Source organism: Equus caballus, chromosome 23 (assembly GCF_041296265.1).
Source record: "Equus caballus isolate H_3958 breed thoroughbred chromosome 23, TB-T2T, whole genome shotgun sequence".
NCBI classification, from domain to species: Eukaryota; Metazoa; Chordata; class Mammalia; order Perissodactyla; family Equidae; genus Equus; species Equus caballus.
The window spans coordinates 23,466,221-23,530,935 of NC_091706.1; the positions used below are offsets into that span (position 1 = coordinate 23,466,221).

The following is a 64,715-nucleotide window of genomic DNA, read 5'->3' on the forward strand; positions in this document are numbered from 1 at the left end:
ACAATGGATTTTTTAATTGGCATATTAATTCTCTCCCCGCCACCACCACCCCTAAGCCAAGGCACTCCTCCAGTGACTTTGATTAAGCCTTTTGTAGAATTATGAACTTGGAGAGCTTTTTAAGGGAGAAAAGGATTGCATGCCAGGTGGGATTTAGCCAAAGCTGTCACAGCTCTGGTTGTTGCAACCTCATAATCCATCTTGCTGAATCAAACAGCAAACTGTGAACAAACAGCTTAGGCAGGTTGTTTGAAGACACACTCCTGTCTTCCTAGGAGGGATTAAGTCATGGCTACAGCTTGTTTGGAAAATGATTATCCACATGAAAATTATTAAATTCATGTGGCATCTCTTTGAGCCAAAATGTTTCCTAACTTTTCATCTCTGGATCACAGGGATCATGATTCTGTGGTTTTTATACTGAAACACAGGCCCTCTCCACAGTCTTTCAAAACATGGTCATTTTTTTTGCATTTGCCACAAGAATACAGAATATGTTCACTTTCAAACTTTTAAATAATCAGGATTCGGCTCCGCCTGTAAAGAGGGATCACAGCGATACCAGATATGGAGAGAAGGGGATTATTTTTAGCATTTATTCCAAACACTGGGCTCCATAAAAGCCATGTTCATGCTCTGCTGCAACAGAGGAGACAGATTAGGTGGCTGAGAGCTTGAGCAAAACGGGAAGAATTAAGGGAACCCGGAGCACATTTCAGAAATAAAGTGCTTTCCCTTAAAATGAAGTTAAATTTTCCTTGTGGTAAGTGGATCTTAGTCTTGGAATACAGTATAATCTCTTTAAATATCTAAGCAATCAACCTCCTCTGTATCATCCAATATTGCATTTCTGAGACACAAGGTATTATGGTATTCAAGTAACCTTTGAATTGAGACGGTCGGGGGGGAGGTCATTCACCAAACACTAAGTGGTTGCTATGTGTCAGGCACCATGGCAAGTCTTGGATAAACAGGATTAATGAAACACTGGCCCTCTCTCCTTGAGCTCATAGTCTAGTAAGGGAGACAGACACGTAAACAATAGATTACTAACCATGTGATAAAGACTACAATAGAAGGGTAAACATTAGGTTGAATAAGCAGAATTCCAGAGGATGCAGACAAAAAAAACCCACAACAACTTCATTTGTTTCCCTCACAGGCCGTTTATAACCGGTCTGCCTCATTTTTCTCTCGCTCTTTGAAGGAAATGTTAGGTGAGGGGAGGCCCCGTAATTCTCTTGGACGCTCTTCTTTTAAGGGCTTGTAGTGCCAACAATAATCTAGCTCAGTAATTAAAATGTTGAGTCCAGTTTATTCAACAAAAGACCTTTGTTTAAAGTTAAAACTTCTTCACTCTGCCAAAATTGGTACTGCTTTCAGGCTGGAGACTGAAAGTGGAGGAGAAGGTAGGGTCTTTTTCTCTATTTCCTCACCTTGCATTTTCTTACCCACCCGACTCCCATCTCCACACACAAAGTGGCCTCTGCTTCTATCAGGGATGAAGTTAAGCAAAGAGAGGAGAAGGAAGCATCAAGAAATGTCTTAACTTGACTAGGACGTAGAATCTGAAGGAAATAAATTCTTCCTCTCACTAGGTGTTTTTATTTGTTTATTTATTCCGCAAATATTAATGGAACACCAATTACATTCTAGGCACTCTTCCAAACACTGAGGACACATAATATGAAAATCAAAGTCCCTGATTCCATGGACTTTATAGTCTAGTGAGGGCTGTAAATCAATATACAATAGACATAGTATGGTATAGTATATATACTATAATTAGAGTATATTATATATGTTATACAAATAAACTATATGTAAAATAAAATATGCTAATTATATATGAAATATGTTAGATGATGACAAGTGTCTTGGAAAAAGGTGAAACAGGAAGACTTCAGGCGAGAGAGGATGGGTGGCTTGAACCGCTGTGATTGAGTAGGAAGGCGATAGAGAGATCTGGAGAGATTCTGGCTATACAACAAAGGATTTAATGATGGACCAATTATGAGTATGAGAGCGAGAAAGAAGTCAAAGCAGATCCCAAAATTTTGGACCTCAGAAACTCAAAGAAGGATGTTGCTGCTACTGAGATAGGGAAAACTGAGAGAAGATAATGTTTGATTTTAAAATAAATAAATAAATAAAAAATAAGGATTTTGTTTTGCTCATGTTAAGTTTAAGCTTCGTATTTGACAGCTAAAGTGAATACAGAAGTAGACTGCTCAATGTCCAAAACTGGGAGTTCAGAGAAGTCCAGCCTGGTCAGCATATACATAGTATTTAAAGACGTGAAAAGGGAGGTGTGTGGGTAGAGAAGTGATCTCAGGCTAAAAATGTGAAAAAGAATAGTTGATACTACAGTTAAGATATTGGTAATTATTAGGATAAAGTATATTATCGTTAATGAATCAAATTGAACTTTTTTTTTAAAGATTTTTTTTTATTTTTTCCTTTTTCTCCCCAAAGCCTCCCAGTACATAGTTGTGTATTCTTCGTTGTGGGTCCTTCTAGTTGTGGCATGAGGGACGCTGCCTCAGCGTGGTCTGATGAGCAGTGCCATGTCTGCGCCCAGGATTCAAACCAACGAAACACTGGGCCGCCTGCAGCGGAGCGCACAAACTTAACCACTGGGCCATGGGGCCAGCCCCTCAAATTGCACTCTTAAATAAAGATTCCTTCATTTTAAAACATACACATAAAAAAGTATAACATATTGTATCTGATTCTAACATTAACCATATATCTTGAAAAGTAAAATGGTAGCTGGCAGCTTTGAAAATTATCAAAAAGATTTTCCAACTAACGAGAAAAAATTTTAAATAAATCCTTAAAATAAACTCACAGAGAGTTGCTCATAGTTGCCATTTGGAATCGGTTGCTTTTATTGCCACTAGAGATATAAAGTCAGTAAGATTTTTTATAAAGACAGTTTCATATCAAATAATTCATTTCCCTCATTTGAAGTATAACACCGTGATTATCTCCTGAGATGTCAAATTAAGATTTTGCTTCTCTTGGCAGTGATAACACAGTATAAATACGTACAAATGTGAAATTAGAGATTCTACTCCATTTGACATTTTCTAAGATTAAACTATCAGATGCAGATTAAGCTATCAAATAAAACTCTATCATCCATGCTTTCACATTGCATGATTACTGCCCTGAGTACACCCCACCCCAAGTCAGAGAGGAGGAATTAATATTGGTCTACCAAACATCACAAGTGTTTCCTGTTTTAAGAATAATGGCAGCCAGATTCCTCACTATTGGAGAAGGGGAGTTACAGATATGGAGAGAGAAAAAACTAAAATGAACACTGCAAGGTTCAGCGTTTGACTGGAATTGGAGGTGTTAGTGTGAACTTAAAGTTTTCAATGTATACAGATAAAGAAATAAATATAGATGCGTATATAGCTCTGTCCACGGGGAATGCATGGAAGCAATACATCCCAACAGCAATGAACACACTTACCACATTTAGCACCCACATATTGGTTTCTGAATGGAAATGGAATGAAGGCATCTTGGAGAAATGGCTGATTCTAGGACTGGTGCAGGGAAAATATAAGACAGTACTGACACATGCTGTTGTTTGAGAAAGCAAGAAAATGTTAAAAGAGTAATGGAAATATGTCAAAAGGACCCAGAAGCCAGTTTGAAGGGGCTCCCACTGTCCAAACCTGTGACAATATGAACATAAAAATAAATATTGATTACAGACTATAATTAACTAAATAAAATAGAAAACCATGAGCCTATTTGAATATAAATGAATGAATAAATGAATGAATGAAAAGTCTGTTGAATAAAAAGATGTATACATTATCTCAAAGTACCTCCATACAAAATAACAACAACAAAGAAAAAAAGAGAACTTTATAGTATAAAAGTGTGGCAGACAATACCTTAATCAAGTGAGTAAATCAAACATCATCAATAATGGGATAAATAAAAATAATGTATCACTTGATAGGATGAAATGAGAATTTGGCTTCCCTTGCGTGACACGTATAACCTAAAACCAAACATGAGGAAACATCAGACAAACTCAAATTGAAGGACATGTTACAAAATAACTGGCTTGTAATATTTAACACTTAGGAAAGTCAAGCACCAACCGAGAAAAAGTTCCAAACTAAAAGAGGTTACTTTTCATCACACATACTTCAAGGATTTTTTTTACCATGTGCACTTACTTCACACTCAAAACGTTTATTCATTAAATGTTTAAATAAATAAATACATCTTTGTTAAAGTGTGAACAGTCTGACCTGGAAATTTCATTTCTAGGTGTATACCCTAGAGAAGCACTTAAAGTATGCACAATGAGACATATAGAAAGATGTCCATGGCAGCATTGTTTATAATAAAAAAGAATAGGAAACAAATGTGCGGCAGTCTAAAAAAATCCTGCTGGACATCCATTTAAAGAAACATTATGCAGCAGTTAAAAAGAAAGAGGTGCATCTGTATGCACTATTACAGGTAAATTGACAAAACGTCTGGTGAATAAAAGAACCATGCACAGAGCAACATGTACAAATTGATGCCTTTCATGTGAAATAAATAAATAAACTATACCTATTCTAGTCAATGCACAGCACAGAACACATCCCAAACCGATAAGAGTGTTTGTCTCTCAGGAAGGCGTCATCAGTGTGGGTATTTAGACTTATGGTGACTGTTCTAATTGTTTAGCTCTGATAATTTTATCATGCATTACTTATATAAGAAAAAATAGCTTTAAAGAATGACCCCTGACCATGAGATTACAGTCTATTTGGGGAGTGTAGTGGACAATGAGAACTCTAGTGTTTCTCTTTCTAGCATACTTTCCTATCTAATTCCCCTGATCTTTGAGGAATGATATTCCTACTTCCTGTTATCTTGGGGAGGAAATCAACCCAGTGCCGTTCTAATCATAAAGGTGAGCTCATAACCCAGTCTGGTCCATCAATACCCTTATCCTTATGTCCACATTTTTTAGATCAGGAATTAGCAAATATTTGATGTGACACCAAGCAGAGCATTATTTTTTATTAAGCTACTTTGGGTTGTGTTTCTGTCCACTTGCATTCAAAATAGTTCTGACAAATATAGGGAGACATATACTTATCAGATATTTCCAATAGAGTAGGCAAGCAAAAGAGAGACGCACCATGTGAAGTGGCATATTACTTAAGACAGACTGTTAAAAACTAAAGACATGTGCTATAAACCATAAAAAGACAGAGTTAGAGCTCACAAGCCCCCAAAAAGAAAAATGTTATCACAAAAATAGTCAATCCAAATGAGTGCTGAAAAAGTGGGAAAGAATTACAAATAGTACAAGAGACAAAGAGAAAATGAATAGCAAGAAAGTAAATTTATAATCCAATTATATCAATAACCACATTATATGTTAATGACCCATATTAGTTTTCTATTGCTACCATAACCAATTACCACAAACTAAGTGACTCGAAACAACACAAATTTATTATCTTACAGTTCTGAACATCAGAAGTCTGGTACAGGTCTCATCAGGCTAAAACCAAACCATCAGCAGAGCTGTATTCCTTTCTGGAGACTCTATGAAACACTGTTTCTGTGCTCATTCAGGTTGTTGACAGAATTCAAGCCCTCGTGATTGTAGGACTTGGGTCTCTTTTTACTTGCTGCCTATCAGGTAAAAGCTACTCCAGCTTCTAGAGACTATCTCATGGTCACCTTCCCCCATCTTCAACGTTAGCAACAGAAACTTAGAGACCCTCTCATATTTTGAATTTCTCCTGCCTCTCCTTCTGTCTTCAAATTTCTCTGATTGCTGCGGAGAAAAGTTCTTGATTTTAAGAGCTTGTGTGATTACACTGGACCCACATGAATAATCCAGGATCTCCCCATTCAAAGGTCAACTGATGAACAACCTAATTCCAGCTGAAAACTTAATTCCCTAATACCATGCACATATTGACAGGCTCCAGGGGTTAGGATATGGACATCTTTTGGGGGCCATTATTCTGCTTAACACACGGTCTAAACACTCATTAAAAGGCAGAAACTCAGATTGGGTTAAAGCAAGACCCAGCTATATGCTGACTACAAAAAAAAAAAAAAAAACCCACTTTAAATGTAAAGGAACAAATTGTTTAAAATAAAAAAAGAGAGAAAGGTAAAGCATCCTAATCAAAGAAAGCTAGACAGAGGAGAGTGATACAAAACAGCAGACTAGGGAACCACACGAAGCTTTGGAAAGCTCCCCCACACATCAGAGATTCTAGAAAGCAACACACAAGCAAACAGCAGGACATATGCTCAGAGAAGGCCTGAGAAGACAATCAGACTTTACCTCTGCCTGATCTTTAGACTCAGCAAGAACAGGAAGTGAAAGCTAAGGCAGAGTTGTAAACAACATGTCCAAGTATTGAAGGAGTGCTCCAGCACAGAGCCAATCTGCAAAGACCTGGAGTCTTTTCCTTTCTTTCATTTTTTCCTTTTTGCTCCAATCATTTAAGAAAATCTCTAACTTACCACTAGCTGAGCACTAAGGTAAAGAAACAGAGACTACACACAATACATAATATAGTCATCAAAAAAAAAAAAACAGTTTAGACTAAAATTGTGGTGGTGGTTGCACATATCTGTGACTATACTAAAAACCATGGAATTATATATGTTAAATGGGTAAATTATGTGGTATGTGAACTGCATCTCAATAAAATTTTAAAAAACATTTGAAAAGTCACTAATCTAACAACTACAACTTAGTCAGCAAGAACAACAAATCTTGGGGATGGAAAGAAATATGATTTTCAGAGTTACAACATGCTAATGCTCAAAATGCCTAGTTTTCAATAAAAACTATGTTATGCACAGAAACAAAAAAGTATGCTCCATTCACAACAAAAAAAGAAATTAACAAAAACTCTTTCTAGGAAGCACAGATATTGTACTAGAAAAAGACTTTAAGTCAACTGTCTTAAATATGCTTAAAGAGCTAAAGAAAACCATTGGACAGAGAATTGATATCTCTGGAAATCATTGGACAGGAAACCGATATCTCAACAAATAGAGAATATCAATAAAGAGGTAGAAATTACAAAAAGAAAGAAAACAAAAATTTTGAAGCTGGGGGGCTGCCCCATGGGCATAGTGGTTAAGTTCACGTGCTCTGCTTCAGTGGCCCAGGGTTTGCTGGTTCAGATCCCGGGCATGGGCCTACACACTGCTCATTAAGCCATGCTGTGGCAGTGTCTCACATAGAAGAACTAGAAGGACTTACAACAAGGGTATACAACATGTACTGGGGCTCTGGAGAGGAGAAAAAAAAGAGGAAGATTGGCAACACATGTTAGCTCAGGGTCAAGTTTCCTCACCAAAAGAAAAGCATACCTTTAAAAAGAAATTTTGAAGCTGAAATGAAAAATTTGCTAGTGGAATTTAAGAGCAGATTTTGGTAGGTTGAAGAAAGAATCAGCAACCTTGCAGATATGTGAATGAAAATATTTAGGCTGAGAAAAAGAGAGGAGCAAAAGAGAGATGGAGTACCTACATTAATATCATACAAAGTAAATTTCAGAGAAAAGATTACATGAGAGAATGAGGGTCATTTGATAAACATAAAGGAGTCCATTAATCAGTAAGATACAAGAGTGCTAAACATTAGTGCACCTGATAACAGAGTTTCAAATACACAAAGGAAAAACAGCACTTGAAGAAGAAATAGGCAAATCCACCATATAGTCAAAAACTTCAATAGCTCTCTCTCAATAATTGATAGAACACATAGATAAAACTCAGTAAGGGCACAGAAGACTTGAACACACTATCAACCAATTTGACATAATTAACATTTATACAACATTCTGCACAGCAATAAAAGAATACATAAGTGCACAAACAAGGTTTGCCAGGGTAGAACATATTCTAGCTATATGATAAATCACACAAAAGTCACTAAACAAATTTAAACTACTCAAATTAGACAAAGCAGGTACTCCTACACAATGGTATTTTTTATATCAATATCAGAAAAACCTGTGAAAATCCCCAAATATTTGGAAATTAAATAAAGCCCCCAGAAAGAAATTTTAAATAATGACAACACCAAAAGCTGACAGGGATGAAGAGAAGCTGGATTACCCATAATATGTTGCTGACGAAAATGTAAAATGGTACAGCCATGGTTTCACAGATTCTTAAAGAAAGTAACTATGCAACTACTATATAACTCAGTCATTACGTTACTGGGCATTTATCACAAAGAAATGAAGGCTTATGTTCACACAAAAAGCTAGACACAAATGAAACAGCCCAAACTGGAAACAACCCAGCTCTACTCAACTGGTGGTTAAACAAGCTGTAGTACATTGATGCCATGGAATACGACTCAGCAATAAAAAAGAATGAACCATTGATACACACAACAGCCTAGATGACTCTCCAGAGAATTACGCTAAGTAGAAAAAGCCAGTACCAGCAAGTTATATAGTATATGATTCCATATATATAAAATATTATTGAATTGGCAAAATTATAAAAAAGGAAAAGATATTAGAGGAGGAGAAGAAACAGGAGGGAAGTGAGTGTGTCTATAAAATGACAACATGAGGGACATTTGTGGTAATAGAAATGTTCTAGAGGTTGACTATGTCACCGTCAATGTCTTGGTTGTGGAATTATACAGTAGTTTTATAAGATTTCATGATTGAGGGAAACAATAAAGTGTACATGAGATCTCTCTACTATTTCTTAGAACTGCATGCGAATCTACCCTTATCTCAAAATAAAAAGTTTAATTTTAAAAAACTCAAAATGAGTATGTTTTTTATCTTGATTTGATGATTTCATTATCAAAACTCACTAAGTTGTACACTTTAAATACATGCAGTTTTTTGCATGTAAATTAGGCCTCAATAAAGCTGGGGGGGATATAGTATTTCTCTTTCTTTTCCCTTCCTGAATGATTCAGTCTTACAGCTCTTAGGTGAGCCAAGAATAATAGGGGGGATGGAGGAGGCAGTTGGAGACGTGTTGCACTGTCCCAGAGCAGAGTGTCAGAGCCCAAGTGGGTGAAGAGGACCTTGGCATAGACTGGTTGCCTGGTGCAGGTGTTGGTGTCTACATAACACAGCTGCCAGGCATGTTGTTGTCTAAACACAAGTGGCAGAAGAGGACAGCCATACATGGAGGGGACGGAGGTGGTGATGAGAGATTGCTTACATACAGATTGATGATGTAAATATATTAAGGATAACGGAACCAGATTTCTCATTGTTGGAGAAAGAAATTTCAAACATGGAAAGGGAGGAAACTAGAATGAACACTGCAATGTTGGATTGCAACTGGAGGTCTTGGTGCGAACTCACAATTTTCAACAAACAGCTGTATAGAGAAATAATTAATATTAAATGTGTGAAAGCATGTGTGTGTGTATATACATATATACGTATAGATATTCCCTAACTCTGTCTACTGAGAGGGCCTAGAAGCAGCAACATCCTAATAATAATGAGCCCATCTAGCCCCCTGACCTTGGCTTCTAAATACCATTCTCCTTTAAAGGCGTCAGGGCTACTTGGAGAAATGGCTGAAGCCGGGGCTGGTGCAGGGAAAACTAGATGAAGAGCTTGAAACACGCTATTGTCTCAGAAAGTAAAAAATGTTAGAAATCAGGAGAACACAGAAGGCAGATTGAACTAATTAGCTCAATCTGTGACAATTTGGGCACCAAAATAAATAGGGATAATAACAGAATGACTTGAATGAAGTAGGAAATCAAGAGTCTACATTGCTATAACTAGCAAGTAAGTAAAGAAATAAATTAAAAAATTGATGTGGAATGAGATATTTCATCTTAATGTGAACATTTTAATTTTGACTCAGATAATGTGAACATATATTACTCATATAATTAAAAATTAATTTCAAATATACAGCTCATGGGCCCAGCCCCATAACCTAGTGGTTAAGTTCTTTTTTTCCCTCTCTCTCTCTCTTTTTTTTTTTTTTTTTTTTTGAGGAAGATTAGCCCTGAGCTAACATCTGCCACCAATCCTCCTCTTTTTGCTGAGGAAGACTGGCCCTGAGCTAACATCCGTGCCCATCTTCTTCTACTTTATATGTGGGATGCCTACCACAGCATGGTTTGCCAAGCGGTGCCATGTCCGCACCCGGGATCCCAACCGGCGAACCCCGAGCCACCGAAGTGGAATGTGCACACTTAACCACTGCGCCTTTGGGCTGGCTCCATAGTGGTTAGGTTCCTACACTCTGCTTTGACAGCCCAGGTTCGTAGGTTCAGATCCCAGGCATGGACCTACACCACTCGTCAGCCATGCTGTGGCAGAAACCCACATATAAAAGAGAGGAAGATTGGCACAGATGTTAGCTCAGGGTTAATCTTTCCCAGCTAAAGAAATCGAAAAACAAAAAAACACCTCATACTTAACCAGTCTTATAATCTATTTGGGGGGAATGGAGTGGACTGTGAGAACTCTAGGATTTCCCTGTCCAGCATATATTTCCATCTATCACATAGTAGCTGACAAGCTATGGGGAAAATAAAGAGGGAGGAGTATAGAATGGCTCTTGCTTTTCTTGCTTGGGTGTGGAAGCGCTACTACTTAGTACTGGGAATATAAGAGGAAGAGAAGGTGGCGGCAGAGGAAGACAATGGGTTAAGTTTGGAAGATTGTCCATTGAGGATGAGCAAACAGTTGGCTTTATTGGCTTGAAACTTAGGAGAATCTACCACTGAAAGAGCTGACCACGTGAGTGGGGAGCCCTTGTACGAAGGCTGGAGAAAGAGAAAAGAATTCAGCCAAGGGAAGAACCCTGGGTTAATCAGACATTTAGGAAGAGCTTTACTCTGCTTGGAACAGGGCCACTTATAAACAAGCACAATTATGAGCAAACATGGGAAGGAAAATATTGAAATTTCAAAAAATTAGAAACTGCCCAAAGGTCAACAAAAAGAAGAGTTTAATATTCTACCACTTAGTAGGATGTTATCATTAAAAATGCTATTTGTAAAAGCTTATAGTATCACAAAATGTTCGTGATAGTGTCTGTTTTCCTTTTAAAGTACATAATATTTAAGCAATGTAAAAATAGGCATAGCAAAGTCTGGAGGGAGATACATCAGAAAGTTAACAGGAATTATTTTAAATGTGCAAGTCTATAAGGTTCTTCCTTCTACTTTGTTATATCTTTCAAATTCACTAAATAATGCTTTCTGACAGGGGAAACAGTCACAAAAAGAATTTTCTTCCACCCCTTGCTAAGATAACCAAGGTTACAGTTCCTGAATAACCCAGAACCTGGACACATAGTGGGCCCTCAATGCAGGCATGACTGTATCAATACCTGCAACTGAAGGCAGTTGCCTGATACACTTTGCCATATAAAAAGCCTGCCATCCATCTCCTAGAGAGCCGCGTGTCCTGCCGTCCTGGATCTTGCAGTGCATGATGAACAGTTCTGCCTCTACCATCTCTGTCCACTGACATTAAAGCCTTGATGAGGCTTTACCTGGGATTCCCAGGAACCATTCCTATTAGACTCTCTGATGGGTCCCAGGGGGAGTTAAAGCTCCTGTTGGCTCCTCTGAAAACAACAACCAGTAGACTGTGAGCATCCTTCTTCCAGTCACTTGTCCTGCAGAGAATCAGAGATGATCACTTCTTAATTTAGTGTAGCGGACTCCTACCTTGATATCTCACTGTCCTTCTGACTCGTGCAGTCACTTCCAAGGCATCGGGCTCTCTGGAAGCTGGCATGGTCCATGTGGTAACTGCATCAGGGCCCCCTGCCCATTGCTGAACGTTAGCCCTTAACACTGCTCACAGCCCTTTACCTGTTCATTCCAGTTCTCAGGGCCAACCCTATTAGTACATATTAGTATCTCCATAAATAATAGATGAGATGTGAGACTTGGGTTACTTGTGCAAGGCCAGGCAGCCAGTGCAAGGTGAAGCCTCAACACATCAATATCGTTACTCCATTTGTTACTGTGATCAACTCTGTGGAGTTCCTTGGAGTGCCCACGCAAATGGGGCCCACGGCCGCAGGCATAGCCCTGGACCCAGGCCTCTGAGTATCTTCTGAGGCCGGGCCTCAGAAGTGTGGGTGTTCGGGAGCTGAGAGATCATGAGGCTCAGCCAGGATGAAAATTACAAACAGAGGAAAGGATTTCTTTAAGTAGGGCAGGGGGAAATGTCACTCAGGGGTCCAGAAACTTCATCAGAACCTGTCTTCGAGTTCAATTTCAATTCCTGTCTTCCAGAAGCGATGGAAACAGGATCCAGAAGCCTGAATGAGATGTCTGGCCATCTGGCCAGTGCTGCCACCATTTGGAACCCAAACAAGCCTCTCCAACAGCCTCTCAGGCCCCAGTCCTGGAGCACGCTGGGCAGGGCCTCCCCAAAGAAATCCCTCCCATTGCTTGCGTATTCCTCCAGAGGTTTCTGAGCTCTACTAGATGAGCTTTGCTGTGAATGAGGTAAATGTGGTCTTGGTCCTCTGGGAAGGTAGATAATTACGTTAAACATTCCACACAGTGTGGAAAATGTTGTGAATTGGAAAGCAAGGACAGATCCCAGCTTGGGAGGATCAAGGAAAGCATCAAGGGAAATCTTTCAGTATAATAGGGAAAGAGGAAAGAAGGGATGGGGGATCACATTTTGGTTCTGGTTTTGTTGTTGTTGAAGATTTTATGATGAAAAGTCTAGGGGGAAAAAGGCAGAAAAAGAGTGGAAGAGAAAAATTTTAGGTATGATGATAGTCTGTGAGCTTCAGATGGAAACCTCAGTGCTCCCTGAATCCTAGTTCTGCCCAGTCTCCTCCTCTAGGAGAGTGACGGTCTATCCTCTCCTCAGACTTCCCATTTTAGGTATCTCTCTGACCCAACCAAACTCATTTAGAAATGTGGGAAGAGGAACAAGACAATAATCATTCTTTGAGGGTGACTTCTGGTTCCAGTTCTTACATTTAAAGAACTTGGGAGTCATCACTACAGTCTTTAAACGAAGCAAAAAGCTCAACAAACTGTAAATCAATTACTTTTCTTGGAGCCTTCCGAGAATTGAGGTCACAGAGTAAATCACTACCCAAAATCTTCAGAGAAGGTGAATGCAGAGAATCAGAGTCAATATAAGCTCATCTGAAGCAGAAGCCACTGGAGTCATACACAGGTAGAAACACATAAAAGGACACTTTGACGAATCCTGAAGGATGTGTGTGGGCTAGCATGAGAGTGAGAAACTCCTGGGGTCACTGTCTTAGGAGGGGCTCAGACCTAATCATGGGTTTTACCTCCAAGAACTCCATCAGGTTCTCACAGTGAAGAACAGTGAGGAAACTCTGATGTTTCTGGTGCGGGAGGGTAGAGGCGGAAAGAAAGATAACAACCTTTAATACATTTTGAAACATCCCTGAGCATTCTCCACGACAGAGACCTACTGAGCAGGGCAAAAACTACCAAGCCTTATCCCACATGGGAGAAGGGAAATTACCCAACTGCAGCCCCCTCCAGCCTTCCTGTCTCATATAAAGAGTGAAAAGAAGAATAAAATAGAAGCACTTGTGAACATCACAACCCAGAGACACAAGCCTACTAAAAGGCTGAGATTTAATCATATCCCCACCTCCAACACCTTATCACCACATCCACAGCACACCAGTGTAGCAGTAGGATCATGGCTGAAGGAGCTACAAGGCATAGGCTCTATTTAAGGATGAGATTTAGGGAAACCTAAAGACACCAAGAAAGACAGAAACAAGGACACTAGAGGAAATCAAAGCCTCTGATGTGTACAGCTACAGTAAATATTAAACACACCCCAACACATAGGCAGATTAACATAAAACTTCACACTAAAGGTCTATTTACTTCAGTTCCTATTACCCAACACATCATGTCTGCTTTCAACAAAAAATTACAAGGCATGGCAAAATGCAAGAAAAAGCAGTCTGAAGAGACAAAGCAAGCACCAGATCCACCTTCAAATGTGACACAGATTTTGTAATTATCATACATTGAATCCAAAATAACCATGATTAATATGTTAAGTGTTCTAATGGAAAAAGCAGACAATGCACAAGAACAGATGATGAATGTAAGCAGAGAGAGGGAAACTCTAAGAAAGAATCAAAAAGAAATGTTAGAAACCAAAAACACTGCAAGAGTAATGAAGAATGCCTTTGATTGACTCATCTGTAGATTGCATGTGGCCAAGGAAAGAATATGTGAGTCTGAATATATGTCACTAGAAACTTTGCAAACTGAAATGCAAAGAGGAAAAGACTTTTTTAAAAGTTTTAATATCCAGAATATTCAAGAGCTGTGAGGCAGTTTCAAAATGTATAACTTAAGTGTAACTGGAATATCAGAAGGAGAAGAAAGAGAGAATGGAGGGGAAGAAATATTTGAAGTAATAAAGGCCAAAGATTTACCAAAATTAGTGACAGGTTAACCATAGGTTTTGGAAGCTCAGAAAAAAACAAGCCAGATAAATACTAAAAAAGTGCATACCTGTACATATAATATCCAAACTTAAGGAAAATGAAAGTTAAAACCGTGAAATAATCTAAAGGAAAATAAAGACCCTACCTCCAGAGTGTTTCTCCCTGTTTGGGATAAGAATTACAGGCTTCTCATTATAAATGATGCAAGCAAGAAGAGAGTGGAACGAAATATTTGAAGCATTGGGAACAAAAACGCACCAACCTAGAATTTTATATCTAGTGAAATTATCTTTCAAAAGTGAAGGGGAAATACAAACTTTCTCAGACAAACAAAAAATCAGGAAATTTAGCAGCAGCAGACCTGCCCTGCAATAAATGTTAAAAGCAGCTCTTCAGGGAGAAGGAAAATGATAACATGGATCTACATAGAGGAAAGGAAGAGAAGGAATAAATGAAGATAAAATAAAACTTTTATTTTTCTTATTCTCAATTGACCTAATAATAATGATAATATATGAGGTGTTTATAATATATGAATAAACAAAGTGAAAAACAGCAATGGATATAAGGAATAGGAGAGAGGAACTGGGAACTCTCTTATAAGGTACCTGCACTACCTATAAAGTGGGATAGAGTTATGCAAAAGTGGACTTAACTTAGTTGAAAATGTATATTACAAATTTTAGGGTGACCACTAAAATATTTTTTAACGAAGAAGAATTGATATTCTAAGAGAAGAGAGAAAATGGAGTCATATAAAGTACTTGTTTAAAACCAGAAAAGGCAAAAAAAGAGGGGAATTATAAAAGAATAGGTATAATGAATAGTAAACAGTTGCAGAAATGGTAGATATTAATCCAGCTATATTAAAAAAATCACTAAATATAAATGTTCTAAATTCACCAATAAAAGAGGCTATCTCAGCGGATTAAAAAACAAGATCCAATTATATGTTGTCTATAAAACACCCACTTTAAATATAAAGATATAGATAGATTAAAAGTAAAAGGATGGAGAAAAATGTACCACGCTAACACTCACCAAAAGAAAACAGGAGAAATTATATTGATTTCACACAAAGCAGACTTCAGAAGAAGGAAAGTTATCAGGGATAAAGAGGGGCATTGCATAACAACAAAAGGGTGATTTCTCCAAGAGGACACAAAATCCTTAATGTGTAAATCTAACAAGAGTGTCAAAATATGTGAGGCAACAACTGATAGGATTGCAAGGAGAAATAGATGAATCCATTGTTATTGTTGGAGACATCTTTCCTCTATCAGAAATGAACAGATTCAGCAAGCAGAAAATCAGTAAGGATATAGTTGACCTGAACAGCACTGTCAATCAACTTGAGCTAACTGATGTTTGTAGAATACTTCATCCAACAACAGAATACACGTTCTTCTCAAACTCACATGGAATATTTACGAAGAAAGACCACATTCTGGGCCACAAAACACACTTCAACAAATATAAAATAGAAATCAAGCCAAGTATGTTGTTAGGCCATAGTGGAGTTAATCTGGAAATCAATTACAGAAAAATAGCTTGAAATTCCAAAACATTTGGAGATTAAACAACACACTACTAACACGTGGGTCAAGGAAGACGTCTCAAGAGAAAAAAATATTTTAAACTAAATGAAAATTAAAATACAACTTATCAAAATTTGTGATACAACAAAAGTAGTACTTAGAGGGAAATTGACGGCATTGAATGCATCTATATGAAAAGAAAGATTTAATATCTCTGAGGGACTTTGGTTCACTTACCTGACTGATGTCTGTTTCCAAAATATTAGGAAACATGAATCCTTCTTTAGGTAGCACAGTGACAGAAGAAGGAGCACCATCCCACCCGTGAAGGCAAGGATGGGAATACCTAGGAAGATGGGCTGGAGCTCAGCCATGGTGCAGTAAGGCTCCTCAGACAGGGAAGGTGGTCCAGGTCATGGGAAATGCATTGCTGCCTCAGGCAGCTGGGCATTAAGAGCGCACACTCTAGACTAGAGTTCCAGGCCCACATCACAGAGCTTTAGCACAGACACCAAAGGTTCCTGAGGGGAAGGGAGGGGACAACACACAAGAGATGAACCCACAACCCTTCCCCCACCATCCAGCCCAGCAGATCTGTCCATACCTCCAGGGCCCCTTAGATACCTGCAACCTACCTTTCAACTCCACCCATTCACCATACCATATATTTACCTTGGTGAAATTTTCTATTTATTCTACCTGTTACCTAGATATTACCTGAGACCGTTTACTGCTTGATGATCTCCCTTGCCCACATCATCTTTGAAAGTCTGCTATGCCCAGGGATTTACACCCCCAAGATCTACTCTGCCCTCACTTACAGCTTCCCCTGATACTTAATGTTTTCTTACCTCTAGGAATCAGAAGTATACTCAGCAGCAGCCCCACCCCCAATATCTCCTCAAAAGAATCCACTTTCACCAAGAAGGATGAGAGAGCAGAGTAGCCTGTACCAATGATTAAAAAGCGTGAGAAAGAGGGAGACAAGGGCATGGCTCACCCATGGACCCACGGCAAACAACTTGAAAATCTTTAGTAGTACTTTTTTTCCCAAAATCCCTCTTAGGCTGTTCAGCCCCTAAGGGTTCTCAAATCTAGTCCCCTCCACCCAAACAGTGTCTCACTCTGCTGCTCCCTCTCTCTTCTCTCTGCCAAATTCCCTCTTTCCCTGAAACATTTTAATTTTTACTTAATTTTACAGAGCAGTTGTGCTGGACCATGACTCACAGAACCAAACTCATCTTAATTTAGGGAGTGGGCTTCTCTTTAGCATAAAGTCTAATGAGCACAAATTCATATTTAGCGATCTTTTGTTGTTGTTGCTGTTTTTTGATCACAGCTGTGGTTACTTCCTCCGTTAAAGGTTTTACGATTTTTTTCCCTTCTACTTTCTGTCTTTTCACCAAAATTCCCATCAGCATCTCTATACCTTTCTAAATAATAGTGTCATTTTCGTTTATGGTACACATGTATTTATTTCATCTCCCCATGCTAGCTAGTCATTTAATAGTCCTAACTCTTACAGCTTCATTATTTAGTGCTAAACTGCTGAAATGAAGCCCTGTGTCATGTCCTCCCTCTGCCTGCCTGCATTCCTTCGCTGAGTCTCAAGACTCAGTCTGGGCTGTAGACACCCAGTCCTCTCCCTCCCATGTGAGAGGGTTTACCAGTAATGGCAGCTCCTTTCTTTCCCCGTCTTCTCCTGCATCCACAGCTTCACCATCATCTCCATGCAATAGGAAGGTACACTTCAAGCCCACCCCTCTCATGGACCCTTCCTCGACTATAGGAGGTGTCTCTGTTCAGAAGAATCCCTCCACGTATCTTTACATCTCTGGCAGTGTTTTTTTTATAGCGAGTCTGGTCCTGACTGCTCCTGAGGTCCTAGGACTCACACTTGTGAAAACATCCTTTGAAGTCTGAGCAAGATAAGCTCCACCAAAAAAATGTCCAGTTGAGAAGGGGTTATAAGAATGATACATTGACCATATTCTTCAAAAGTGAACTCGTTGTAAAAGGCTGAGAAACTGATCCAGATTAAAGGAGACTGAAGACACATGACAAGTAATGCAGTTTGTGATTGTAGGCTGAATCCTGTAGAGGCGGCTCAAAAAAAAGCCACAAAGGACATTACTCAATAAATTGTCAAAAGTGAGATATGAATGGGAGATTAGTTAAAAGATTTATGCCAATGTTAAATTTACTGCAGGGGATAACCTGCTGTATGTAAGAATATACTTTTTCTCAAGAAACACACAACAAAATATTCAAGGAGAAAGTGCATGATGCACAGAATGTATTCTCAAATATTTAGGAATGCATGCATACTTTTCATATATGTGTGTATGTTCATATAGAGAGAGAAAGGGGATAGAGGGAGGGAAGGAGACAAAAACAGATGAAGACAGAGGAGAGACATCGAAAATGGGTCAGGGGCCGGCCCCGTGGCCAAGTGGTTAAGTCCTCATGCTCCACTGCAGCGGCCCAGGGTTTCGCTGGTTCAGATCCTGGGCACGGACCTGGCCCCACTCATCAAGCCATGCTGAGGTGGCATCCCACATAGCAGAACCAGAAGGACCTACAACTAGAATACACAACTACGTACTGGGGGGATTTGGGGAGAAGAAGAAAAAAAAAAGATTGGCAACAGATGTTAGCTCAGGTGCCAATCTTTGCAAAAAAAAAGAAAAATGGGTCAAAATATTAACAGGTGAATCTGGATAAAGAGTATATGATTGTTTGCCATCTATGCAACTTTTCCACAAGTTTATTTTCAAATAAATACATTTTAAAAATGAGCCATTGACTGTTGTCCTGAATTTTACCTAACCTTTGAGATTCGTGGCTTTGACTCCAGCAGCTGCCACCACCAGCATACCTAGACCCCAGAAGTGTGCAATGGTGACTTTAAAACAGTTAACTCAGGTTCTGTCTCAGGCAAGAAACCCAGGATCCTCTTTGCATATTTGAAGCGTGCTAACATTTCAACAGAGTTACAAAATACAGGAAAGAGCACCCCCCCAAAAAAAAAGATTTTTAAAAATTATACACAATATAAAAAAACAAGAACAAAAAATTCAATGTGTACAGCATGGAACCCTTAATTTCTTTCCTATTTGGTCACCCGGTCTTCGGTCTTCTGGCATTTTGAGATGTGAGTTGGTTTGCTGGCATTTCCTCTGCTCTGCTAGTCTGCTAGTTACCACACCTCCACTGGATTTCCATCTTCCAAAAATGTGTTGACATCTTTTGTCCTGTCCTCTCCTTGTCATCCTCAAGTGCTTATTCTTTTTGTGTCCTTGCCTTGTTTTAACAGCTTTATTGAAATATAGTTCACATACCTTACAATTCACCTGTTTAAAGTGTATAATTCCATGGTTTTTAGTATATTCACAGACATGTGTAACCATCACTACAGTCAGTTTGAAAACATTTTCATGGCTTCAAAAACAAACCTTGTGACCTTTAGCCGCCATCTCTCCCTCCCCTCATCCCCCCAGCCCTAAGCAACCACTAATCTACTTTCCATCTCTCTAGATTTCTATATTCTGGACATTTCATACGAATGGAATAGTATGTGGCTGTGACTGGCCTCTTCGCATGGTTCATCCATGTTGTAACATGTATCAGTACTTTTATTGCCAAAAAATACTACGTTGTCTGGATATAACACATTTTATTTGCCCAGTCATCGGTTGATGGACGTTTAGGTTGTTTCCATTATTTGACTGTTATGAATAGTACTACTGTGAACATTTGTGTACAAGTTTTTGTGTGCCCACGTTTTCATTTCTCTTGAGTATGTACCTAGAAGTGAAATTTCTAGGTCATATGGTAACTGTGTGTTTAACTTTTGAGGAACCGTCAGATTGTTTTCCAAAACACCTGCACCATTTTTCATTCTCACCAGCAGTGTATGAGGGTTCCCATTTCTCCACATTCTCACCAACACTCATTATTATCTGACTTTTTTATTCTAGCCATCCTGTTTGTGAAGTGCTATCTCTTAGTGGTTTTGATTTGCATTTCCCTGATGACTATTAATGTTGAGCATCTTTCCATCTAATCTTTTTAACAGTGTTTGGGAAGGAGAGGAGTTAAGTGTTTGAGTTACTTTGTTTAACTCAAAACACAATAGCTCATTGTAAATGTATGACAGGAAAAATTTTATTCTGAATATTTGAAAACACATAGTGATGTCAAGTCCTTATCACATGTACAGCTTTCTCCTTCTGTACTCTCTGCATGCTGTAGTCACTGTGTTATTAAGGGACTGCAACACTGTGCACTGCATTTGCTCAGGAAGATTCCTTTCTGTGTGGGGTTGAGGGAAGAGTTCACTCGGGTGACTCCTCAGGCTTCACTGCAGAGCCGAGCAGAACTGATGGCCAAAGCCTCTAAAGCTCAGTGCTTTTGGTCCCCACCCACAGCTGTGTCCATCTGTTGTGGGTCAGTGTGCCCCACAGGTGTAACTGTCAAAAAATTTTGAGAACTGTGACACGGGCACAAAGCATACGTCTGAGAGACAGATGGCAGGATGTTCTGATGGGCTTTTGCCCTTTAACCATAGTGTAGGAGACGGGCCGTATCACACGTGCCAGATGACAACTCTGAGAGCGGGTGAGGGGTACATGGGAAGATACACTGCTCTCATGCACGTTTAAACATTTCTGTAATGGAAAGCTTAAAACAGTGAAAGTTGGGTGCCTCATAAGGAGACGGAGGGGACGAGAGGATCCCTGGCAAGGGGGCTCAGTCTGTGAAGACGAGGGTTTAGCTCTCGCAATAAGGACATTTCAGGAAGTGTAATTCCATTGAGGTTAGGAAGGAAACCTCTTTTCATATACCAGGAAAGAAGGAAAGGAGGAATGGGAAAGGGTTTTTGTGAAGGTGTTTTGACGGAAAGTTCCTATCTCATGGCTTCTAGCTCCTCTGTGAATGGTGGTCCAGTACATCTACTGAGCAAGTGGAGATGGCCTGAGTTTGAGGAAAGTGAAGGAGATTTGAAATAAAGTAGAGAGGCAGCAGAGAGCATGGACTAAGGAAACAGTGACCTAAGCCCCATTTGTAATGGACCTTTTTAAATGTTGGTTACCTGACAGACCATCAAATTTACCTTGGAGAGGGAGGAGATGAAGACAGGAGCTAGGTGGATAGATGAAGGGTAAGTGGGAAGATGAATGGCCTAGAGTTAAAAATTACTAAGGGGCCTGTACACCAGAAGGATCAGGGATGAGGGCAAAGGGTGGAATGTCAAACTGTGTTAATCCAGATGTCAGAAGTGTTCCTGGTGATAAGCCCTGGAGTGTGGCAGTAGCTGTCCTGGAATGGAAGTAAAGGACCCAAAGATGAGATGATGTAGGATCTGAGGGGTCGGACTATTGGCTGGTCCATCCACATGGATGTTCGAGCCCTCCACGGCCTCCTCACCTCTTCAGTTCTCTGCCTTGGGCCCTGTCCCACCTTTTTTCCCTCCTAGGACCTCCACAGAATCTGCATTATTTTTTGACCCTAAGCTTCAGACATTGGAGGGTCAATGGCATAACTCTGGACAAGAAAATACAAGTGTGGAGTGAGCGAGGGCTGTGGTGGACACCGGTTTTGTTTTGTTTTTTCTTTTAAGACCTAGCATTCACAAGTCTTTCTGGAAGAACTACCTCAAGTGCCCTCTAGGGCACTCAACCCATGTTTGAGTCCCAGTCTATACAAGTGGAGTTGCCTTCCCTCCAGGCCCTATGGTAAGGGTGGGTATGTGTGCAGTCCATGGTGAGTCCCCCAAACATCTGTAACCTGGTGCATAGTCTGGGACTCGCCTCTGGTTCATGAGCTGCAGGTGTTCTTGGGGAGACCAACCATGGCTCCACCAAGGCCATGAATATCAAAGGAGGCACCTCCATCCTGAACGTGAACTTTACACAGTAAGGGCAAGATCTTGTGTATTTCCATCAAGCATGGATGGAAGAAAGGCACCAAGATCACCTTCCCCAGGAAGGGGATGCCATGCCTGATGACCTCCCTGCAGATATTGTTTTAGTGCTCAAAGAGCAGCCCCATGCCTTTTCAGAATAAGGCATCAGTGTGCTGTGCAGTGCTCTGATAAGCTTCAAGGAAGTGGTGCCTGGATCAGATTGAGGAAGGGGCAAGGGGAACAGGACAGGGTCACAATATGGATGATGAGGCATAAACCTTTGTTCCACCAGCAAGGTCATTCCTTCCCCTCTTCAGTTTTTCTTACCTTCCCACTCCCTCTAAGGCATCTTTTCCTTACTCTTGGCTTTATTTTACCCTGGGAGGTAGGTGGCTGCCTGGTCAACATTACTGCCACTGACAGCCAAGTGATGCTTTTGCTCTGCAACAAAATGTCATCAATCAGCAATCTGAAGAAATACCCAGGGAGGGGAACCACTTCCCCCAGCTGTCTTTCCAGTAAGGAAACTTCAGTGTAAAGTCTAAAGTATGCTTCCCCAACACATTAAGATGACCCACGTGACAGATTCTTAAGCAGCATCTGTGCTGTTCCTAGCCCCTCCCCCACCATCCCAGGATCCACTGAAGCAGTAACCCCCAAAAACTTCTCTCCAGGGTTCACCCACCTGTGGGGTCCTCCGGTCACTGACTTCTAAATCATGATGAAGCCACTGTTTCTTCTTCACTGTTATCGTCTGAAAAACGTACCTGTCCTTGACCCTCTTCAGATATAGAAGACCTGTCTTCCCTACTGCTCTGCAGGATATGAAACATCCAGTGAGGGGAAGGTGTGGGCTGCTCTACATTTTCGTTAAGGCTAAGCTAAGAGGCAGGAGACAGAGCCCATCTCAAACTCATCAGGGAGGAAATGGGCTTTGGGGGGCATGTCATCTCTCTGTCAACAAGAGCTCCAGGGGACTGGTCACCTGTTAGAAACCAAAGGAAGAGAACAGTAAGAGCTGGACTAACTCTTCCTTTCCCAAAGCACAAGCCCTGAGTTACCCGAAACCCATGCCCCCAACACAGTACACAGAGAAGACTTCACTATTCTTAGAGAATCATTTATTTGGGAGAATCAATATTCTCCACGAGAAGGAATTACTTGGGGGCAGGAAGTTTTCCTCTCTGGAAATGCTGGAGAAGCATCTTCTGGTGACATAGCAGAGACAGGTCTCTGAACACCGTGCCTTGAGCAGTGGTGAGAGTGGCTGGAGGGCCCTGGCTGGCTTGGCTCCTGCAGGTGGGGCTTGGATGGGGCACATGTTCCCTGCGGGGCACAGATGAGGGATACCACTGATCTGCTAGCTGGTTCCTAAAGGCCACAGCTTTCTGGGGGTGTCTGTCCTCATCTCGGATCCGTCTAATATTTGCAGGATCACTCTGGCCAGCAAAGACAGCTTCTTGGCGGCAGGGCTTTTTTGTGACTTTACAGGTGGGAGCCCTGTAATTGGAAGGATGTCCCTGGATGGGATCTGCCCGACCCAGCACTTCTGCCTTCTGCTGAGTTTTCCCAAACTTCCTTGGGGAAGGAAGGGGCTCTTGAGGGCAGGTGACATCTGTTGCATGCCAACGCCCCGGTTTCTCCTCTGGGAACTTCCCAGGAACCATCACGGTCTTCTGAGCTGTGGTCGTCCCAGTAAGGGCAGCTCTCTTTTTAACTGGGCCCCTGCTCTGCGCCGATGATACGGGGCTGCCCTTTTCCTGGGAATTTTCTTGGCTTTTGCCTTTTGTCCCGGGATGAAGCCATTGCAAAATGTGGTTCATCTTTTTCCTGAAGAGGCCTTCAGGAGGAGGCGGTCCCTTCTGTGATGGGGTCTGGGAAGACTTGTTCCCAACCGTCTCCTCTAATGCCTTGTTGTGAGTAAAGAAGATCTTCCTTCCAGGTTGGGATGTCCCCAACCCTGCATCCCCTCCACCAAGCTCTTCTGCCTTGGGGCCCAGAGGGCTCGCTGTCTTTGCAGCTGGTGGGAAATCCTTATCCTGGCCCCTCCTTAAGGCTTGCTTCGGGACCCAAGGCTCCTGCTGCTGCTCCATGCTGATTCCTTTGTCCTCCAAATGGGCACGCAGCACCTGGGAAGCTCCCATGTCCCCAGTGGAGACACCCTGGGCATGAGTCAGTGGCGCCTTGTAAGTCAAGCTCTCTGAGGCAGGGGACCTATCAGTGGGTTGGCCTTGGACCTGGCTCTGATTCCTCTTCTCTAGTTTAAACTTTAATTCACCAAACAGCTGTTCTTTAAGGCCTGATGATTTGGGATCTTGGGGAACTGGTCTTTTTGGTGAAGGCCTTTCAGTGCTCCCGGTAGTTTCTACTTTAGTCATCATTTGGGAGTTTCCTGGATTGCTGGTTGTCAAGATGCTGCCAGTTTTTGACTGAAGAGCATTGAGCTCCTTGGCCCTGAATATCTCCCTGGATGCAGCTGAAGGTTCAGACTTATCTGTCTTTTTGCCCTGTCTTGTTTCTACTCCATCCCTGGAACTCACACTCTTCCCCTTTGGCTCATGTCTGGCCTCAGCTTGCCTTGCAGGCAGCTTTGGGGGGTATCTGTTCCCTAGGGGAGAAAGTCTCAGACTGGCTTTGCCTGTGACGCCATGTGTGACAGGCAGAAGAGTCTGTCTGGCACCCTTAATTTGCTGAACATCCTCTGCAAGCTCTTGGTTCATACCAGAGGGTGATTGTCTAAAGGTCCCCTGTCCTTCCCTGCCCATAGGTGAGGTGGCAGGGTGAGAATGATCCAGGACAGGGGCTGAATTTGTTGTTCCCACTTTGTCTTGATGAACAGGTTTAGAGCTTCCTCTAAAGGGCTCAAGGCCCCCAGATTTGGAGTCCACCTCAGAAATCAGGTTGGCTGAGGAGGGAAGGTAGGAATGGGACAAGGACTCGGATGCTGCACCTTTCAAATTAAAGATCTCTATGGATTCAAGGACCCTGCGGGGAAGGCCCCACAGCATCCTCATACGAAAGCTTCTAATATGGGCTTCCAGCGTCTGTCGTGCACTGAAATCAATGAAGGAAAGGTCCTGGAAGGTATTCAGGCAGTAGTCCCCACCCACTGATGGTGGCAAACTCCTCTGTGTTATTTGGGTGTGGGATTTCACAGGAATCTGCAATGATTGCTTGATAGCATGCCATGAACTAGGCACAGTCCCAGGGAGCTGACCCTCATTGATTTCCTCAAACTTCTTGCTCAGATGTACTTCTAGGACATTTTTAAATTGTTTCTGATCTAGACTTGCACTTGAGGCCCTTGAATTTTTCCCTGACAGACTCGCCATGTGACTAGTTAGGTCGTTCTCAGAGTCACAGCCCAGATCATTATCTGAAGAGCTCTCTGGGTCACTCAACAGATGAGCTTTTGGGCCGTTCTCTGAGCTATGTCCCTGATCCTTCCCCACATCCTTCTCTAGCTGAAGCATTTCTGAGCCCCTCTCACAGAAGCTTCCAGGATGGCTCAGTCCACCATTTAGATTTTTGTTCAGAGAGACACATGAGTGTCCATGATTGTGCTCTGACTCAGGAATCTCTGAAAAATCTCTTAGAGGCATCATCAGTGACAGAGACTCATGGATCCTGCGGGGCAGGCCCCAGCGGTGTTGGATGAGCCTCTTTCGAAGGTGGTGGTCTAGTTTCTCCCGAAGCTCATCACTGAGAGGAAACTCTCCAGGAAGGATAGAGATTGAAACATGGGCCTGGGAGGCCTGGAGGTAAGGAGAACTGGGAGCTGAAGGATGAAAGTCTTCCCTAGATCTTTGGACCACAGAGGGTAAACCCCACAAACTTTCCTGTTGCTTCTGCAACACATTCCGCTCCAGTTGTTGAATTTCAGATGAGATGACAGACTCTGATTCATTCTGGGGTCTATGGAAACACACTCCACAGATCTGGGTCTCAGGTAGAGGACCAGATGGTAGGATGGGGAGTGGGGACTGAAGGTGGGCCTGGGGTTGGACCTGAGTGAGAGGTAGGGGCTGGGATTGGGGCAGGGTTTGAGGCAAGGCTTGAGGCTGCATCTCAGGCAAGGACAAAGGTAGAGGATGGGAAAGTACTGGGGATTCTTCAGCTGTGGAGGCGTTAAATATTGTAGTGAAAATGAAGATAGAGGAACAGTCACCTGAGACATGGTCAGCAGGGGCCAAGGACTCGCTGTGCATAGATGGGAGACCCCAGAAGAGCTGGACATGTTTTTGTTGTAAATGGTCCTCTGAGGTCTTAGGATATGGGGGCTGCTGGTACACAAGCAGCTCCTTTGGTTTCCCTTTGCTGTTCCATAAAGGCAGGGAGAATGCTGAGTCATGCTTATCAGCAATTGACTCTAACATTTTCTCTGAAGAATTTAATTGGTAGTCTGGCCTAAGTTCTTTTGGAAAAGAACCCCTCATCAGAAAATCAGTCCTCTTTTGGACTTGTCTCTCCAACAGTGCCAGGACATCAGGGCTGAGAAATGGGAGGTTACCAGGTTCCACAAGGTTGTTGGCAGGGTCTCCCCTCAAAAAGCCCTCTGAAGAGTGGAGGGCAAGAAACTCTTGGTTGAAATCACATTGTGCCAAAGTGGAAGGGAACAAGTCTTTGGCATGAGCTTGCCACGTGGAGAATTCTGAAACCGAGAGGCTTGAAGGGTCAGTGCCTTTGATTGGTGGGACACAAGTAGACAACCCACCAGGGCTATCTGGAGATGAGTTCTCCAGCACGGGCTTCAATAAGGTGGAAAGTGAATCAGATTGAGTCACAGTTAAAGCATTGTCTCGTGGTGGTGAAACAGACAGGGTTGGTGGTGTGTGATGACAAGTCAATGAATCAGTGGGATCCATTGTCTGGGACACATTTGGTAAGAGGTTGACATCTTGGGAAAGGGTTGAGTCGAGAGAGAAGATGGTATGCACAGACAAAGTGGCCTCTGGTTGGAGAACAGGATCCACTGTCTGAGTGCCATGTGGTGGCAGAGGGGGAAAGGCAAGGGGTTGGGGTGGGGAATGGTCCACTGGGAATTTGGAATTCAAGGAAGGAAAAGTCTCTGGTGGCATAGAGTGACCCATTGGTGAGGGTGAGTGAAACTCAGCTAAGGGTGTCATTGGGTTAGGTGAAAGAATGGAGGGGGTTGGTGGGGAAGGCTCAGGTGGAGGGGCTGGTGTTAGGCCTCCTGGAGGGACTTCTGAGAAGGCAGAGGACAGAGTGAATGAGGACTCAGTCACAGAAGCTGTGGAAGCCAAAGAGGACACAGAGAGAGTATCATCTTCCAGGTCCTCCAGGAACAGCAGCCGATTGACCTCCGCAGTTATGCTATTACACACCTCACAGGAGGGGTCTGGACATAAGAGTTGACGAAAGCGGGTGGTATCGTGAAGCTGGCCTGAGGGGCTGTGGGAGACAGGAAGTAGAAAACTGTAGCCAGGACCAGAAGAAAGGAGGACCTGCTGGCCTGGGGTGGGGGGAGGGGCCACCTGAAGCCTGCTGCTCCTTCACATTGTCCCACATCTATGACTTCACAATACACTCAACAGCCCTCACCCCAAGGCCTTCATTCACATACCCGTTCCTATGGCAACCCCCCGGCATGACTAGGGCAGGCTGCACTGAATCCCTGGAATTGCATAGAACGTGCTAAAGAGGGATCAAGAAAGAAGTGGAAAGACTGGTTACCTTTTCAGAATGGAAATCAGCTTCCTTATGTCCTCTGTTTCCCTCTTGTAATGTCTCCAACCTGGGAAACCAGGAGAGTGGGTTATGGAGGGAGTGGGTAGAAGCATAGATGTTAGACAGGAGTCCCTTTATGGGAGACCTTTGGGACATTAAACTCTGAAAGACCCAAGAATCAGCAGATGAGGTCAAATGGTCAATGATATTAACAAGGTTCATATGTGTATGTTGCTTCATTTGAAAAGTACTTTCACATACATTATCCCATGTGATGCTCGAAACAACCATGTGAGGAACATGTCAATGGTTACCTCAAAGACGGATCTGATCATCCAGGAAGTCAAAGTACTTTCACAAGGTCAGGAGACAGAAGCTCTGACTCTTGATATCTAACATAGCCACCTCTTGGGCAACAGCCATTGCCCAGGTCCATCACTGCTTCATGCCCAGAGGTGGGCAGAGCAGGAATCTGAGAAGCGTTTCAGGTTCTGACTGCCTTCCCATGAGCCTCTCCTCTGAGGGCTCTATTTTCTGACAGGGACTGTGGCTAGCACCTGACATCCTCAGAGGTCATGGACCTGGGACCTCATGGAAAGGACAGGAAGAGTCACCCTTGGAGAGCTCAGGTGGAATAAGCAGGACCTTACCTCCCGATGTTCCACCTTTCCTTCTCCTCTTGGCTGTGCCCTTACGCTGAGAACAAAAAGAAAAGAATCAGAAGCTGGGACTCATTTCTCTGCCTTCTCTCTCTAGGAAACTCAGATACGCATTATCCCATGAATAAAATGACTATTTTAATTAATAGAACTTTGTGTTCCTTTCTGTTATTAATTTTTTTAAATGACAAAGTATTTCAATTGTTCCTTCTTTGAAAAACTCAAAGAAAGATTTTGTCTATGAGGTCTACACTTGGTATTCTGAGTCAGAAGTCCTCTGCTCAAGGAGGGCATAGACTCTGAGGCCGACAGACAGGTCTGTGCTCCCTCAGATAGACCCTGTGTCCTGGACAGAGCTCAGACTCCAGCCTCTGCTCAGAGGCTCAGCCCTGCTCTTCTGATCTGCCTGATACAAATGACGCCTGACATGCGAATGTGACTCACGATCCAGCGCTGGGAACTCTGTTCTCCTGCAGAGATCCCAAACTCTCTAAATAACCCAATCTGGGGCCATGAAATCACTGTTTGGGATTTTATCCCAGAATCCTCCACCACACCCAGATGGTCTGTGAGCTTCAAAGGGAAACATTCCCTGCTGAACCCCTAGCCCTGCCCGGCCTATGCTCCTAGAAGGATGCTACTCCATCCTCTACTCAGACTTCCCATCTTAGGTGTCTCTCTGAGCCAACCAAACTCATTTTAAAATATGGGGATAAAGATAGAAACAACAATAAAGAATCACTGTTGGGGGCTTGCCCAGCATTCCTTACCTTTTGGAAAGCTTTGGTTTTCCAGAAGGTTGGTAAAGATGGAATCCCCACCAGGTAGCACAGGAACAGAAGAAGCAACCACAACCCACACAGGAAGGTGAGGTTGGGGTCAGTATCTAAGAATGCTGAGCAAACGCGCAGACACAACTCAATAAGGCTATTCAGAAATGAGAGAACATTCCAGTGACTGAACTCCATTGTCTGAATCGCAAGCCTGCCTGAAGCAACTGAGCTCTGAGAGTGCCAGTGCTTGCCTATAGTCCCAGGCCTGCATCACAGAGCACAGAAGAGTCACAAAGGGTTTCTGAGGGTGGGGGAGGGGACATGAAGAGGGTGTGCCCACAGCCCCTCCCCCACCGACCAGACTGGCACATCTCTCCACTCCTCCTGGGCCCTCTAGGTCCCTCTGCCCTGCTGTTAGACACAAAATTAGGGTTCTTTTGCCCAATGCACCAAAATAGCCAATTAATTATGGCATCAGCCTTTGGGAAAAGAGATCAGCTTTATTCTGAAAGATCCATCTGCAGGGAGAACAGGCGGCATGTGCCCTCAGATCTGTCTCCTTGATTCAGAATTTGGGGAAATTTAAGAGGTTAGGGAGAACAGTGTGGCACCTTGAAACACTGGGGGCACGGGTTTTGATCGGTGGGCTTCAAGCATTTATGGTAAGGTTTTACACATTTATGATTGAGTTCTGAACGTTTATGATGAGGTTCTACACTTTTATGATAGGGTTGTAAACATTCATGATGAGATGGGGAAGGAATTTTAATACCAAATCTTCCTGAATGAGGGATCCCTTGCTTCTGAAAAGAGTCTGACTTCTAAGTTTCTGTGGTGTCCCAGTCCTTGGGTTCCATGGGAAGGGGGATCCGTGGTTCTGCAGTCATTTCGGGTCAAGACGTCTTCTGTGCATGTTCTGGCTACATGACTCTGAAGATTGTCTGAAGGATAATTCTTAGTCACTCTGTTGATAAGAGATGGAGTCAGTTGAACTAGTCCTGGAGGTCCTGGGGTGACACTGCCTGTAGTCCTATTTTCCAACTCCACTTTTTCATCAGATAATATATTTACTTAATGGAATTTTCTGCTTGTTCCATCTGTACCCCAGATATCACCTGGGTCCACCTTTACTCTTTGGAGAACTGGACTTGGGTCTCACCAATTCTAATGCCTTGCAAGTCTGAGATACTGCCCAGAAGTTTTGCTTGTACCCAGACATTTACACTCAGGATCGTAATCATCCCCAAATCTATCCTTTCTATAGAATGTTTTTTCCTTACATGAACCCAGATACACAACTTAAAGTTCTACACTTTAGTTTTGTGAATACTGAACAGCAAATTTTAGGGGTTTTTTTCAGTCAGCCTTTAGCATCTTCAGAGAGGATGACTCAAATAATTAAATGAATAATTCATTATTCAACGTTCACAAAACTAGATAAATAAAATATATTTATAAAATAAATGTGAATAATTATGCCTTCAAATGATCTTGGGGGTAAGTCTGTAGCACTTATTTTTCTGAAGTTAGTGAAGCTTAAGCTGCATAAAGACTTTCAGACACGCACACACACACACATCCTTTGACAAACCAAATGACAAGAGATTTTCACATTGAGGTATATGGGGTAACTATTCGTATTCAAAATTGATTTGACTTGAACTCAAGAAGCCTGACTTACGGCCTCTCAAACATGCACTGTACATATGCTTTAACCATTAAAGTGAAGAGTGCAAGCTCTTAAGAATGCACGCTTCCCTGCCTTATGCGCTATTGGTAACGCCCTGGTTAGGACTGCTAAAATAAGGTCCCTTTCCTGACTTCAGGATCATGTTGACCTGCTAGTTTGCAACTGAATACCTCTGAAACTTTGATGAAAATGTATCCTGGGTACGTTTAATGTATGTTCTTTGTTCTAAAAAGATATAAGTCTGTACTGAAAATCATGCTTCTGTGGAATGCTTTCTTCCTTTCTGGGAAAGGCCTTCCTGGGTTATAATCCTCACTCTGGCTCAAGTTAAACTTACCTTATTTCTCTTATTTATAAAATGGTTATTGGTTATTTTGCGTCAACATAATCCAGTATTTTCAAATCCAACAATAAAGTGTTTCTCCATTTATTTCAATCTTTCTTTTTTATTTTGACCCCCACTTTTTCTTACTCTTCCTAAAATACAGACCGTCCCCGCCCTCTACAGGTGTACACATCCCTTAGTCAGTGCAGGCTGCTGTAACAAAACACCACCTACTGGGAGGCTTAAACCCCAAACATTGATTTCTCACAGTTCTGGAGGCCTGGAAGTCCAAGATCAAGGCACCAGCAGATTCAGTGTCTGGCCAGGCTCACTTCCAGGTTCACAGACACTTGCCTTCTCCCTGCAACCTCACGTGGTGGAAAAAGAGGGTGAGGGAGCTCTGTGAGGTCTCTTGTATGAGGACACTAATCCTCTTCATGAGGCTCCACCCTCATCACCGAACCACCTCCCAAAGGCCCCATCTCCTAATGCCATCACATTGGGATTAGGTTCCAACATATGAACTGGGGGGACACAAACATTCAGTCCATATACTCCCCAAAGGCCGGGATACATTACATTGCGCTAAGCTGTTGATCCCCTCAGCCCTCGGGTGGCAGGTGGGACCCAGGAGTGTCAAAGCCCAGGGCAGAATCTCGTCTTGTGCAGCCTCATCTGAGTGCCCTTGTGGGCCCTGTAAATAAGATCTCTTCCTAAGAGCGCCTGCCACGAAAAAGGCTGAGAAGCTCTGCTCTGTATGATCACCCCACGAATGTTCAAAAATCAACCACCTGTCACGCTTTTTTCAGGCTCCTCTTGTCAGGTTTAAATAATCCCAGTACTTCCCTCCCCTCCTGTAATGCCCTTGCTCTGACACCCACAGCCCAGCACTGACACCTGATCTCTGTGAAAGGGTGAGACAGCCTTCACTCTGGCGCTAGTCTCCTTTCAATTACGCAGGAACAGGTACCCTTCCTGGAGGACAAAACCTGCCGGGAGGTGCCACTTTCTCCTCACCTTGATAGGCAGCCTGAGCCAAGTTTCATTTAATAAAAATTTACTGCTGGAAACCAGGAGACACAAGTACCTGTAAGTCATGTCTCTGTCCTTGAACCATGAGCTGCGGGTTTAGGGAAAAGCCCTGCACAGGTCAAGAGTGACACCACTGCACAGGAGAGGCCCCGGCACATCTGGGAACAGCCAAGCAATCTCAGGAAGAGATCAGAGAAGGGACAGACACTGTGGGTGACAACTGCTCAAACACACCGGGCTCCTCAGGAGGGCGTCCCTGCAGCTCTCCCCTCTCCAGTTTCTGATACAAATCAACAAAGATGGTCAAAGAGCAGCTTGCCTCCTTTACAAGGGCACGTGTTGGCTAGATAGCCTTAACACACACCGAGTGCCTTCAGTGAAAACCTACCAGAAGTTTCAATAAAAAGGCTTTTCCCCAAATGCTGGTACGATTCCTTTTCAGAACAAGGAACAAGATTCTAAAGGTACAACTTTTTTTGTTTGTTCTTTTTGTACCACCAGAAAGAAACCCCATCAATGTTTAATGGGAGAGGTCCATAGCACTTGCCCCTCTCACACTAACATCAACAGTAATAAGAAACTTACGTGTCTAATTTCTAAAGCACTTTACTTTCAGCGATCTCAGTGGATTTTCACAACCACCCTGGGATGCAAGCAGGACAGGTATTATTGTGCCCCTTTTATCAATGAGTAAAACTGAAGCTCAGAGAGGGTGAGTGACTTCCCTAGATCATTCAGCAAGTGAGTAGCAGAACCCTGACTACTGAATCCCCTACATCCTCAATGTGTCGATTTTCAACAATATTAGTAGGAGACTTCTTGAAACAAAAAGAATGCCAGAGTCCTAAAATTAAAGCAGTTGTGTGGCTAAGAATGTTCACTGTCTCCATGAAATGCTGGGAAATTTGGGGCCGTTCCAGCAGCATAGCGGTTGGGTTCACATGCTCTACTTTTGGCAGCCTGGGGTTCAGAGGTTTGGATCCCAGGCGCAGACCTACACACCACTCATCAAGCCACGCTGTGGCAGAGTCCCACATACAAAAAATAGATGAAGATCACCACAGATGTTAGCTCAGGGCCAGTCTTCTTCACCAAAAACAAATAAAGCTATTGTAGTTATTCTGTCCCCTCTTAGGTACATTTTCCTTTGCCCTCTCAGCAGCAATGTCTTTATAGCTTTTCTCTACTCCCCTCTTAGAACCTGCCTCCAAGAGCTGTATTACACCAGACTCTCAGTAAGGCATAAATGAATAATAACATTTGAAATGTCACCCCTCCAGGAATGCACCTCACACATTTTATATCTCTCTCACCTAAGCCCTGTAACAAAGCCCTCGCCAGACCATTTCAGGCAGCCATGCAGAGGTGGCAGAGATGGCTTTTGGCAGCGTGAGATCTTCTCCCGACAGCCCCATGACATCTTCCCAGTGGACCGACGTCACCACAGAAGTCTGGTCCCGGATTTCAGACGGCACTTGCTTCTGTCTCCCAGGATTGTGTTTTCCACAAGCTCTAGTAGAATAACGTGCTGCCATTGGAGGAGACTCAATAGGGCTAAGTCATTAGTTTGGGATTCTCAGACATTCTCAATTTTCTAGGGACAGTCCTCTCACATCCTGACCACTGTCCCGGGCATGAGCCACATGGGGGCAGCTGTTTTCAGGATTCCAAAAAGCATGAAGAAGAACAGATTCTGGGGCAAAATCCTTTAAAACTGCGTTTAAAACAATAGCTGTACCATGTCCTGCATCCATTCACAGAATAAGCTTTTACTGAACTCTACTATGTAGTATTTCTAGTAGAAATATCAACAAAATAAGGCAGTGCCTCTGCCCTCGGGCAGGTCATAGTTCAGCAAGTGAGACCTGTAACAACTATGATAAAGTGATAGAAACTGTAAAAGAAGTAGGAATAAGAACACAGTGAAAACACTGATAAAGGAGCAATTAATTCTCCTGGCCAGAGGGAGAGAGGAGAGGAGTCAAGGAAAACTTGAGAGTTGGTGCCAAGTGAAATAGGCCTTGAGGTCACTTGTCCCCTTCTCCTCTTCCCTTTCTTCCTCTTCCTTCCCCTCTTCCTTTCTCTAGACTTTATTTTTTAGAGCAGTTTAAGGTTCACAGCAAAATTGAGCAGAAAATACAGACTTCCTCTATGGCTCCACACACACACACACACACACACACATAAAACCTCTCCCACTATCAACATCCAGCACCAGAGTGGGAGTGGGACATTTGTTGACATTGTCAAACATACATTGATACATTGTTATCGCTCAAAATCCATGGTTTACATGAGAGTTTACTCTTGGTGTCATACATTCTATGGCTTTGGGCAAATGTACAATGCCATGTATCCATCATTGTAGCATTATACAGAGTAGTTTCACTGCCCTAAAAATACTCCGTGCTCCATGTCTTCATCCCATCCTCCCCACTAACCCCTGGCAACCACTGACCTTTTTTACCATCTCCAGAGTTTTTCCTTTTCCAGAATGTCACTCACATAGTTGGAATCAGACAGTGGGCAGCTTTTTCAGATTGCCTTCTTTCACTTAGTGATGTGCATTTAAGGTTCCTCCGTGTGCTTTCATGCCGTAATAGCCCATTTCTCTTTAGCGTTGAATAATATTCCTTTGTCTGGATGCACCACAGTTGGTTTATCCATTCACCTTGGATTGCTTCTTATTTGCTTCTCAGTTTATGCAACTATGAATTAAGATCCTATAAACTTTCTTTTGTTTAAAAACCTCTTTATTGAGACATGATTCACATACTGTACAATTCACCCATTAAATTGTACAATTCAACGGCTTTTAGCATATTCCCAATGTTGTACATCTATCACCATAATAAATTTTAGGACATTTTCATCACTCTAAAAAGAACTCTGTTCCCCTCAGCCTTCACCCTTCCATCTTCTCATTCCCCCAGCCCTAGGTTGCTTTCATTCTTTCTGAACTTGGGCATTTCTTTCCAAAAAGACAGTGTGATAGGCCCTGAAGATACAAGGAGAAACCCTATTTGGTCTGTGCTTTCAAGGAGCTAGGAGCTTAACTGATAGTCAAAGAATATTTGGAAATATATCGTAGCGCAGGGTTGGCAAACTTTTTCCATGAAAGGCCAGAGAGTAAAAGTCTTCGGCTCTGCAGGCCGTTTGCTCTCTTTGCGACGGCTCCACTGCGCTGTCGTAGCACAAATGCAGCAGGGACAGTGTTGACATGGATGGCGGGGCTGTGTCCCATAGGGATTCATTTACAGAGAAAGGCTGCTGGCCAGATTTGGCCTAGAGTTTCCTGATCCCTGTTTTAGACCCTATTAGAAAAATGAAGACCTGAGATGAGCATCTCTCAGAGGAAGAGGGAAAAAAATGGGTGGATCAGTCTTTGGTTAGTGTGGTCACTTGGATAATCAGAAGCGTATTCCTTGGTGGAGATTTTTTTAATTTATTAAAATTCCAAATAAGACCTGTGGTATCTCTTATGAAGACGTGAAGAAATAAAGAAGTTCCATTTAATAATAGAATGGCTTTATTCATTTAAAATTATTTTTAATACAAGATTAGCCATAGTCATAATTCATTCAATGAAGAACAGTTGCCAAATATGTAAACGATGTTGTAGAAATCCACAGGGCAGAGTGGAGAAAGCCCTAGAGGGAAATAAGAAAAGTCTCATAGAACGTGTGCAGTGCAAATGTGACCCTGTCATGCCCAGAGTTCTTAATTTTCAAATCATCATGGAATATTCTGGAAAACCACTCTTACACCAAAACCTCAACAAAGACTCTCTTTCTCACTCATGTTCTCTCCTGCAACTAAAAGTGTATTGAGCAGTGGAGCAAAGAAAGAAGTCTGGAAAATGTGATGGAAGATCAGAAAGCACCATTTTAATATTAAGTACACTGATGTTCTAATGAAATCCTGGCCTTACAAAAAGATCTTGTTTCTGAAAAGTTGATTTGAGAAGCTCATTTAAATACAAAGCCTTTGGGGCAAGAATGCTACTGGCTCAGCTTGTATGACAGAGCAGCTTATCTCCCAAAGGTCACTGCACTGTCCCTTATGATGACATTAAACTTCAGTGTCCTAGATGTTAGGGAGAAAAGTACTCTCTGTTTCATTGTGAAACCAAAGACCAGACAGATTCAGCTACAGTCAGTAGCACAACCATTGCCAGCATTCTCAAAATGACTTTAATTTCCAGAGGCGACAACAGAAGCAAAACTGAGGAACTGACCACCTGGCAAACTTCACTTCCACATTACCAATGCCCCGGCTCTGTCCCCGATACATACATTGCCTTTTTTTTTTAAATTGAGGTCATAATAGTTTGTAACATTGTGAAACTTTAGTCGTACATTATTATCTGTCAGTCACCATACATTGCCTTTATAGTTGAATCCCCATCAATACATCCCAAAGACATCAGTTGATAAATATTAATATATCCCTTACTCCTAATTAGCTATTTACAATTTCAAAGAGGGCTCCTAGATCAAAGTGTCTTTAAGGCCTTACTAATGAGTCTGTAACAGTAAAACTTCAAGCATCATGAGGGATAAAATAGGTTTAGTGGAGAAGGGAAGTCCGTTCTTCCGCAACTAACACTATTAGCTTCCCAAACACTTGAGAAATAGTCTTTGTGGATTGAGATAGTAGTGCCTTACTGGCTGTCCATTCACCATATTAAACACTTTTCTCATCATTTTAACACAAATTGTTATGTCATTATAAGCTTATCCAGTGGATTTGATTAACTAAGTGTCTTCTAAGTGAGTTTGCACAAAGCCTCATTTTTGAGAATATGAAATGAAACAAGAAACACACATCTCTTGGTCGCCCACTCTATTTATTCTATGATGCTAGGTGCTGGGAACACTAAGAAATATAAGACACGGTTCCTGTCCTGAAGGAGTTTGCGTGGTCAAAACAAAAATAAGTAGTAAAGCAAATCAACATGTGGTCAGTATAAATCCCCACAACAATGCAGTAACACACTCACCAGAATCACTCCGTTTTTCACTGGTTTCCCCCTGCATTTAGAATAAAGACAAGACTTCTTCACAGGGCCCATAAATTCCCATATGCCCTATGTGACAGCCTTTTCTCTGCCATAAGTCCACTTTTCTCCCTGCTCCACATACCATCCACGGTTCAGTCCCTTGTTCTTACTGTATGTCCTCCCACCCCAGGACCTTTGAACTGGCCTTTTCCTGAGCCTGGAAGGCGCTTCATTTCCTTTTCTCCTTAAAGAATTCCTTCTCATGATCAAAACTCATATCAGTTGTCACCGCCCCACCCCCATTATATGCTTTCATTGTCCTCATACGCCTATCCTTCCTGGTATTTTTCACTGTAGCAAATCCTTTACTCATTACATAATTATTTAATTACTATATTTCTCTCTACTCAAAGCTCCATGAGGCAAGGGTCATGTCTATTGTTTGCTTGTCACCGAATCACTGATGCTTAGCATATAATAGGGCCTCAGTAGATATTTGTCTGAATAAACAGGTGAATGAATGAATATGTGGACTTATAGAAATAAGTTAATCCGTATCTTTTTTATTTGATAATAACCATTTAATATATAGTTGTTAAACGTTTCAAGTTCACTCAGCAAATATTTATAAAATCCCTACCATGTACCTGGCACTCTGCTGGCGCTGTAACATAGAGATGAAGACACTGTCCCTGTCCTTGCTGCCCCCTGAGAGAGACAAATGAGTAAACAAATAATTACAACACGACGCACATTGTAGGTAAGAGAAATCCAGAGCGCAATGAGAGCACAGAGGCAAGAATTAACTCTGCCTCAGGAAGCGGCAGAAGACAAACTTCTAAGGAGGTGGCCTTTGAGCTCTTGAAGAAGAAATGGAAGTGCAATGGGCAAATCACTGAGAGAAGCCATTCCATGCAGAAGATGGAATGTGAAAAAGTCAACAGTTTTGAAGAGCTTGGTATATCCTGGAAGAGCAGATAGTGAGGCACCACTGTGCCCGAGAGTGTGTGGGAAGGGAATGACTTGAGATGGGGTGGAAACTGTGGGCTGAGGTGAAGAGACGAGGACACGATAAATCTGAGGTGAGAACAACACACCCAAGTGGGACTGAAAGGCAGTTAGTGGGACATACAGATGAAGGTTGGGAAGGTGATCAGAAAGAGAGAAATGCCTTCACGGAAATGATGGGGGATACGTGGGAATCAGGGACTCCCGTCTCTGGTCACCTTTTCAAAATCATACTTCATAGGACTGTGCTTCCCACACTTCCCTAAGGACAACAGTCACATGGCTGTTAAAATGCATTTTCCAGGGACATATCCCAACCCCCCGAATGAGCATCCCCAAAGGAGAAGCCTGAAAATCTAATGTTTAACCAAAACCCCAGGAAACTCTTAGTCTCAGGGAAGCTGGAGAAACATTTTCAAAGGGAACTCCCATTCCTCCAGCAGGTGAGCTCAGCATCCTTTCCCAGCTCTGTCTGTTGGCCTGTCAGGGATGCGGCTGGCCAAGAAAACATCAACTTCCATTAAGAACATAATGACCCTTCTCCCAAATATAACAATAAAATACAACTGTGCTAACCCAGGGAAAATGCAAGTGTGGTCTGCGTATCTTTGGGAGAATTGCACATGCCACTGGAGGAAAATTTCAGCCAATTATGCTCAAAAGGTAGAGAAACTGAACTCTGAGCAGAAGGAAGAAGCCCGTGAACTACTTCCATGCATGCAGAGGCTATGGGTGATTTCTTAGACCTCCAAATCCATTAGCTTCTCCCCAAGTGACTAGCTATCAATTGAATCAGCAGTTGAGGTCCCAAGAGCTGTGTGGCCAACTAGAGAACAAAGGAATTCTTTCAACACTTAGTTGCTGGGCTTTTCACTGACAGAGAATGCAGAAAGGATGTATACACATCACACAGCCAGTCTGAGTTTGTCTCACCCCGTGTACTGGAGAAACACTTTCTGTGCTATTGAGAAATTAGTGTTCAGACTTTGAGTTGGCCATTCTGTAATCATTCGGATAGCAACCCTAAAGCCCACACACTTCCTGTGACCAGCAGGGTCACCACTCAACTGTCCACGATGCAGATATAAATGGAATCTTGGTGTCAGGAGCCTGAACCATTGCTAAGGGAAAGTTTTGCCTTTCTTGGGAATCCAGCTGGGTAACCGCCTCCACCCTCAGAACTCATTGGAAAGCAGTGCAGTGGAAACTTGGGTTGTTCATGTACAGTTTCCTTCCTGGTTTTAGCTAAATAATCTCATATCTCTGTGCCTCAGTTTCCTCACGGCAATTCATCATAAATGCTACCTTTTTAACCTGTATCATATGATACTATAAAAATAAAAGATGATTTAAGAGTTTGCTACATGATACCCAAACTACTTGTTGGCATCAAACCATATTTAAATGGAAGTTTTTTGTTCTAGTGGGCAAATATGTATAATCTATTGTTTTTCTCATTTTTAAATCAGATTGAATGAAGCTAAATTTACCATAGGCACCCTATTGGAGGCAATAGCAAACTAGTTGGAGGGAAAAGGTTTGTTCAAAAGAAGGACACCTGAGAGGTAAATACTACTATGTCTATATTTTCTCTCTCTTTCTTAATGACATTTGAGTGTAAGATAAGATGCTCTTAATAAAAGACTACTTGTTTTCCAAAATGTTGTACTGCTGATTTGATAAAAGAGGTTCTGGGAAAGGAGAGCTATGAAAATGGAGAGGGAAGTAAAGTAATTCCTGTGTGTTACTGAGCTGTAGACAGATTTTTTACAAATATCAGAAATTTCACTTGGTAGAACAAATAGATGTATTTAAATGAGGATCCCAGGAAATGCTGGGCATTGCTTTGTCGATGGTCATCTCTAAATTTAGCGGATATTATGTCCGGTCACAAAATGATCCTTGGGGTTTTCCAAGGTTTCTTGCCCTGGGGTCGGAAGTAGAATTTCTCAAAGAGTGTTTACAGTGGATGATGATAAGAATTATACAGCAAAAATAAAATAGGAACTCATGTTCAGAACCCACGTATATGTGGACACTTGATTCATGACAAAAATGTTACCACAGGAAGTGGGGAATGAATGGTCATTACAATAAATAGTGCTGAAACAACTGGAGATCCACAACGAAGAAAACACGTTGAATTAAAGATGTTAAATCAGAAGTGTTCACACTGCGTATCTGACGTCTCACAGTCTGGAGCAGTGCTTCTCAAAGTGCAGTCCCTGGACCACTTGCATCCAAGTCACCTGGGTGATACTTACAGATACAGGTTCCTGAGCCTGCCTTAGACTTGCTGATTCTCTAGGAGAGACACCTAAGAATCTGTATTTTTTTCTAAAAGATTTTATTTTTCCTTTTTCTCCCAAAGACCCCTGGCACCTAGTTGTATGTTTTCAGTTGTGGGTCCTTCCAGTTGTGGCATGTTGGACGCCGCCTCAGCATGGCTTGACGTGTGGTGTCATGTCCACACCCAGGATTCGCACTGGTGAAACCCTGGGCCACCAAAGCAGAGCGCGCGAACTTAACAACTTGGCCATGGGGCCGGCCCCTAAGAATCTGTATTTTTATCAAACTCCTATAGATAACTTTTAGTGCACTAAAGCTGGAGATTAATCAGCAGAGTGTTTTGCACTTAGGAAAACAACTATGTGAGTCCCAGCTCTGCCACTTAGGGGCAAGCTAAAATAACCTCACAGGTAGGTTGTGATGATCGAATAGGATAAAGCATATATAGTTCTTAGTATAGCCCTGGTTCATAGTAAACACTCAACAACTGTTAAAATTACTCTCCATATGCAGTAAGCCTACTAGAAATGAAGTGTTGTCGATCACAAATGATAATTTTTATTGTAAAATTATACCAGTAAGTTTGCACTGGTGTTACTGTATATGAAGGACAGTGCCTTTGTCAAGCCTATTGACGTATAAGTGGAGAGTCTTTGATCTTGAGAACTGTTTGGAGGTACTACCTGGAGAACAGAGCTATTGATTCATATACTCCCACCAATGAAATCGCAGTCCCAACCAAAAGACGCAGCTTTATGATTTGTGCATGTGATGCAGGGGGGACATCTGCCCAGTGACCCTGATGAGCTAAATCACCTTGGTGACCAATGCAATGGCAGATTAAGTCACTCAGCAAATATTTCCTGGAAGATTATAATGTTCTAGGCACCGTACCAGATGCCGAGCCTTAAGAAGGAAAAGATATGCTCCTTCCTCTCCAGTAGCACATAGTTTATGAGATATTGCAGTGTATCATCGTTGCATTTGCATGTAATACATAGTATTTCTCAATTTTTTGTTAAATGGCTAGAAAACTGGAAAAGTCTGTTTTATGGACAGGTTATATATGGCTATTCCTTCTGAATCAGCGATAAAACAAAGATATTAAACAATAAATGCACCTAGCTGTCTTTCCTCCTTCTGTCCCCAAAAGCAAACATTTTTGTTTGGAACTTTGAAAACGTTGCTCCATTTTCTTCTAGCATCCAGGCCTCCTGATAATAAGTGGGATGCAACGAATGAATGAAGGACCCCACTATGGTGAGATAAAAGCTACCTCACCTCCTCCCCGGTCTGTACCTTCCTCTGCTTGCTCTTCAGCACTGAGGACTATCAGGGCTGGGAAGCGGACAGCCGCTTCAGAAGAAAGGGATATGAAAGCCTTTTCGACCATTTGACTAGTTCTAATAGCTTTGGAAAGGTACAAAGTTGAAATTGCTGATTCCAACATTTCTTTTTCGCCTTATTTCTGGATTTCAAAATAATGCATCTGTTTTATATACGCAATACAGTGAAGAAGTTAAGAGCACTGTGTAAATGTAAGACACAATTATGTATGCAGGTAGTCCCATTAACCTTGGTGATTGAGAGTTGGTTGTACATTTCAGGTTTAATTAGTTTTTTTTTTTTTTTTTTTTTTTTTTTAAAGATTTTATTTTTTCCTTTTTCTCCCCAAAGCCCCCCCGGTGCATAGTTGTGCATTCTTCGTTGTGGGTTCCTCTAGTTGTGGCATGTGGGACGCTGCCTCAGCGTGGTCTGATGAGCAGTGCCATGTCCGCGCCCAGGATTCGAACCGACGAAACACTGGGCCGCCTGCAGCAGAGTGCGCGAACTTAACCGCTCGGCCACGGGGCCAGCCCCAGGTTTAATTAGTTTTGATAGAACAGTGGCTCAAACTTTTCTAATGGGTAGGGCCGGATAAGGACATAGAAAACGTGCTTTTGGTAGATTTTATTTTTCAGTCATCATATCAGGGTAAAGCTTGAAGTCCCTCCAAAGCCCGAAAGGGTGGCAAGAATGCTGATTTTTCATCAACAAGTAAGAATAGGCAAATGGTCCTAAACTTTTGAATTTTCTTGCTTCAAATCATAGATGATAAGAATATAATTTCTCCAGAAAAATAACTTAGACTGAACTAGGAAGAAAGACTCCCTGGATAACCTGAAAATGAAGTTTTCTATTTATAGGTTGTTTTTAATGTTCTTTATAGCCCCAAGTGCTACCAGAAAATGAGTTGTTTTGCTTTAAAAGTAAGGAATCAATGCAATGCCTTATATTTGACAACCTGTCCTGTTGCGTTTGTTCCTCACTACAAATCTGTCCGTAGATATTATCATTGCCACTTTATAAATGGAAGAATGGAAGCAAAGCCATTAAGTGTCTTTCGCAAGGTCTTGGAAGTAGTCACCAAAAAGATGGTCTGGCTCAAGTCTCCTGACTCCAGTTTACTATTCCCCACAATACTGTTGGAAAACCACATGGGGAAGGGAAGACTCATTCCTAGTACTGTTGTTACACCACCAAGCTTCAGAAGTCAGGCAGATATTTTACATTATGGTTAAATTGGCCACGTTCGCTCAGTGTGTACTATATCCCAGGCCCTGTGCTTTGCCCTGGGAGGATTCAGAGAACGTAAAAATCATGTTAGACTTTCCTGGCTCTTATAAGCTGGTGGGGATGGGAGACACACACATACAATTGGGGCTATAATACAAGGGCTGGGGTACAATGCACTAAGAGATAGGAAGCTCTGTGGGAGCAGAGGAGGAGCAGTATCTGAAAACATTCCAGCAAAGGGGTCACCTTTCATGCTGAGATGAACTTGGAATGAGCAGGATTTAACCGAGGAGAGATTGAGAAGAGGGAAGAGGGGAATGGGGTGTCGACCAAATTTTATCCACCTACTACTTTATCTATTCAAATTTTATCTACCATGGCAAGAAATTAGTAGATAATGTTTTTAAATTACTTTTAAATAGAAGTATTCGCCTATTAGTTATATAAGTAGAGGTCAATGCAGGAAGAACTACAATAGAAATGGCTAAAGTGGTTTCTGTGGGGAAAGGAACTGGGGGGATAGGAAGGATTGGGGTTGTGAGGTGGGGGAGGGCCTGTTGTGGCTCTTTGTAAACCCTTCAGTACTATTTGATTTTAAAGGCACGGGTATGAATTCCTTAGATGAATATTAATTGTCAGGTGGGCTTTAAAGAATGAGTAAGTTTTCTACAAGGAGAGGGAGGAGAGGGGGCAATCATAGCAGAGGACCCAACATTAACAGAGAGAGGAGGGAGAGCAGAGGGAGGAGCAGGTAACCCATGAGGATGACATTGTGGAACACACCTATGTGGATGGGGACACATGAGCTGGTGCTCTATTGCAGAAGGGCTTGGATAGAAGGACATGCACACACGCTCACATGGTTGTTGGCAGGAAGGCAGTCAAGGGTGCTGGGCGAAGGGGTGATATGTTCAGCACTGAGCTCTATGCACAGCAGTGGTTCTCACCTTGGAGGTGACCTGCTTGTTGAAACAAAATTGCTGAGCCCCACCCCACAGCCAGAGTTCCTTCCTGAGTAGGTCCAGGGTCAGGGCCAAGGATTTCCATTTCTGATGAGTTCCAGGCAATGCTAATGCTGCTGGTCTGGGAACCACAACTTGGCAACTGCTAACAGAGTAATCTAGCAACAAGGAGAAGTTGAGACTAGAGTAGTGCAAGAATGGAGGTCAAGGGACTGTTCCACCAGGACAGAGCGGAAGGAATGGGGCCCTGATGGGGAGCTGGTGGGAGAGTACAGAATAGTGATCAAGAGAACAGACCAACTGCTTAAAGGACCGGGGACCATAGAACCATTGTTCTGGGTCATGTCAAATCAGAAACCACCACTAAATCCCCAGTGCCTGTGCCAGGTACACGAGAAGCACCTGAAATCCATTTTTTAAATGGCAATCCTGTCTAGAAATTAAGCTGTGAATTTTATCTTACTTTCCCTTCCTTCCCCATCAATAACCTCATTCTACTGCAATTTAGGTTACAAGAGCATCTTCCTGGGAGAGCATCCATATCCTCACCTAGTCAGCAAGTATATCTATCTGTATATGTAAAATCATACTAAAACTGATTTCCTTATTATTTCATTTTAGAACGTGCTTGGAGGTAAAGTGTTCAAAATAAATACAGAGTACAGGAAGCATACATCTCTACTGAGTGAGGCAAAAAATGATTAACTTCCCATACCATAGAAATACCCCATGAAAACCTAGAGGAATCCTTTATCCACCAACATTCCCTGAGAATCTACCATGTGACGAGCGCTGTGGATGTGCATGGATGTAAAGATGAATAAAACATGGACTCCGCTCACAGCAGTTCAACATCTAGCAGTCTTTGTCCTGAGCTCTGAAATCTGCCTAAGGAGTGGGTTTTCTTTGTAATAGAAATTCTAAAGCAAGGACAGAAGAAGACAGTTACCTTTTCTAAATTGACCACCTCTGTTGTCTCCACTGAGGAGAACACTTGGTTCTGGGTTATTTCACTGAGCTCAGTCAGGTTTTGCTGACACACACAGACAGTCGGGGAAGCATCCAGCCCCTGTTTACTCCCTGGTCTTAAGTCTAGTGAGCGTTTTATCACTTACACCTTTCAGTGCCCAAAGAGAGTGCCTCTTGGGGTTTTGAAAATACCATTTCCTTTGCTACCTCCCCAAATAACAGGGTCACTTCGGGACCAGTGAGTGGTTGGCACTGGGACATGTTTCCCAGAAGTACTAACAGTTCTGGAGAGGAGCAAGTGTTTTCACAGCTGCAGCTCTGGGTGCCGAACTTTCTACTGTCAGTGAGAATCATGTCCCACTGAAACTATAGAAGTGGAACTGACCCTCAAAGGGATAAGGTGACAGGGAGTGGTGTTTACTCCAGTCAGAGAGCAACTAAAAATGATTTCTGCAGCTGGGAAAAACAAAGACAAGGGCTGAAGGTCAACTTCCTCTTTGATTTTGGCTAATCAGCAGCCCAAGTGGTCTTTCTCAAATGTTTCAGGTCTGCTGAATCTTCCAGCTCTATAAAAGACCCCACACATTTCACCAAACTAGACTCCTGGGCACTGGAGGGAAACGAAAGGAAAAATGTCCCATCTCATTAGAATTAATGAAGTCATCCATGGCACCCAGCTCTCCCTGCCCTGTCCTCAACCTCATCCATCTCCAAATGTTAGGAATTTTATTTGTTAAATGCTGCTCACTTCCATCCTCATCATTCCACCTTGGCCACACCAGCATATTCCATGCTGATGTCATTTCTCTCGTGGATCACTGCAGTAACCTTCTCACTGGCTTCTCACATCCTAATTATCCCCCTCCAAACCATTCTTCAAATTAATTCACAGTAACTCATTCATTCATAGTATTAGTTCCCAGTAATTCACTCACAGTAATCGTTTGACACTCAATTGATACTACTAAAATCAGAATACCCTACACGTACACATAAATCTTAACTTAAAATTTTCCCCTGGCTCCTCATTGCTCCAAGGACTTAACTAGCTGGTTTGGCCCAGAGAGCTCTGCATAATCTGTGTCCCCTGTGCTTTGTCCTCTTCTTGGTGCATCACATTCCTCCCTCCTCATTATCTGCCCCCATCACCCAGATTCCCATGCCTTGAACACTCGTCCCTCCCTGCTTTGCTGAGTTGTCTCCTCAGCTTTTAGTCTTCACTCATATCAGCTCCTGAGAGACACTTGAGGAAGACCTTCTCCTCCCTGGTTAGACCAAATCCCCATGTTTTAAACTCCCTGCACACCGTCAACCAGCTCATGGACCCCTCATAGAATGTATCACAGGACATTTACAGGATCTCGTGTGATTGCTTAATTTCTGCTTGGTCTCCTCACTGGACTGTAAGATCCATGAAGGCAGGAACTCTACCTCCTTTTGCTTTTCATTGTATTCCAGAGCCTAGCACAGTTTCTGGCACTTGCTAGGTACTAAATAAATATATTCGTTCCAAAGGAAGGAATGAAGGAAGGAGGGATGGCAAATAGTTACTACTAAAATAAGAAAGAGGAGGTCTAGCATACTAAATGAATGATATCAATATGTAACTCATACTGGACTTCCAATGTTAGGTAAAGTCCTAAGATATATTTATAATTTATTCTTCATGGGAACCCTATGAGGTAGTTATTGTTATTATCCTCACTTCAAAGGTGAGGAAACTGAGCTGCATAGAGATAACTACCCCAAATCACAAGCTGGCAAATGTAATACACCTCACAACTGTGGAGATACTATGATCACACATACCGCAAGAAGCCAGTCTGCCCTGGGAACCATTTTGCTCAACTCCTTTTCTGAGTTTTAGCAACTACTGCTTTTAGGGATCACGGATTCACCACTTTGGAATTGGATTTTGAAAGTGAAAAACTCTGTCCTCTTTACAGATGTGTCAGCCTCCTCCATAGATGAAGATCAGAGAAGCTCTTCCCAGGGTTTCAGCTGCTTCTGTCGCTCTTCACCGTGAAATTTTTCTACATGAACATAAGGATGGACCGATTAAAATGAGCACAGTGTAAAGCAATAGCCCCATCACCTCAGTTTTGACTGTATTGTGTCAAAGTGAGCAGAACAGAAGTTGCAGATACTAAATGACTGGAGGAAAGAAAGAGAGAAAGAGAGAGTTCAGAGTATGGGAAGAAGAAGGGAAGAGCCATTTCCTAGGAAGAAAGATTGAATAGAGACATAATTGTTTAGAAAACAGAAGAAGGAATGTGCTGCCCTCCCAGTATCTACAGGAAGCCATGAGCTGTGCACACCACTGTCAATCAGTGTGTTTAGGGCCTAACCTGGAATAGAAACCCTCATGTTTAGACAAGACAGAGGCTTCTGGGGAAGGGAGGAAGGGAGGAAGGCCGCTACAAGGAAGGAACAAATCACTTGTTTGGAAATGGAACTCTAGATGGAGTAATTCCCTCTATTTGAATTTTTTGTGAAGACTGATAGTCATTTCACTGCGTTAGTAACTACTGGAAAGATGACCAGTAGGAATACCTTAGCTCTGTGATAGGAAATAGAATTGAGTGATCCACCACCAACAAAATGGAACCTGACTCCATGTGTGGGATCTACGTAAAGAGGGGGAGGCAGAAGATGAAGAGGAGGAGGAGGGAGAGGAGTTGTGGTACGAAGAACTTGGAAAAGTTGTCAAAACCATGGAGTGTACCGTAGAATGAGACACAGGCACAAGCTCTGGGGTCCACCTGCTGGGGTTTGAATCCAGGCTTCATCATCCGCTAATTGCAGCCTCCCTGACTTCAGATTTCCCATATTTGAATTGGGATTATAATCCTATCTAGCTCATAAGATATTTTTAAGGATTAAAAAAACTAATGCTTGTTAACTTCATAGCACGTAGTAAATGCTCAATAAATATTAGTGCTACTGCTGCTGGAGATGATGTTCTGTCACCTGAGAGCGTAAACCTCAAGTACCAGCTATGCCGAGTCATGTTGGAATCCACCAGGAATAACCAGGAATAATGCTTACTGGACTCTCTTCTGGGGGAGCACATCACCTAACAGTGAGCTTTATCCCTCCAGTGAAGAAACCCCAGGTAAGACGCCATCTTCCGAAAGTTGTCCATTCTAGGCTTGTTCTAGGAAATCATTCTCTTCTCTCCCCTTTAGCTTCCATTCTCCATCCTTTTTCTCTTCACTTACTTTTCTACTTTGTGCTCTATTTTCCAGTCCTTTGAAACCTCTGCTCCTCTCCCCAAGTGAGGATCCTGTCGAGACAGACTAAGCGGATCTGTTTCCTCTCTGCTTTGAACACTGGGGCCAAGAGGGAAAGTGTTTCCTTTGGGTGGGTGCCGAGTAACGTCGGGGAGTCGGGGGAGAGTTTTTAATGACACGGAAAGTAAGAAAATATTTATGTTTCATTTTAATTGAACTTGTCTTAAGCCCACTACGTTTTACTAGGTGAGCAAAAAGGAACACTAGAGCACTGAGAATGAAAAGACACACAGCTCTGGCTCTGTGCACAGCGGTGGAAAAAGCAAATGAGGCAAAGAGGAGTCTAGAAGAGACATCTTATGGGAAGAGTTGCCCCACCAAAAACCTGAGCTCAGTAGCACTGCCTTTCTCTCCTCGTTCCCAGGATTAGTGTGGATCCTGTCTGATGGGCCCATGACATTGGCAAGATAATGCACAAGTTCGTTACTTTGAATACATTTCTATCTGTTGGGTCCACTGCAGTACCTTGAGGAGCAAGTTTATAGAGTGTCACACCCCAGTTATACCTAGAAAAGTGAGTGTTGTGACACGAGAAGACTTACCTTGTTAGGTGACTCTAGAAAAGTTAGTACTGTCACTGTTTACTAAGAATCTACTGTGTGCTGGGTACTGTGCTAACTACTTTCTGCCCATGATCTCATTTAAACCTCCCAGCAGCTCTGCAAATTAGGTATTATTAAATCTGTTTTACATACGAGTGACATCACGCAATCTACTTGGGTCACAGAGCTGACGAGTAGTAGTAGGAAGAGTTGAGATTTTAACCCAGGATGGTAAGACACCTACTCTGCGCTCACACTGCAACAGCCCCACCCATCATCTACCTCTAACAATACCTGGAAAGACTCATTATCATAAGATTTATGAAAATAACAAACAGAGCAGCGGAGAAGGAGAACTCTGTGAGTGTGTAATATGATTAAATGACATATAGAGGGACTAAGATAGAAACATCCAGTTCCTCTCTCTGCTCCACTAGAATGCTTCTGTTCATTGTTAAGCTTCTCTTCTTCCTGGGTTATCCAGCTTCTCCTAATCCATTTCTGTGGACACCAACCTTTACATCCCAGCTGTGCCTCTGTTTTGTCATCTGTGCAAGCATCCTGAACTCAGAGGGTTATCAGGATTAAGAGAATTAATGCATTTAAAACACTCGGAAGAATGCCTGGCATATTATTGGTATTTTGACAATGTTACCTATTAGCATCATGCCACCTCCTTGAATAGGACTCATATTCCTATGCGAAGAACTGACTTTAGTCCATATTGATGAACTTGCTTGAAAATAGGACATTATCCTGATATTGCCAAGGAGACTCTGTGTCTCTCCAGCGCATCTATAAAATGCTCTTACCTGATCCGCTTATGAACGCCCGGAAAAGGCTCCCTCTCTGTCCACAGCCCCTTCTAGCTCCTTTGCATCCTCGGAGGAGAGTCAGGGTGTGTGTTCTACTCCCTTGGCCACACTGAGATGGGGAGGATGTTTTCAGGGCTGATAGTGACAAAAATCACCTCCTGTTTGTGGTCCAAGCTACAAATGGATTTTTTTTTCTTTTTTCTTTCTTTTTGAATGTAGCAACTCAGGAATGCTTCTTAATGTTAAGCTTAAGTAGGCCTTGGACACTTAGACAAAGACAACAATCATGGCCAAATTGGTCTGCCTTTTCCATGCATCTTCAAAAATGATTTTCTGTCTAGCGTGGAGCATCCCGACTCACAGAGAGTCAGTATCTCAATGTCATGCCTCTTCCAGGTGTCCATGAAGGCTCAGACTCTTCACACTGGAGAGTCCTAGGCTCTTCACAGAGTCTAGGAAATCACCCAGCACAATGCTCCCATTCTACAGGTGGGGAAACTGAGTCCCAGACAGGTTAAGTCAGTGCCCCAATAATATTTTTCCTCTGATATTTTGTCCTATCAAATTTATCTTTCTCAAATTATAAAGATTTCCCACCCTCTCCAATAAAGATATTGCTAAATTTTCTAGGTGAAATTCCTCAGACAGTTCATTACTTGTCTTGATAACATGTGGAGGGTGGGAAGGGGTTTCCATTTTGATATTTTTGAATTTTTTCTCTTTTCACCTAATTTTTAACCCCACTGTTCCCCACGGGACAATCTGGTTTTATAGGTCAAAAATATTAAATATTGGCAATTTTGTATGTTTCAGCCTAATACCTAAAAGTCAAATACAGGGGCCAGCCCTGTGGCATAGTGGTTGAGTTCAGCGCACTCTGCTTCAGCGGCCTGGGTTTGCAGGTTCGAATCCTGGGCACAGACCTACACCACTCATCAACCATGCTGTTGGTTCCTCCACATATAAAGTGGAGGAAGATTGGCACAGATGTTAGTTCAGGACCAATCTTCCTCAGGAAAAAAAAAAGTCAAATACAGTCTCTATTTCTAGGTTTAGGTAGTCAACGATACTGTGAATTTTATTTCTTGCTTCTTTATTTTCTTGGCATACAATATACTTTAAAGTAAATGTGACCAAGCCAAAAGATTTACTGTGTAAATAGCAGTAAATCGTATACAGATATGAGTTAATGGTTTATTAATATGCGTCTTGAATTTCAGTCTCTCACAACACATCTAGAGCACCAGTTTTGGGGTCCCCAGCACTTCCCTGCCTTGTCTGACATGGACACAGTAAGGCACTAGGGGGAGGAATCAATCTACTAAAGAAGTTCGAACCTGTTTGTGACTAAGCAGAGAACTGCAAATTAAGTTTGTAGCAATATGGAGTTGATTGTTGTGCCTAGCAATGACACTGCCAGCAGCCCAGGCTTGGGCAGAGGTCAGAGTTGTAGTGGGCCCTGACAAATGTCCCCTCTCTCCTGATGGGGACCAGCTGGCCCTTCACACGTAAACAAGGAACAGGGAGCTCAGAGTTTGCGATGTCAGCGTGTTAGTGACAGTGCCAGGGAAGGCGGAGAGTCAGGGAATGTGGCTACTGAGCCTACATTTGTTCCCTCAGAGAAAGTGAGTGACTCAAACCACTATCAATCACTCACAAGGGCAGAAAGTCACAAGCAAATCGCAGGCCTCATCAGACATTTCTTGTGCCGATACACCCGTAAGACAACCGACGGGGAGGACTCCCACAGAGTGGTAAAAGTTTATGAGTGAAGTGATTAAAAGCGGCTTTGAATCCAGCTTTTAAAAGTGTGAACAAAGCAGTAACTCAGTAGCAGTTTCCCCAGGACCCCACAGCCAACTATTTCAATCCAGTGAGGGCACACGGAGGGGCAAAGCCTGCCTAGGAGAGGGGACGGCAGTGCCACCAAGCCAGGGGCTCAGGCTGCGTTGGTTAGAGCCTCCTTTGTGTCACCTTGAGCAAATGACCCCACTGAGACTCAGTTTCCTCAGCTGCAAAATGGGAGACACCTAAGTCAGTGTTGTGGTGAGAATCAGCGGTGCCTGGTCGTTAGTGTCCTCCAAGCTTACAGAACAGGGCTGGGCATGCAGCAGGAGGTCAGTAAACAAGAAGCAGAATGAACACTTATTTAGCACTTGCTCTGTGCCAGGCATTGTTTGAAGAACTTTAAGTGTACCGTTTATTTAATTTTCTCAATAACACAAAGGCAAGCGCTAATATTATCTGTGTTTTATAAGTGCGAAAACTGAGGCATAGTTGTAAGTTCCCACATCTAGCAAGGGAAGGAGTTGGGCCTCCAACCCAGGCTCTCAATGCATCCCAAAACCCATGCTCTTCACCAATAAGTGGTGACTACCCTTTGTCCTGAGAATGGCCCAGCGAAGACAAGATGACCTTAGAGTCCCTCCTTCCCCTCCCTCCAACTCCCTCCACCCTAGGAACCCCCTCTCCGTGCCCTCACAGGTGGCCTCAGGTCTTTTAGGAGCTCCTAGCCCTGCAGGGATTGCTGAGGCCGAGCTAAACTGTTCTTGGTGGAGGGGACACCATTTGAGAGACTTCAAGCTTTGCTCTGAGAGCTGAGCCTAACCTTCATTTTGTAACTGATTTACTCTACCCGAAGTCAGCTTTGGCTACCTTCTACGAGAACTGGGTGGACTCAGGAAATCCTCAGCTGGCCAACCAGAAAGTTAAATAAGAAAGTCGTCAGGCCCCGAAGCCTAATTTTCAGATGTCAAGCAATTTAGAACAATGAGTCACTCTTTCAAAATAGAAATAGTCATCATCCAGTGTTTAAGTTCTTGCAGCATAACATAGTGTACTGGCTAAAAACAGCCTAAAAGCTTGTGTTTTGGTCCTAGCTCTTGCTGTGTGACCCTGAGCACATTTTTTAACTCTCTGTGCTTCAGTTGCCTCATCTATCACATGGGAAAAATAATAGGCTCTACCTTAGAACTTGTTGTAAGGATTAAGCATCTGTATGTAAATACTTTAGAATTCGCCTGGCACATCATAAGAGCTACATAAATATTAGTTTTTATTATTGTTAATTTGTTCTACTATGTTTCAGTACAGGTAAACAGACTTTGCAGTAGTGTCTTTAAAGACTAACTTTGCTGATGCTTTATCCCTTTTGAAAATGGCTTCTCTATTTTTACCATCCCACTACCCACCATCACCCATCCCCTATAAACCCCCTCCTCACTATCTCCTCTTTTCCTTAAAAGCAAAGGAAATTACATTTAAAAGCCTCGTGGAATTACAACACTCAACATGCTCATAAAAGTCAGGAAATGCAAAAGTTAGAATTCTCTGAAGACGTTAACTCAGAATCGTGGCTTTGACATAATATTTCAGAGGGCGCAGTGGAGCTTCCTGAAGTTTCTGGTGGTGAGCTTTGAGGCCTTCACTAACGGCCCCCTCCTCACCAGCTGCTTCTGTCTTGCAGAATTCCCCCTACAGACATCAGCTGGCCTCTGGACTTGCCATTTCAAAGGAATACCACCCTTGCCCCCAGACTCAACCACCTCACAGGGTAGTGGTTCTCAGACTCGAGTCAGCATCAGATTCCCCCGGAGGGCTTGTGAAAACACAGCTCGCTGGGCCTTGCTCTCAGAGCTTCTGATTCACTGGATCTGGGGTGGGACCTGAGAATTTGTATTTCCAACAAGGGCCTGGTGATGCTGATGCTGCTGGTCGGGACCACACTTCGAGAACCACTGCCATGGGCATTTCTCTCCATATCAACCCCTGTCCTTGCCCTCAACCCCCATAGACCCCTACCAGCCGCATCAAAAATGGAATGAAAAATTCTGTCCATGGATATACATTACTGCTCAATTTTTTGAGAAATGGAAAACAAATTCTGTTCAAAGCCCAACACAGCCTTGACAAAACAAGACTCACTTTGTTTCAGCTGCTTCACTCATTCCACCACCCACCTTTATCCTTCCAGTCAGTTCCCGCCTCTGTCGTTGCACAGATGGTCAGGATTGTGTGTCTGTTTGTACACCGCCAGCCCTGCTTGTTTACATGCACACATTTGTGTGTCTCCTTCTCCCCCATTAAACTATAAAGTCCTTGAATGTCTTTCTCTCTAAGGCTCCACAGCACCTGATGCGGAACACAGTGGGTGCGTAATCCATGCGCTTGACTGATAAATGTTGACTATTTTCTTGAACCTGGAAAGCAGAGTGAGGAAACAGATATTGCCGTGAGAACTTTAAACTTTGAATCAGGGACCAAAGTGTGTTTATCTTTGCAGCATTAATGTAGCCAAAAGATGACTTTCCACTCACATATAAATATGCGATACGTTGCCAATGAGCATTTTAAATGCTTTGATGCCATCCTCAGAATGGCACAGAAATACCATCTGTGCATCTTCTTCTCACATAGTTATCAAAAGTGAGTAATTTAACATAGGAGAGTTTGTTGCATCCTTACAGGGAATTGCAAGAGAGATACCAAGTTCTAGAAACATTAGTGTAACTGTAATCAACTTTTATTTTATGGGAACTTCACGTATGTCCACCAACTACAGCCCAATTTTTTCAGAATTAAATAAAAGAATGGTTAGCCTTGAATGGTTTCTGAGAGTTAATAATTAACCCGGAAGTTATTATTATTATGTACTGATTTACAAATCACATGAACTTGAATCATCAAAGGATGAGATCATTATTGTTTTATCTATTGAACAGCCAAGAGTTGAACTGCACCAAGTTCAGGACACAGTATATTATCAGTCTTTCCCAAGCAAGCAAAGCTGCGAGGGAGCCAATCAGAAGGCAGAGTTTCTGTCTCAATGTCCTCTGAGGTCTAGAATGTACATTCACCATAATGACATTGGAGGTCAAATATTTACCCAATTCTGTTGAAAGAAGTCAGCGTTGTACCTAGTTCCAGTTGACATGACAACGTGTGGCCTTTTAAGATTTTTTTTAAAGGACTTAATGCTACATCTAACCTTCTTCTGATCCTATTCTCTTCCAATCATTAAATTAAGGAGAATTTTGCTGGTGCATTCTGAACACTTGGTTTCTTTCAGTTTAAATCTTTCTAAAGTTCAACCAGGGACCAATAATGAGTTTTAACTGAGAACTAAGTGTAGACTGTTTCTGAATTTTTAAAAAAAGTGATTTCATGCTATTGTTACTTTCACCATAAAACATAGTGACACGTGGGTTGATTTCTTTCCTTGGTCTTAGTCCCACTGGTACTTTCCTCCGCCCAAGTCAGGTCTTGGTTTATAAAAGAAGCTGCACCATGCACTTGACCTAGCCTTTTCTTACACATACCACGGAATTACAGGCAGCACACTTCTCTCCCTTGCAATTAGTTAATCTTTTCCCCCAAAGAAACTAGGACAATAGAGGCCAAAGGATATTCTTTTGTCTTTATAGGTGAAACTCATAGTTGCCATATCATATACAGATTTCAATCCAGACTCTTTTTTTTTGTTTCATTTTTTCAACTGAGATATAATTGACATATTATGTACATTTAAGGAGTACAAAGTGTTGATGAGATATATTACAATATGATTACCACTGCAGCATTAATGCACACCTCTATCACATCACATAATTATCATTTCTTTTTTGTCATGGGAACAATTAAGTTCTAGTCTCTTAGCAACTTTGAAGTTTGTAATCCAACGTTGTTGACTATAATCACTACACTGTACATTAGGTTTCTAGAACTTATTCATCTACTAATTGTAAGTTTGTACCCTTAAACAACTTCTCAATTCCCTGGTAACCAACATTCTACTCTCTGTTTTTACGAGTTCAACTTTTTTAGATTCCACTTATAAGTGATATCATATAGTATTTGTCTTTCTCTGTTCAAGTCAGTCAGACTCTTAGCTCATTGGGATGGCTTTAAAACCAAAAAGGCAGGTGTTTCACATTAAAATGTGCCAAGAACAGCTATGGTCAAGAAAATTGGGAAAATAATCCAGATCCTCCTCTGCTATTCCAGAAGCAAAGTTAAAACTGACTTCAAAGGAAACCAATGCTTGGATCAATTCCGAGGAGATGAGAATTCAATTCAGTTCAACCACTGCCGGAAACTGTGGAGAATATGAAAGTAATAGTCAACACAAGCCCAGTCTTTAAGAAGGTTGGAGAACATTAAAGGGATGATAAGAGAACAAAAGCATTTGTGGCAAAGTACTTTTACTCTTCCAGGATCTTGTTGTGGTTTGTCGTCTAAATTGTGTTGAGTTTCCAGTAAATAGATGCCTCCTAGACGTTGGAATTTAGTAAAAGATTATAATCAGTAGTGTAATTAAGCAACGTGTTTTCATTAATAAATACAGATTTTGAAAAGCCAGTTAATAGCCCTTTGCTGAAGAAATTCTTAATGAGAAACAAATATATTTTTAAATCTTTTTGTTTGTTTACTAAATTTAACTTTGTGGGGCAAAAAAAGAACCAGATCTTTAATGAAAACACCTGGAACTCAGCCCATTTTTTGCATTTTGCTTAAAGGAGAATGCAGGCAACGTAGCATCTCTGCAACTGGGCATTGGTTCATTTGCCACAAGGTAAGATTCATAGAGGGTTTAAGCTATTCACACACAAATTAATTGGGGTTGTTTTAGGCTGAATATTCCACAATTTTTTTTTTTTGCATGCCTCACGTTTGTCCTTGGTTTTTAGTCTTTTTTTACTCCGTTGTTGCCTACTACAAAATTAATTTCATCCCCATATAAAAGTCTTCTCAAGTACCCAAATATAAAATTTCATCCATCAGCAAACTTTCAGAATCTCTCTAGCTATAATAGTTCCATGTGTTTCTAAAGACATGTTCCTTTGAAATGTAATGCTGTTGTGAAAACATGCCTCAGAAACTGTTCAAATTCTATAGTGTTCTTCTCCAGTGCTCTGAGGGTACTATTCAGGGTGATGGATGTTACTTGGCCATATGGCGGAATACGCAGAGGAGCTTTGGAATTGGTGGGTTCAAGCCCCATCTCCACTACTCAGTACCAGTGTGATCTATGAAATTTCACTCTGCTCTTCCAAACCTCAGTTTCCTCATCTGTAAAATAGGGATGTAATAAGAACCTCATGGGAATTACTGTAAAAATTTAAGAAGATAATGCATGTAAGCGACTTTGAAGAGTGTCAGCATACAGGAAACACTCAATAAATGTGACGTTGTTGATTGGCGTTAAGTTACTTCCTTCCTTTAAGAAAGGCTTCCTCTTATTGTAGTGATCATTTCGCAATGTAAACAAATATTGAATGATTGTGGTGTACTCCTGAAACTAATAGAATGTTATATGTCAGTTAAACTTCAGTAAAAAATAAATAACTAAAACATCAATGGTATTAAAAAAAAGTCCTCTTTTCACATCAGTTTAAAAATATAGCAACATTTCCCCCCAGAAATGGCTCATCCACATTACTCTGCTACAACACAGTGCCTAACACTTGTTCACCTACAAATTGATCTTCACTCATTCAAGGTATTTATACATATCCAGTCCACAGTATTTATTGAGTGCTTACTTCATATTGGACGTGGCACCTAGGAAAGAAGGTAAGTCTTCCTAGTAAGATGATAATGCCATCCCTACTTTTCAGGAGCTCACAATTTCATGGAAAAAGGTGGATAATTTTTTTAAATTACAATTCAGTGTAAAAGAATTAAGGAAATGGCTGACAGAGGAATCTTTTTGAAAGAGGACATCTTGAAGGATGAATAGGAGTTTGTCAGGAAGAAAGGATGGAGGCTGGGGGAGAAGGAGACTCCATGCAAAAGTCTTGGGAAAGCCAGGTTATTAATCAGAAGTTGCCTAACGATGACAAAATCAGACAAAAGAGAGAAAATAAATGGCAAGGGGAGCATTCTTGCACCTAAGGATTGAGGGGGGCTCTGAACTGTCTCTAGCTGTCCACAGAGAACAGCTCTCACAGACCAGATTGTGTCTGTTATCCACGTCTCACACCTCTCTGCTTGGAAAGCAACAAGCCTTGCCTCTATGACGCTGTTTTCTATACTGGCCACCTATACTTTCATGAGATATTGTTTCTTTTCTTTCAAATTTATACTCTTTATTTACTAAATGGCTTGCTTATAAATGTAAACGATAAAATCCAGGTGACTTTAGGAAAGAAACAAAAACAAAAAAAATGCTCCTCTAATGTCAGTTCTTTTAACATACCTGCTTTAACTCTGTATTCTGTCCTTGTAACCACCCAGAGGGGCACGTCCATCTTCTGATAAGAGCTGTCGAGTGCTCATACTCGTTACACACCAGTCACTTTCCCTCACCTCAGGCGATCCTCCCACCAGCCTTATGAAGAGGAGGTGTGACTCTTTTCCACGTTGTATACAGATGCACGTACACAGATCCGTGATGCACAAACGGAAGCTTGGGGAAATAATTTGCCCAAGGCCACACACTCTTGACAAGGTGTAGACTTGACCATAGGTCATCTGACTTCATAGCTGAAACACTCCACCACCCAGAGCAGTGGCTCCCAGTCCCAGGTCTTGAACTGGGGCCTGGCAGTAAGGACAAGTTCACCATCTGTTGTAAAATGAAAACATAAAATCCAAAAAGCCAACGTAGTGACATTTACATAGAGATAGCTTTATTAAAGCATAGTTCTTTATTGGGATTATGTCTTACAGTTTTTTGATATCATATTGTCGTTTATTTTAAGGAATGATGAAATTGAAGATGGTAGATGCTTTCTTCAAAATGCCCTACTTACAAAACAAAAAAGCCAAAAAGTTGGCATCTGATGTCAGTTTTTTAATTTACAAAACTTGTTTTCTTTCCCAGAAATTCAAATCTAAAATTTACTACTGGGTGAGTAAATATCTTCCTCCCTGTAAGGCACATGTTTATCTTCTGTTGTTCACATGACTAGCCATTGTCATCTTGAACTTTCAATTTTTCATTGCCTGAGTTTTAAGTGCTGCCACCTCTCTTCCCCAAACATGGACCATTTCTTAAATGCATTTATATTTACAGGAGGAGAGTAAGTGAACAGATAATATAATAGCTTTCTTCTGCTGTGGTTTCCACAAGAGTGAAAAGTCCAGCCTTTTCTTATCATAACTGGCTGGAAACATTCCACACTGGCGATGTCAAGTCATAACAATGTGGAAAAAAAAAGCCCACTTTGCTCTCAGAGCTACACAGTTCTTCTATAGAGAAGACATTCTTAAAAGCTGTTTGCAATATCCTACATTAATTTCGTCTGGCAAGGCATCTCATACAAAGGGGTCTTATAGATGGATTAAATGTGGTTGGGTGCAGAAGTACAGTAAGCCCTCTGTCACATGCTCTTGAGGGTGGACACCACAAACAGGGGCTTCCTTCATAAGGGTTCCTTGCAAATAGCTGACTTGAAGTTTTGTGACCAGTAATAACCTCCTTAAAAATAAACCACTTATACCATCTGCTTAACAGTGCCCTACAAATTATACCAGGAATGCATGGCTTTTCTACCCTGGCAAATGTCTTCCAAGTTGACAAAAGGATAAACAGAGGGAGGAGGCAAGGGTTGGGCAGTGCTCACTCCTTCAATGCCTTCCCTGCGCACCACGATTGTTTGGCCTCTGCCTACGCTCAGCGTCTTTCTGGGCAGGAATAAGTTTGGGACGGGGAAGAGCAAAACCCACCTCTGCATTTCTAAGACCAGACAAATCAAAGTCGGACGAGGCTAGGTTAGAACGAGCAGGCTGAGGAGCTCGAATGAGCCCTCAGACCTGGAGTGGCCCAGGAGGGTGTTAGTTGTCTTCCGGGCTTTGATTGCTGAGCCAACTGATACACAGATGCAAGAGTGGAAAAGTGATCAAAATATTATTTTAAATATCTGACAAATATGTATTAGAAATAACTACTTGGACTGGAGACCAATAAGGTTTTTATGTCTTCCCTCAAAGTGTAGACGTAGGTAAATCCGTACAGGGAGAGCGAGATTTGCAGAGCAATAGTTATCCAACCCAACTCACATCCATTGAGACGTGGCGTCACTTAGATCCTGCTGAGAACATGAGAGAACCCGGCCACATCTGAGCAGAAACAGCTAACTCAGCCTGCTGAGCAATGAGGACTGTGGGAGGGACTTCTAGCACTTCACATTTTCCCTCTCAGTGGGGAGAGCCCAAAAGAGGGTGAGAGGAGACAGTCATTTCTACCCAATGCCCCTCAGAGAGGAAAGCTTCTTGGAAAGGGTAAGGTAGGCATGTGGAGAAGCGGACAAGCAAGAAATGGCAGCATGAGGAGCCCAGAGATCTCCCCAGCAAGATCATAGTTTCTGTAGAGCAACAACTTCAAAATCCCTCCAAGCTCAAAAAACTTGCTTAGACCACCTTTCTGATGGTAAGAGAACCAATTTGGTCCAACACTTATTCTAAAGTGCTGTGCCTTGAGTCACAGAGTTACATAGTTTTATTTGGCTTTTCTGTAGTTGAGTAATGCAAGCAATAGCCAAGCTAATAAATAAAACTTAATTGAGCCTTTCTCTAATGAAGCCAAAAGTGACAACGACAGTGGAATGACAACATTTTCGAAAAGAAAACTCTCTGTTCAGGAAATAAGAAAATTAAAATATAAGGAAAAATACTTGCACTTACACTAAATAAACCATGTTATGTTGGGCGTCATCCAAGCCAAGATTTTTCTCCAGGAAAGTGCAAACAAGCTCATATGGAATTACAGCCTTCATTCCTCACCCAGTGAGCAGTCTCCCAGAAAGTCCGTCTCCACTCTGTCCTGAAGCACCAGAAGGAGAAGGATGTCCCACTGCTGGCTCCAGCTGGCTGTGTGCTCTCTGAGATTAGAGTTTCAGAGGAGAGCATTACAGTGTCGTGTGTGTGTGTGTATGTGTGTTGGAAGGAGCCAGCAGCAGCATCCAGGTGCGCAGGGAGCATCCCAGGTCCTACCCCTGAAGGGTAGCACGAGCAGCATGTCCTCAGTCTGTGGACCAGTTTCTGGTCAGGTGAGCCTGTGGGCTGCTAGCCTGTCTTTAACACCCTCTCTTTCCTCTCAGGCCCTCTCAGCCCTCGCTCAGACAAGAGAGGGGAAAGCAGGCAGAGGTGACACAGGGCCAGGCAAGAGGTGCACTGTGCATAAAAGAAGGAAGACTGAATTCCAGCCACTCCCAAATCCCACGTGATTTGTTGTTCTCCCTTTCAGAAGATTCTTCAAGGCAAAGCTGGGAGCTGACAGTTAGAAATATGATTGTCAGGATGTTGAGAAGAAGGTATGTAGTGGGAGTAAAGAACAGATGTGAGGCAGAGTCATCTGGATACTTGTCTCTGCTAAATCCCAGCTCAGACACTTCGTTGTTGCACTTGGGCCTCAAATGGTGGCCTTTGGCTGACATTTTGGCACTTCTGGGCTTTCTCGACTGTATTACAGATATTTATGTTGGTAGTTGGGCCTCAATGTCTTCAAATGGTAAAAAAAAAAAAGTCTCTTATTTCATCAAATTTGCAAACAATAACTGCAGAAAAACGCAAAAAGTCCAGAGGCCTAATTGAGTTTCCCTCAAACTTATCATGCTCTCCCCTTTTTCAATTCTTTCTACGTTCCCCGAACTGCCACCGTTTTTATTCTTTTCCTATAACGTATTCAGACATATTTTCCCTGGGACCTATGGTGAATACATCCCTTTTAAATCTAGAAATTAACTGCTCTTGAACATTTCTCAATGCAACATGCTTCCAATTCCAATTCCAATTCCAATATAATAAGCTCCTATTTTGAGCAAAGTATCCCATTTTGTGCTTTGGAAAATACAACATGCTAGTCCTGTGTATTTAGTTATCTATTGCTGCATAATAAATTGCTTCAAAACAGCAACTCAAAGCAATAAACGTTTCATAGTTTCTGTGGCTCAGGAATTGAGAAGCAGTTTAACTGGGTGGTTCTAGGTCAGGGTCCCTCACCAGGCTACAAATCAAGGTGTGGGCAGGAGCTGCAGTCACTTTAAGTTTCACCTGTGGTGGGATCCACCGACAGGTTCACTCGCATGTGCCTTTCCACAGGGCTGCCTCCATGCTTCTCCATGTGGCCTCTCATCCTCCAATGCCTCCCTAGCAGGAGAGCCTGAGATAGCCTGGGCTTGTTTACATGGCGGCTGGGCTGGGGAGGGTGGGAGGAGAGGAAAGGGGATGTGGAGAGATGAAGAGAAGGGAGAAGAGGAAGAGAGAGTGAGGAAGGGGAGGGGAGGGAGGCTGAGAGAGAAAGAGAGAGAAGGAGGGAGAAAGGACAAGCAAGAGAATGTGACCAAGGTGGATGCCAGCCTTTTTATAACCTTATCTTGGAATTGGCATCCCATGACTACTGCCATAGAAGTAAGTCAATAAGACCAACCCACACTCAAGAGGAGGGGAAGATGCAGGCTGGGAATACCAACAGATGGGGATCATCAGGGACCATTTTAGAGGCTGCCTACCACAGCCCAGCCAGACTCCACATCTTGGACAAAGATTGGCATATACAGACACAGCAGCTGCAAGGAAGTTCTGCAACAATGGTAGAAGGGAAACACTCCAAGATGGTAGGAAAAGGAGAACTTAATTTCATTTGGGAGATGCTGGGAAGGCTTCTTAAAGAAAGCAAAATTTCAACTATGTCTCAAATAGACCTCAAAAATGCGTTTTATGCAGCCAGGACAGCTTGAGCAGGGGAGTTGGGGGGGAGCAGTGGCAGGTGCAGAGAATTTGCATTTCAGGCAATGCTGATGCCCTTGGTCCAGGGACCACACTTTGAGAAATGCTGGCTTGAGCAAAGGCTTGGAAGTAAAGTGTATTTGGAAAGTAACAAATAGATCTTTTTATTTGTCAATTTGGACTGATTCAATTAGTTTCAAGATCCTCTTAGAATCAGTGGAAATGAAAGGTATTAGTCTGTACTTAATGAATCCCCAAACTATCAACTTTTAGTGCTGCGAAGGATTCAGAGAATCTAAATCCATCACATTACGAATGAGGAAAGTGAGGGTAGGGGACGAGCTCAAACAGATGGTTAGCTTTCTTTAAAATCAGATGGATTTTGTGGTTCCCTCACTCAAGGGCTCCTGGAAGAAATATACTAGAGTCCTTTTCCTTTGGAGTCTGAGTGCTTTCTATTTGAAATAAGCTAATGAGTTTGTGATCGACTCTCCCAATGGAATATTCACTCTGTATAAAATGCCCCTACGTTGGTATGGAAGGGAGGCTGAAAGAATGCTCAGAACACCTCTGGGTCCATTATACACAATTCCTTGTGCAAATGCATCTGTGTAACTCCCGCCTGGCTTCTGCAAAATGAGAAGACTTCAACACACACACACACACACCCCCCCACACTCACGTCTCAGCCTTTGTTGTCCTTTTTCTATCACGAGGCTTCCAGCGTACAAATTTGGTTACCTAAACTTCTCTGCAAAACTTGGATTTAGAATGCTATCTTTTTAAAGTCTAAATAATTGGTAAAATCTAAGTGCAAACTGGGAGGATCCATCTTGACTCCTGCAACATGCTTTCTTTGGAAAGAGGGTAGTGAAACTATGCAGTTTATTCCTTGCAATGTATGCACAAAATTAGCTTGGGGCCTTTGTTCTATTGTCTGCACTTTTGTCACCTTTTATTTGACTGTACTTGGGGAAACAGTATGAAGACATTTAAAAGAAGCCCAAGGGAATCTCATTTGCACATTCAAATACAAACGTTTTCAGCATTATTCCCCTCACCCTGGCTTCCCTTACTCTCTCTCTTCCCCCAATTTACCACCTTCCACCCCGCTCTGACATATATTCCTGCTCCAAAAGCAGAGACAAAGCTTCTGAAGGCAACTGAACTGTCAGCCTCTTTCCACTGTGGTTTCTGCGTAAACTTACTTAAGCCCAGGTGTCTCTTTAATTGTGGCTTTCTGAGACGTCCTGGAGCTCACCACCCACACTTCCTCCCGAGGTGGGACCTGTCCCAAGCTGTAACCTCGAATAAGAAGACAAACTACAGACAGAGTTTAGCCAAAACCTCACTGCATCTTCTCCCATACTCAGACCTGGTTTCTGAGCATCCCTTTGACAACTGGTATGAGAAGACGGGTAACTAATGTCTTCTTGAAAAGCTGAGAAGTGATAAGAGCAAACTGTAAATCCATTTTATTCATTGCCTTTAACACTTCAACCACAGGTTGTTTCCTCTTCTCCCACTGAGCACCACTAATGAGCTGCATCAGGTGTACAATGGAAGCAGTGAACCACAGATGGAGAGAGAACACTTGGGAGCAAGCCCACGGGTCAGAGACCCTGCCTTCCCACTTCCCAGGGCTAGGTCAAGTGACTTAACATCTGCAGGCCTCAGGTTCGTCGTCTGGGCCTTAGGTTTCCTCACCTAAAATGGAGGTGGTAAAATGGAGTTGTGGTGAGGATCATGGACTCTATGTGAGTACCCGAACTCCTCATCCTCTCCCTGGGCGACAGCAGGTGTTCAATAATGGCAGTCGTGATGGACCGGGCAGTAAGCTCAACACGTGACTTCTCTCCCAAAGAAGCTCACAATCTTTGCCTATGTTGTTACCAGCTGGCTTTTATTTTTCACCGGCTCAGAACCACTTTTGTGTATCATACTCTCAATTCCAGGTAAACTAGAGAAATCCAAATTTCCCTGAACATTAGTCCAGGGTCAGCCTCTGACTGAAAACCTCTGCATTGCACTGAAATGCCCAGTGTGCTTTTCCCAACCAAGACCAAGTTATTAACAGCATTATTTCCCAAGTCGTTAGTTAGGAACTGTCAGAAAGGAGTCATTCCCTGTATCTTCTGGGGGTTGACAGAAAAAATGAATTAAAAAATGTTGGAGGCAGAAGCATCAGCCACTGACATATATTCATCAGAAACAAAGACGACTTTTTAAAAACGGAATCTGTGGTGCACGCAGACACAAAAAGAAAGACACTTTGGCTGCAAAATCCCCCATCTTCTCTGGGGAGGCCCCTGCCTCCGCCTGCTGTTCATCAGCCTTGATTTTGATGGGGCGATTTTTAGTCAGCTGCCTCGATCATTTTGGCACAGACAAAAATCCTTTAAAAAATGTTACACTTCATCAAAGTGTATCATGAGACTTCACGGTCATTATCTCAATGGCCGCTCTGATGTGCTACAATTGGCAGAGACACAAACGGTAGGGGGTGTATGAGAAGAAAGCCAGCGTTTCGTGCGGAAAGC

At 42.4% G+C, this 64,715-nt stretch overlaps 1 protein-coding gene across 1 annotated transcript; it reads right to left on the reverse strand.

The window, feature by feature from the left end:
- Window positions 1-23,008: 23,008 nt before the first annotated feature.
- Window positions 23,009-29,264, reverse strand: LOC100061947 (spermatogenesis-associated protein 31D4-like). The gene is made up of 4 exons (XM_023627151.2): window positions 29,021-29,264; window positions 28,242-28,287; window positions 27,598-27,658; window positions 23,009-27,315 (listed from the first exon to the last, which is right to left on the reverse strand). The coding sequence occupies exons 1-4, from the start codon at window positions 29,216-29,218 to the stop codon at window positions 23,061-23,063; spliced, it is 4,560 nt and encodes a 1,519-aa protein (XP_023482919.2). The 5' UTR covers window positions 29,219-29,264; the 3' UTR covers window positions 23,009-23,060.
- Window positions 29,265-64,715: the final 35,451 nt, after the last annotated feature.

Bases quoted from the DNA above. Each gene is read 5' to 3' on its own strand.
- LOC100061947 (XM_023627151.2), bottom strand. From the start codon at position 29,218: ATGGAGTTCAGTCACTGGAATGTTCTCTCATTTCTGAATAGCCTTATT. The intron at 28,288-29,020 runs GTAAGGAATGCT...TTTTGTTCTCAG, and splicing joins AAACCAAAGCTTTCCAAAAG to CGTAAGGGCACAGCCAAGAG. The intron at 27,316-27,597 runs GTAACCAGTCTT...TGTCTCCCACAG, and splicing joins CTGATTTCCATTCTGAAAAG to CCCCTCAGGCCAGCTTCACG.